The sequence below is a fragment of the Camellia sinensis genome, chromosome 4 (assembly GCF_055761805.1).
Source record: "Camellia sinensis isolate YWXY chromosome 4, ASM5576180v1, whole genome shotgun sequence".
Taxonomy (NCBI): domain Eukaryota; kingdom Viridiplantae; phylum Streptophyta; class Magnoliopsida; order Ericales; family Theaceae; genus Camellia; species Camellia sinensis.
The window spans coordinates 137,317,222-137,389,310 of record NC_138964.1 but is presented as its reverse complement, the minus strand read 5'-3'; the positions used below and the strand labels follow the sequence as shown (position 1 = coordinate 137,389,310).

General features: G+C 37.6%; 4 protein-coding genes and 1 non-coding gene across 8 annotated transcripts; 3 read left to right on the top strand and 2 right to left on the bottom strand.

The window, feature by feature from the left end:
• Nucleotides 1-25,137: 25,137 nt before the first annotated feature.
• On the top strand, nt 25,138-30,958 carry LOC114264527 (UPF0235 protein At5g63440). 3 transcript variants are annotated; one of them, XM_082922518.1, is made up of 7 exons: nt 25,138-25,376; nt 26,443-26,557; nt 27,982-28,135; nt 28,476-28,572; nt 29,838-29,926; nt 30,026-30,094; nt 30,651-30,958. In XM_082922518.1, exons 1-7 carry the CDS (start codon nt 25,262-25,264, stop codon nt 30,708-30,710), a joined length of 699 nt encoding a protein of 232 aa, XP_082778644.1. In that variant the 5' UTR covers nt 25,138-25,261; the 3' UTR covers nt 30,711-30,958. The 3 variants fall into 3 exon arrangements, with proteins under 3 accessions (XP_082778644.1, XP_082778646.1, XP_082778645.1); XM_082922520.1 differs by having other exon boundaries at nt 25,169-25,376; nt 25,845-26,557; XM_082922519.1 differs by having other exon boundaries at nt 25,170-25,376; nt 26,451-26,557.
• A 571-nt stretch (nt 30,959-31,529) lies between these two features.
• LOC114265830 (large ribosomal subunit protein uL22y) lies at nt 31,530-35,560 on the bottom strand. 2 transcript variants are annotated; one of them, XM_082922521.1, is made up of 7 exons: nt 35,375-35,560; nt 35,237-35,273; nt 35,006-35,046; nt 32,704-32,934; nt 32,506-32,608; nt 32,357-32,424; nt 31,530-31,875 (listed from the first exon to the last, which is right to left on the bottom strand). In XM_082922521.1, the coding sequence occupies exons 1-7, from the start codon at nt 35,375-35,377 to the stop codon at nt 31,807-31,809; spliced, it is 552 nt and encodes a 183-aa protein (XP_082778647.1). In that variant the 5' UTR covers nt 35,378-35,560; the 3' UTR covers nt 31,530-31,806. The 2 variants fall into 2 exon arrangements, with proteins under 2 accessions (XP_082778647.1, XP_028062794.2); XM_028206993.2 differs by lacking the exon at nt 35,375-35,560 and having other exon boundaries at nt 35,237-35,282.
• Nucleotides 34,563-34,691, bottom strand: LOC114272725 (small nucleolar RNA snoR74). Its single transcript, XR_003632910.1, has one exon. It is a non-coding gene; the product is annotated as a small nucleolar RNA snoR74 (small nucleolar RNA).
• Nucleotides 35,561-50,613: 15,053 nt separating the features above from the next.
• On the top strand, nt 50,614-52,461 carry LOC114312001 (uncharacterized). Its single transcript, XM_082923654.1, has one exon. It carries the CDS (start codon nt 50,614-50,616, stop codon nt 52,459-52,461), a length of 1,848 nt encoding a protein of 615 aa, XP_082779780.1.
• Nucleotides 52,462-65,585: 13,124 nt separating this feature from the next.
• Nucleotides 65,586-69,267, top strand: LOC114266635 (SWI/SNF complex component SNF12 homolog). Its single transcript, XM_082922517.1, has 2 exons — nt 65,586-67,748; nt 68,719-69,267. Exons 1-2 carry the CDS (start codon nt 66,175-66,177, stop codon nt 68,789-68,791), a joined length of 1,647 nt encoding a protein of 548 aa, XP_082778643.1. The 5' UTR covers nt 65,586-66,174; the 3' UTR covers nt 68,792-69,267.
• Nucleotides 69,268-72,089: the final 2,822 nt, after the last annotated feature.

The following is a 72,089-nucleotide window of genomic DNA, read 5'->3' as shown; positions in this document are numbered from 1 at the left end:
CTAATACCTTTGAGTCCATACCCATTCATCCGGTGTTTGATCTATTAGGGGTTGATCTTGTCCTTTCCTTTTCTGGGCGTCAGAACTTAGATTAGGTCAGGGAATTTTATTGCAACATAGACAATGTTTGATGATGTAGAACCGCCCTTCAAAACCTAGGTTAAGTGTAAAGAAGTTTTTGTCGACTAGGACCTTATTTGCTCTCTCCTCGGCATTGGCCCAGTTTTTAACTCTCAGTTTCCTTTCTTTGTTCGCCCTGATTGTGACTTCAACGAGGTGGCCACTGCATTGTGCGGTACACCCCGAACTTGGATTCAAAGGGCTCTAATCAAACAGAATGAACTCCTCCCTAAGTTTAGGTTGCTTAACCTCATTGTGTGCACCAATCTCATTGTCACAACCCATAGCTTCGAAATAAACCAAGACCAAGGTTACACCTTGTACTGCATCAATCACTAGTTGCCCATTAATCTTGCTACACTTATCCTTCGCAAGATGATTGCAGATATTGGAAACAAACAATTAGGGTTGCCCTATGGTTGTTTGATCAACCGTCCTTTGTCCAGACTTGAGGTCCCGGTCTTCGAGGAAGATGAGTATGCCACTCCCATTAAACCCTTTACTAAGAAAATCGTGTCTCAAGGTAGAGCTCACGTTAAGAATGAGTCATCTCGGGGGGGTCCTTCTTCTATAGGTGATTGTAGACCGCACGAAACTCTCTCCGCGCGCCCCCCTTTCGATGAAGGTGGGAATTGGGTTCTAGCTACTACAGTTCGGACTCCTGTCACGATTCTGAATCTAATCTCACAAAGTGCAATGTAAGACTGATAAATCATCAAAGAGTCCAAATCCGACAAATCGTTTTGAAAAATTGATTTTAATCAAAAAGCGCCAAACATAGACTGCTTTGTCAAATTTCAGAGTCGCCACCTAAATATTTTGTTTTGGAAAATTTAGGAAATCCTGACTCGTGCCTAAGGCCATATGTCCGTCATCACCAAAGTTGCCTCGGCTCGGGAACTTGGGTACGAGAGGGAAAGGTCCTGAAATGAGCACCCCCGCTCGCCCGATCAAAGGATCGACCTCTACTAAATATGATATGTTGTTTTGAAAATACATGTGTTCTTATTCCGGTTATTTAGCTAACTTACTACGTGATGCGCACAACACACAAGTATAGACTAAATCGCTAGATTTAGAACAAAACATCTCATGTTTATTTTTCGAAAATGGTTTGAAGATGCTACTCGCAAGTAGGCTAAAACGTTGTTTTGCCACCAAACAAGGTGGGCTTTAAAACATGATGATTTGCCACTCCAAGTGGGCTTAAAACTCACATTTGATGAATTGTTCCAATTCAAGTAATGAAGCCTTCATCCACAGGCATTCATGCAGTTTATCAATTAAGCAAATAGCCTCATGGCAAGGATGCTAAAGTATAAACACTTACAGTGTACTCCGAGCCAAAACAGAAAACTAGTTAGAAAGCATGCATGATCCTAGCTATGTTAAAATGCATAATGCAACGCATGCAAAGTGCAACTAAAATAGGCTCGGCTATCTAAGATGGCATATCAATGCAACACTTGATAACATGCTTTGAAACACGTATTCAAGTAAGTATTGAAATACAATGCAGTTTGAATGATGCGCTGAGCCTGGCGCATGCAAGACAAATGAATGATGCCCTCATGCAAGCATAAGGTATGCTAATTGAAAAATGCCCTAATCTAACCATCGAAAGCAGTTAAATAAAATGGAGAAAGAAATGGGATTGGAAGACATGCACACACACACGCACCCTTATTACAACATTTGCCCTCTCGACGGAGGGTCCAAATGAATTAGCTAAGCTAAGCCAACTAACCAATCTAATTAAACTAATTAGACTAATTATTACAAACCAAACGAATAACTAGTAAACTACTTACTAATTATTACAACAACTAACTAATTAATAAATTAATTAATTAAATTACAAAGTCAAGCTAAATAACAAGTAAAGCTTTAAAACTATGCTACCTCGACTCTGTTCGAAGAAGTAGAAGATGCATGCTTGGTTTTCGCCCCGAAAAGCTCTCCGGTTTGCTCTTTAGAGGCTCTGTTTGCAGGGTGTCTTCAAGAACTTACTGCTGAAACTTACCAAACCAATGCTGGGGAGTGCACCAGTGCCCTGCCGGCCATGAAGAACTTCTACCAGCCACCTGCCAGTCAAAGATAGGCCTCTGCCGGCCAACAATGCAAGGGTGCCGGCCATCAATGTGGCACTGCCGGCCACTGGTGTGCTGTGACACCAAACTGTAACAAAGCACAAAACAAAGGAAATTGAGGGTCTCTCGAGGGTATGTGTGTACCATGCCCCTTCTTATCACCTCAAAACATCAAAGGAGTTGCATAATTGAAGCCAAGACCATTAACCATGCATTTTGAATGCATGATGGTCTAAGACACAACTTGTACACATTCAGTAAATGTACAACAAACAAGACACTAAGACCACAGCCTTATCATGAGTGATCAAAGGCAATGGAGACAAAGAGAATTGGCTCATTTTCATCACTTCAAGTATGAAATGAACCAATTCATCTTGTGTTCAATATAACGTCCGATTGAACACCATGCAATGCAAACAACATGCTTATCTTGACATGTTTTACTTGTCCAATTCTTGTTTACACATTTTAGCTTACCAATTAGTCCTTTAACTGGTTAAGTCCAATGTGAAAGTCCTCTAATGGGAAAGATGGCCTTAGCCACAAGCACCTTGAGCATGAAAGAAGCCTCATGCTTTTGGTTGGTAGGAACCCTCAAGAGAAGGCTAAAACCATTAGGCATGAGAGTCTCAATTCCATGCTCAAGCTAACAAGGGGCTTAAGACTACTTTCAAAGCAAATGAAAGAGTGAAACATGGAGTGCAATGGCATATATTTAGTGCTAATATGGCATGACAAAGACACTAAACTATGCAAGCAACGCATGCACAACCTGTTAAGGGCCAAAGGCATGGTGACTAGTGACAAGTATTACACTAGAGGCATGCATTACAATGCTCAAATGACCAAACCAGCTCTGGATAGAGCTTCATCATGCCAAAACAGTGGCCTAAACATGCTGGAATTGAAGCACAAAAGGCAAGAAAAATGCTCACTTATTGGCTCACAAACAAGGCATCAAAGCACAACTCTCAAAAGCAATGAAAGAGTGATATATGTGAGAGTGTGACAGAGGTATATGCTCTGAAATTACATGCCAAATGATGCCATAGCATGCAAACAACTCAAGCAAAGCATGCTAGAAGCCTTAAATCACAAAGCTTGTAAAGGCTAACTCTACTATAGCTATACAACGCAAGCCTCAAAAAGGCCAAGACCACCCAAAACAGTCCTAAAGCATGCTAAATTAGAGCCAAAAACATGCTGGAGTGGAGCATACACGTGCTAGATTAATAGGCTAAACCATCAAGTGCACTAGGCTAGTGAGCAAGTTTACACTACAAGTGCAAGATGCAAGCAATGAGTGGCCAAACCAGCCAAAAATAGAGTTTAAAAATGTTAAAATATAGCCAAAAACATGCTCAAACTAAGCTAAGGCAAGCCACAAAAACATGTTACTTTGCAAGGCTAACTAGGCATAGCATAGAGAGACAAGGAGGGGAGGCCACCCCCTCCTATTTGGGACCTCAAAAAAAGTTTTCTACCACTGAAATTCCTCTAGAATTCAGTGGTTTTAAGGCCAAAAAGAGATTGTTTGAAAAGCTTGGAAGATAGCTCAAAAGGCTTTACAAGCCAAGGAGCAAAATGGAGGAAACACCCCCTAACCAAACAAGGCTTAAACCACAATTTTAGAACCTCAAAATCAAAGTTTTTTACAGTTGAAAACCAGCCTTGAAATGGTGGAAAAAGATGGCAAAATAAGTATTTAAAACAAGCTTAAAGGGAGAGAGCTATACCTCTTGAAGCACAACACAACTTTAGGCCACAAAGCCAAGCAAAATGACCTTAAAGAGCTTCAAGAAAACCTTCTAGCAACCTCAGCCCAAGGATCAACAACTTTGATCAAGGATGTATAGGCCAAGGGATAGTGTATCTACACTTGCAAGCTCTTATGCACAAAGGTTCAAGAGAGAGAAAAATGTAGAGAGAGAGGTGTAGAGAGAGAGGCTCCCAAAACTCTTCCTAAAATGTTCTAACCCTTCAATATGAGATATTTGGCTTCAATATATAGCAATATAAGAGCCTTAGGTCAAAAATATCTCAAGAGAGACAGCTGTACCAGCTGGACAACAAATATCTGCCAAAAACTGCTTTCTGCCATCAATGGCCGGCACTTTATCACTGTTGGCCGGCACTTTATCATTTTTGGCCGACATGGGGGCACCTCTGGATGGTAGGGGGCCGGCATTGGCCATTCATGGCTGGCATATGGCTAAAAAATCCCATTCATGGTCATAAACTTCCACCTCTGGTTAGACAGAAAAATCTGCTTTTTGGGCCCAAATTCAAATAGGAATATCTCCTTTATCTGGACTTCTTTGCAGGTCATTCTTGAGCCTAAATTATAGCCCTGAAAGTCTTCTTTCCAATGGTGGCATCCTCACATCAAAATTCCAAGTGTGCAAAAATTTATGCTCATTTGAGTGAAGACTGCTCAGTTTTGATCCTACTGGGATTCATGCCAAACTTCTTCTCCAACTTGTTTTCTTCTCTCCTCTCCCATTTTCTTCAACTCCATACCCCCAAATAATGTGTTTTGAAAGATTTTTCAAATATTTCATCTCTCTTTCATTCATCTTCACTTTATCCTTGCTCGGTTTACCGAAAAGTGCGACATTTAACAAAATGCGAGCTTCGGAACATCGTAGGAACTTTTTCAAAAACTATTTGAAAGAGAGGGTTTCAAGGTCTAAAATATTTTGATCAATATCATTTTGGTCCAAAAAAGGGGTATGAAGTTGGGATTTGGCTCTCTCCTTGCCGAAGAAATCAACCCTTGCACTGCACAACTTTCATCACCACGTAAATGATTAGTAGCGCCCAAGTCTTAAGGGCGGTCAAAAATGGGGTGTTTACAGTGATGAGGACCTTTTAGTAGAGGAGGCAGAGATTGATGCAGCGATTGCTGGTGCAAACGAGCCTGATGTTCATTTCTGGACCATCCGTGGCCAACTTCGCCGCTTTGAGAAATCCATGACTCAGTAGTTGGATCACTTGGATGCTCGTCTAGATGCCTTCGATGGTAGACTCAGCCACGCAGACTGCTCTCCAGCTTGCTCAAATTCTCTCTTTGCTTCAGTTGCAGTAGTATCATCCATCGCCGCCAGACCATTGATTTTATTCGCTCTCTTTGACAGAATTTTTTTTCTCTCATTGGACTGTTTCTTTTTTGTTGACTCGGGTATCTAATTCTTGTTTTTTTTTTTTTTTGTTGTTGTTGTTGTTGTTGTCTTCTGGTCAAAAATGGAGAGTATTGGTTTTTGGAAGAGGTTGGACTTGGACTACACACACTTTTGTTGGTTGCTGGACACACACGCATTGCCTTGTCTTTTACTTTGATAAATTCATTATATTTTGGAATAGTTAGATTTGGATATACTCTATGTCTGTTTTACTATCCAATTTCCATAATTTTGGTTTGTGGTGTTTGCACAGGTAATTTGGTAACTAGTTTGTCAAGCCTTTTGTTTTGTTAGGTAGTGTGTCTAGTGTGTGTGTTTGTTAGGAACAATTGTTAGAAATTTTTTGTCCAGGAATTGACGAAGGGGGAGATTGTTAGGTCCGTACTTGTTTTTCAATTCCGTGAATGGGCTTGGTTTAATTGAGTTGTAGTTTTTCCTTGTTTTTTGGTCTTCCTGTTCAAGCAGGACAAGCTACGCTCGAGTGGAGTTTGCACACTCTCAGAAGTTTGGCTTGTCTGCAAAACTGTTGGGAGGTGTGATTTTACGCTCGAGCGTAGACCCTGTCTAGCCGCACGCGTTTTAGTGACACCGCTCACTCGAACGGGGATCGCGGCCCTATTTTCTATAAATATCTGCTTCAGTCCGTTTTTAAGGTTAATGCTTCCAGATCTTCTTTAAAGATTCTAGGGTTTTCTTCTAGGACTATTTTGCTAGTTTTTTTTTTATATTTGATTGAATATTAAAACTCACATTGTTTGACAAGCATACATTAAAGAGTTTGACTGTTTGAATGTTCTACTTCAAGAGTGTTCTTCTTCGGTGGAATTCAGAGATTCAAGCGTGGAGTATTCGAAGGAGTTCGAAGCTATGCGCAGTCGTTGACTCGACATGGATAGTGTGGATTCAACATCAATCTGATCAATTCCGAGACGAAGGTTGCAGTGAAAGAGATACAGATTGTTAAAGACAAATTGACAGAGTTTGGGTGTCATGACCCGAACCCGCCCCTATAGATTAAGGTCATAACCGACCAGTAATCATGAGATTACCTACGGCCTCAAACCAAAACAAACATATAGCAACAGAGTGAAGGGGCCAAAACGGAAGCAAACTTAAAAAATTTTGTCCAATGAGCTATGCTTACATGGCATGTCAAAACATTTCACATATACTTAATAATAACTCACACCACATATCAGTAGTTAACATCTTGTATGCTCAGGATCATTCAAACACATAGTCAGCCATGCCAAAAGCTTATACACATAAATGGTCTATCATGACCAATAGAAGTAGCAAAGAAATACAAAAGATCATAAACAAAGCCTCTTGCGTGAGGCACCTGGGCTGACTTCACAAAACTCGAGTTCCTTTTTTAAATTTCACTAAGGCTGGAGTTGAACATCCCTTTGCTCACCTACATACATAAAAATAAGAGTGAGCTAACGCCCAGTGAATAATATCAAAATAAAGAGGTTAATGAATAAGGTTCGTTCATAAATGAATCATACTTATAATGTACACATTTGAACCACTCTTCTCATTCACACCAGATTTACAAATCTCAACAAAGCAAAACGACATTGGGTCCAACACATCATATCCATATGCAAAACGACCTCAAGTCCAATTCTTATATAAAACAATACGACCTCGGGTTCATGTATACGAAATGACCTTTGGTCCAGCCAACTCTTTATTCAAAACGACCTTTGGTCCAATTCAAACATATCAAATGGCCTCGGGCCCAATTTGAATATATCAGGCGTATCAAACGGCCTCGGGCCCATTCTCTTTATATTCATATCCATGCATATTTCATATTCATGATCATGATCCCTTTCATTCAAACGGCCTTTGGTCCATCACGGTATTCAAACATATCAAATGACATATTCAAATGGCCTTTGGCCCATCTTTGCATTCATGTCTAACGGCCTTTGGCCCAATCGTTCATATCCGACGGCCTTTGCCCAATCATTCATGTCCAACGGCCTATGGCCTAATCATTCATGTCCAACAGCTTTAGGCCCAATCGTTCATGTCAAATGGCCTTTGGCCCAATCATTCATGCCCAACGGCCTTTGGCCCAATCATTCATATCAAACGACGTTTGGCCTAATCATTCACGTCAAACGGCCTTTGGCCCAATCATTCATGCCCAACGGCCTTTGGCCCAACTCAAATATATCAAACATATCAACGGCAAATGGCAAACGGCCTTATACAAAATTAGGCATATAGAATACTCATTCATATTTCAAATCAACAAATCCATGAAGCTTACACAGAAGTAGTCTTCGAAAAGTAACATACTTGAAAATATCTTTACTAAGATATTACTCAGAGTGTTCTGCTGGTGGATTTGCCCTTGAGCTTGACCCTACACATTACATAACACAAATGGGTCACAAACGATTCAATCGGTTCTTAATTTATACATTCCTCTTAGGCTCCTTTCTTATCATCTTAATCCATTTACAGTGTTCAATGCATGCCTAAGAGTGCTTAGAAATGGAAGAGAACGGAAAATGAAACACAAAACATCTTTACAAACTTTCTGAAACAGGGCTCCCCGCTTGAGCGGACCCCTTTGGTCTGCAAAAGTACTGGTTACTTCATTTTTATGCTCATGCGTGACTTCGGACGCTCGAGCTAAGAGTCAAACTACATGGCTCCCCGCTCGAGCGTGAATCTCCCCGCTCAAGCGGACATCCATGTCGGCAAAAGTTCTGGGAACTAGCATTTCACGCTCGAGCGGCGCTTTCCCCGCTCGAGCGGACACGCCAAATTCTGGAATTTCCAGAATTGTTCTTGATGTTCAAACTCAACATTCAAAGGCCCAAAACTCATGTTATTGGTTACAAAACATGGAAACACAATATATATCATAAGGATATAAGCAATATGTGGCCAATTGTTCAAAATCATGGTTTAATTCTCCAATAATTCAATATTTTTCTTGAAATGGTCAAAGCTCATGCATTCTAGCTTCATACAAACTCCACATCTTCATGAATTATACATGCATGTGAAGTATAAGCTTCATTTTCAACTTAAATAACACAATTGATGATCATCTTCATGAGATTCAACATTATCATGCTTGCATGTGCAATTTGGTGCCAAATCCTTAATCTCTTTAGAGACTATCTTTTAATTCCTCATAAAATGCATGTTTGAACTTAAATTCCATTTCAAATAGTACAAATAATGTTCATACTCATGGAGCTTAACAAAACCATGCTTGTATGTATGACTTAGCACTCAATTTATCACATTTAACTTGTTACATGTTTGATTATGCAAAATCATGACAATTCTAGACATGCATGTGCATATAAACCTCAAATTCACCAAATTCAACATAGTTCACATTCTTGAATACAATGTAACTTGAATTCATAGAATTACAAACTCACATCCATGAACTCATGCCCAATTACTCACCTAGGAGCTTCAATCCTCACAAAAGTAGTTAAATCTTGAGTGTAGCTTGCCAAATTCACAACCTTTGAGCCAAATAACATAATTCTTCCTCTCCCTCTCTCTAGAACCAGCCTCTCTCTCTCTCTCTAGAGTGTGATTTTCAGCCAAAAGAGAAAATGAGCTCAAAACAATGCAAATAGGCCACTTATATACCTTGGCCTAATCAAATTAACTAAGGCTAAGTAATTGAGCCTAATTTAGTCGTTCTGAATCTAATTATTTCGATCCGAATCAATTTCTAATTAAATTTCACCGTAGGCTCTAAAAATTATGCTAATCACAATGGCGTAGTCAATTTTGTTTTCTGTAGCCGAGAAGGCCTTCAATTTTCAGTTCAAAGCACAGATTCTAACAGAGTTTCCTACGGTGAACAGATACAAAGCCAAAATTACATATAATCATGCAATTAACACCCAAATTCAAATTAAGCACATAATTACAAACATAAGCATGATTAATAAACATAGCACAGGACAGGGTTATCACATTGGGTAATTTGTTTGGTAAATTTGTATTCTTTCTTTCTTTCATAGTGGATTGATTAGTGGCATTTAGCTTATGATTTTTTAATCACAATTGGAGGTGCTCCAATTGTGATTTTTCCACGTAAAAATCTATTGTGTTGATTTATTGATTTTAAAGCAACAATCTAAATCACTTTCGTATGTGCTAGATGATTTAGATTGTCTGTTTTAATTGTTTGGATATTGTTGCAATTAATCTAGTCTGAATCACGAATCACTTAGGTTTTTCATTAGTGTTTGAGGTTGATTTGATGTCTGTGTCGTTGTTAAACATAGAACAACAACTTGCATATTCTAAAATTGTTGATGCAGTACTTTCTGGAAATCCAGGATATTTCTTTATTGATGGACTTGGTGGAATTGGGAAACCTTTCTATATCGAGCAATCTTGGCTACAATAAGAACGCACAAATTGATCATTCTCGCAACTACAACTTTAGGAGTTGCTGCTTCACTTTTGCCTAATGGACGCACTGCGCACTCACGGTTCAAAATTCCTATAGATATTGAAAGCAAGATTTGTTGTAATGTCAGCAAACAGAGTGGCTTGACAAAACTTTTGAAACTTGTTGCACTTATAATATGGGATGAAGCATCGATGGCAAGACGACAAAGTATTGAAGCACTTGATGAATTGTTAAAAGATGCCATGTATAGCAATCTTCTATTTGGAGGAAAGGTTGTAGTATTCGGTGGTGACTTTCGTCAAGTGCTACCTGTTGTGCCAAACAGCACAAGAAATGAATGCATTAATGTTATGCTTGTTATGTCTTACATTTGGCATTCATTAGAGACAATCAAATTGACAGAAATTATGCGGGCTAAGCATGATCCAACGTTTAGTAATTTTTTGCTTTCTGTAGGAAATGGTACAGAACAACAGATATCTCCTGAAACTATCAGAATCCATAAAGTGATGCTTCTTCCTTACAATAAAAACATTGATCCACTTCAAGAGCTTATCATTTTTGTCTTCCCAAATTTCAATGATTATAATGAAGATCCACTTTCAGTGATGAATCGGGTTATCTTGACTCCGAAAAATGACAATGTAGATCACATCAATGAAATATTAATGAAAGAATTCCCTGGAGATGAACACATGTATAATAGCATTGATGAGACTGTTGATAAAAGTCAACAGAGCCAGTATGGAGATTTTCTTAACTCTTTATTTGCTCTAGGATTACCACTGCACAAATTATTGCTTAAAGAAAACTACCCCATTCTTATGCTTCGCAACATAAATGCTTCCAAGGGATTATGTAATGGAACAAGACTCATTTGTCGAAAATTTGAAAAACATGTTATTCTCGCTCAAATTGTTGTTGGTGATCGAAAAGGAGATATGGTATTTTTACCTCGAATACCATTGCAGCCATCAGATAAAAAATTGTATCCAGTTGATTTTACTAGATATCAATTCCCAATCAGGCTATGTTTTGCAATGACAATTAACAAAGCTCAAGGTCAAACTCTAGATATTGTTGGCATCTATTTACCATAACCAGTTTTCTCACATGGCTAATTGTATGTTACATTATCTTGAGCTACAACTTCCACCAAAGTCAAAGCTTTAACAGATGTATTAGATTCAAACAATGAATTCTCCGATGCCACAAAAAACTTTGTCTACCATAAGATTCTATCTTTAGCTCAATGCAATTGATTTTTTTGTTTTTCGTGTTTTTTGGTATGTGCAATTCATATATTTGCAATTTCTATATTATATTTATGTTACTCATTTGACATTATTTTTCTTCCTATTTTTTAGTCCAACTATATATGTTTTATGGATGCAGAAAATCATGCGCAATCAATTGTTAGCTATCAAAGATATCGATCCATCTACAAAACGATGGACATCAAATGTCATGGTTATTGAAAAATCCTTTCCAAGAACTGGATCAAGTGGAATACTATTTCAAAAGCTCATGTTAATTGATTCAAATGTATGTTTGCAAAAAATCTCTATTGCAAATATAAAAATATCAAATACTTACTTTCCTTTTGCATCTTTCTTTTCTTCTTTTGAATTTTTTTACCATCATATCACTTCTATTTCTTGCACTTCTACTCTTTTTTTTCTTTTTTTTTTAACTTAATAAACAGTCTATATTTTATTTAAATTTTCCAATTCAAATATGATTTAGAATCTTTAATAACTACATATTAATTATTTCTTACTAATTCTGGAATTATATATTAATTATTAAATTCAAACATTGTAGGGATCAAAAGTGCAAGCCACAATCTTTGGTGCAGACATAGAGGTTCTTCAAACAACACTTGAAATCTTTTCATCTTATGCAATATCAAATGCACAAGTCAGATCTATTCCAAGACAACATCAAATTGTTGAAAATGAATACCAATGGACAATTCCTGGACGAACTCCCATAGAAAAAATAGAAAATGATCAGTTAACTATACGAAGTTTGAATTTCAACTTTATCACTCTAACCGCACTTGAGGACAATATCGATTCAGCAACATCAGTGAATGTCCACTCAAAAACAGCAGCAGATACGTAACCATGAACACGACCAAAAGATATAAGTAAAATTTATTCATATTCGTTTTCTTCAATAATTCAATACATTACAATACAATTTTATTTACAATTATATTATATATTTTTTAAAATTTAGATGTCTTGCTAGCAATACTAGAGGTTGGACCAATACAGATGAAGAAAAATTTCAAAAACCACAAAGATGAGGAGACTTCATTACCAGAAATCATTGTTATTGATGATCAGTAAGTTGTATCTTCTCCCAAATTTTTCCTATCATTTTAACTTCAAATGTCTCCATTTGAAATCCATGCTTGTGCAAAAAAATACTAAATGTTTATGTATTCACCAAATAACTTGTTGTATCTAAAAATTCCCTTTTCCCAAATTGAAACCAACAACTCTGACGCTTTGGGGTGAATTCACAAAGAATGAAGGTGTAACTTTTTCCAAACTCCCAGCTCTTTTCCCAATCATAATTGCTATGCGATTAAAGGTGTCTTCATACAATGGTAATTTCTATATTCTTCAACATTTCTTACTTTTATAATTATTATACTACTATCAAACTCCTAAAAATCAATTTTGTAGGTGTCACACTATCAACAAAGTCATTCACAATTTTCATATTGGACCCTTCAATTCCTGAAGCAAATTCACTAAAAGCTTGGTAATTACTACTATAATATAATATTTTACAATATTGAACTCTTTGTTTTTTGGTTAAATACAATATTCAGGTTTACTTATACTTAATTTACAATTATGATATTTAGGTGCATCAACTATAGCAATACCATCAAAGAAATTCCTCTTTAGAGAGTCCAATGAATTGTAACAACACAATCTCCACCACCAACTCTAGACAAGCTGATTCAACTCAAAAATCTTTCAACATTTGTTGGACGTGTATATTTTTGTGAAACCCCATATTTTTATATAATAAAAATAATATATATATTTTTAATTTTCTTAAATAATTATTCACAATATTTTGAATTTAATATTCTGTATATTTTTATACTGAAAATTTATTCAAAATAAAATAAAATAAAATATTTTTGACTTTATATCATTACTCAATATTAATTTCTGAGCCGTATGATATTTTTACTATATTTTCTCTATATTTTTTTGTAATCAAATTACACTGAAACCTAATACATTCTGCACTAAAATCCAATCAGAAACCATGGGCTTGCTCCCCATGTTTTCTCACATCCCACCTTCCACGTGCAATCATTTCCTATAACAAAAGAAATGTGGTGAACATGCTGTGTTCAATTTTTTTTTTCTTTTTTTTTTTTCATTGATCATCTTTTACTCTTCCTCATTTTGCTTCTCTTCCAATTTCATAGCTTTCTCTCTATCCGTTTCATCTCCCTTTCTCTACACCTCTCATTCTCAAAACTATTTCTTCTTCCTTATCTCTATTCTTACTCCTCCCCCCGACCTCCATAGCCATGGCCTCAACCCATACTATCATCATCCGAAACACCAACCCGCGAACTTCACCACCATTGGCGCACCGTCGGACCGCCACCGCCACCATCACCTATTTCTATTATTATCTACAACCACCATCCACAAAGTGTTGTAGGTGAAGAAAGAGAAGAAGAAAGAAGACGGAGGAGAAAGAAACAAAGTTAGAGAAATTTAATTTGAAGTTCAAAAGTTGGTTTTCGGCTTATTTTCAGCATGCCAAAACCATCCATTCTGTAAAGAAGTGAGACAAATAGGCCATGTAAGATGAAGTACGAAGTAAGTTGAAAAGATTGGCGAAAGAATGAAGTAAAACCATTAAGAATTAAGAAAGTTATGGGGTCCGAAAGATGGTTCGAAAAAAATGTCCGAGACGGTAGGAAAATAATCTTATTTTTCGTCAAATTTTGGAGATCCGACGGCATGCAAAAAGAGACGGAATGAGGCGTGTGAGTAGTGAACCAAAAACTAGGTCGTGAGTTGAATCCAATGACAGAAAAATAAAATAAAACGGAGTTACGATGAAGAAGATACAAGCATTTGAACTGGTGACATTGAAACTAAAATTCTGGGTCTTCTGTTCGTGCATGCTATGGCTGTCGGAGAAGATGAGCTTAAATTTTATCCAGTGTTTCTCGGCCCATGCTGCTACGGTGCACCCTAGTACCTTTAGGTTAATCGAGTGGTCCTATGACTTTGGGGATGACCACCCTTAGGTTTTTCGACGTGTAGAATCCATTTTTGGGGTTAGATCTTGTAAATTCTGAGTCTAAGATGATGATCAACAACTAAAAGTTCTAAGAGAGTCCAATGGCAGATCAACGGTGAGATCGCGTCCGATTGATATGAAATTTCAGCAAGACAATCATGGAGCCAGGACGAACATATCTTACGTTTAGAATCATAAATCAAATTCGGACGATAAATCGTTAGCAACCTAACATAATAAGAAAACTCTCATAACCGTGTCATTCTTTTTAATTGTTAAATTTTTAGATTTGTGTTCATATGTTAACATAGCTAAAACTTTAGATAAAATTTTGTTTATAGTTGTATGTAAATTTGTGATTGGTATGTTAAATATTTGAAGGTCATTTTTTTATTAGTAACCTTAAAATCATGATATAATCTTGGAATTAGACTTGCATGTGTAGTTTGTGCCATTAAAGAGATGATTAAATATTTTATTTGGTTTGATTATATAACTCTTCAATCTGCCAGAAACTTGTACGAATTTTTAGATAATTTTATGCTCAAAATTTAGAGATGATTTCTTCTACAAAGTTGTTGATAATGATGTCTAGTTCATCCAGAAATTTTGGTAACAATTTTTGAGCTTTCTATGAATTTATACAAATTTTTAACTAAATCTGAAACTGTGAGACAGATTTTACCATGTATTTGAAAATTTATTTAAAATTTTATACTAAGCCAAATCTGGTAATTTCTAACTAAAAGATGAAATTTGAGAAGTCTAGTTTCATGATAAATTTTTATATTATGGGTTTGATCTATAAATTTAAGCATGGAATTAAAATAAGGAAATGTGATAAATCTGTGTCATAAAATTTCTGGGAATTTTACAGAATTATTTATAACTTATTTTTGGGAATTTATTTCTGAAAAATGACCCAAACATATTTATTGAATATTCTGTACATTTTCACGAATTTTAGAATTGTATAAATAATTTATTTATAATTTTTATTACCTAAGGTATAACCTGAAAATTTCTAGACAGGTTTAAAATCATGACTTCAATTATTTATTCGGATAAAAATCAGTTATTGTGTTGGTCCAATTCATCAAATATAGTAAATTAGTAATCCATATATGGGTGTATTGTGGTTTATTTAATATTGTGGTAGTCTAATCTTGTAAATTAAAGACCATGCACGTGTGTGACTTTGGTTTATTTTCTCTGTATCTAAATTATTATTTCATACCATGATTTAAATAAATTGTTTATTTAAATGCTGTACATTTATTTATTATTGTGTGACATGTGTAATATTTTATGTTGGGAATTTTAATGAGTTGGTATAACATCAATTGTGATTAAAATTTGAAATTATTTGTGAGTAATATCAAAATTAACTGAAATGATTAACGGCATATACAAAGTTAACAATTGACGGTTAATACCAGTTATTCAGAGTGAGTCTTGGTTTTAAAGAGTGTACGAAATTAAGGGTTAACGGTTAATACCGGTTGTTCAGGGTGAGTCCTGATTTTAAAGAGTGTATGAAATCAAGGGATTGACGGTTAATACCGGTTGTTCAGGGTGAGCCCTGGTTTTGAGAATTCTCACGTAAATTGTGTTGCGAAACTCTAAGATGGCACGGGACTTATTTGAACCCTTTTCGGTATTTGGTTTTGGAATAAGGGTGGATGTGCCGGTGGCACACAGGGAGATTACGTACCCCTGGCAGACCGTTTCCTTGGGGCAGACCACGGATGCCACTACTTGGGTATATCACTCCGGACGTGGGCATCCCTGGTAGTTACGGTTGGTAACACTTGAATATTTGACCAAGTGAGGGTTTCAAATTAACCGTTGTCATGCTTAGTGGTTGGTAAGTTAAATCTCTTTGGTGAGATTTCGAGTGTCACCTAATTTATTAAAATTATTTTAATGGTTGTAATTTATGCTTACAATTATATTGTTACCTCATGTTTATAATCTCATTATTTTTCTCTTAAAAAGAATGGTAGGTTGGTTATGTTTTCTTACTGTGTTGCAAAACTCATGGCATATATTTTTGTTGCCCTGGCGTTTTATGCCAGGTCTTTGCGAGAAAATAATTGAAGCTGAAATGGAGTCGACGCTAACGTAGAGCCTTGGTTGACCTGAAACCTCGAGTAGAGCCGAATAAATTATATTATTTTATATAATAGCTATTAAGGACTTTATAATTTCATTTGATGTTGTATTTGGATAATTTTAAGTTTTTATCTATTGTTATTGGGACGTTTGGTTATGTACGGGAGTTGGATTACCCTATTAAGATGTCAACTTTTTAGTTTATTAAGTCATTTTGTTTATTTAATTTCCCTTGATATTTCAAAAAAAATTGGGGCGTCACAATTTTATAATATAGTAATTTCATAAATCTTTATTTTTTAGTCAATTTAAAATATATAACCAATAAACTCATAACAATACTAACCAATAAACTCATAACAATACTAACAATTAAGAAACAATTAAACTACACAATTTTTATTTATTTATTTATTTTTTTTTTATCTAGAGAAACAAACCCAAAAGTTTTGAATAGAATTTAATACAAACTCATAACAATAGTAACAATTAGTAACCAATCAAATCGAATTCATTTTTTACCTTACAACAACCCTAATTGTACTCAAGTTAGAAATTAAAATTCATGAGAAACAATAACAATACTCTAATAGAAATTCCTAATTTGAATACAATTTCAGAGTTAATTTTTTACCTTACGATGATAATTCCTAATTTAACATTCATACTAATTACAATTTTCAATTTAACTTCCTAGACTACTAGATATTGGGTCAATGCTTGTGCCACTGTTATCGATGTAAACCAGAAATTCTGCTATCTATGCTGCCCAAACTGCAACAAAAGCATCGTTGTAGAACCAGAGGACTTCTTTCTTTGCAACTTTTGCAAACAGCGAGTGCAATCGCAACCAAGGTAATAATTAACAATTATGTCTATGATAAAATCTATTCAATTTCATATTATTCAATCCATACTCATGATTTTCTCTAATTTCATATACACTATATTATGCTGAAGTTTAAAGGGTAGATGATGACCTAAGAATGATTACTAAAGAAAAACAAACAAATCATGAGCATCTAAAAAGGGTGACAATAGAGTAATTAGCTAACACCAAAAAAACAAAAAACAAAAAAACTTTTGACAAATAACTTAGAGTAATTTGTGCAAATATTGTGTCATGACAAACAACTAAAAGAAATTTAGACTGTATTTGGATAATGGATTTGAAAAGAAAAAGAAAAAGAAAAATGTAAGGAAAATGGAGAAAAAAAATTAGCTTATATTTATTCACTTTTTCCCTTTCCCTCCACATATCCTTACCTAAATCCTAAATACAAACAATCTTAAAAGAACAGCTGAGAAACAATTTTAAATTGACACTCCTGGCAAAATATTGCACGCAAAAAACACGGTTGGCAAAACACAACAAACAAAATCTCAGCAATGGAGAACCTTTCAATATGATAAGAGACACAACATAGTAACTTGAAGTGAAATCTAACTAACCACAAGCAGCAGATATGCTTATGAATCTATCTCCTCATTCGCCAGAAGTTTATTATTATATTATTAAAGCTAAGGAAAAGAAGGGTATATAGACCATAGGAATTTGACCAGACTGTGCAAGTACAATTTAGCCTTAGGCTTGGTTTGTTGCTTTTTTAGTTCAGTTCAAACTCCTAGTCTATAACTCCATTAGAATTCCTTCTTAGAAAGTCAAAATACTCAGCGCTAAACTGCATTAATTGTTTTCTAAAAGTAGATAAACTACCTACAAAAACCAGACAAAATTTACTGTGTCACCGATCTAGATCAATTGGTATCAGATCCTAGACAGATTAAACATAGCTAGAAGGAAATTCTGGGGATGAGTCCATCAGGTTAAGTCAATGGATTTATGAAGTACATTTGCAATACCTTCTATCTGAAAAGAAAAATGAGGTTGTTTAGAAAATACCATGAAGATGACCATTTCCCTTAGCACCCAGCTATGCCTGAGGAATTTACATCCCAAATCATACATCAATGTAGAATCACACACTTACTGAAAACTTAATTAACAAGAAGGACTCTATGCATAGCAACCCACTTAGTTCGAGACAATTAGTTTGTTCACTTTCTTTGAGAAAGCACACTTTGCTCCTTTGCTTGGTGATAACTTTGGATGTTTCTTTGTTATTCGTGCTATAATTTTTCTTCCACAATAACAACAGATGCAGATTTGAAGTAGATTTGACTGATGAAAGTGGCAAAATCATAGCAACCATTTTTGGTTCTCATGCTGAAAAACTTTTTTCAATCACTGCTGAGGAATTGATGAAGAACACATCAGATGTAAGTTCTACAACACTCTTCATTTTCTATAATTTCATAATATTTACTAATCATTACAACAACATTTTTCTTAATTCAATAGGATGGACAAACTTCTCTGGAAGTTCTGAAAAAGCTCTCTACAACAGAAAATCACATTTTAGAGTTGTTTGCATATCAATATGATTTTGGTGGCCTATCATAGTGCAAATTTAACATCAATGCACTACATAAAGAATGCGTCATTGCGTCACCAAATCCCAAAGGCTCAAGTTCAGAAACAATCTCTTCACCAACTTTAAAGAAAGCACGTAAAGAACTATTTCTAGCTCAATCAAGTGCATCACTAGATCCAGCAGAATCAGGTAATCCACTTGTCACTTCAGAAGATGCAAAGTGAGAAATGACCATGTTAACTATGACAAAAAACTTAGACTAACTGTAACAACAAAAAAACAATTAGCCTTTTGCTATGTAGTATGAACTGCGTTTGGCTTGTATAGTTGAACTCCACTAGCTCATAGGATAGGATCTTTATCTGCTTTTTTCATGTAGTTTCTTCTTAAGTTATAGTCATGTCACGTCCATGAATCCATTTTTTTTGGTTTAAATGGATTCAATATAAAACTTTAGCTATATGTGTTGTACTTTTTGAAAACTGTTGTTAATTCTTAATCTTATCTTAAAGTAGTTCACTTTAACTATACTTTCACCTTCTCGCCTATTGAGTTACATGTATAATGACATAATGATCTTTCATAGAGTATTCCTTTATTAATGCTAGTGCACTACTTTTTCTAAATACTTATAATATCATATTAAGACTCAATTACATAGTTCCTATTATAGTGCCAAATTCATCACAGGCACCATGATCGTGCAACATATGATCAGCCCTAAACTGGTACCATGTTAAACAAGAGTAGTTGATCAACAAGTCAGCATATCAGTGGCTCAAATGAGATTAAAAACAAAGAATAAAGATCTCTCTCTCTATATATATTAGCCCTGTTTGGTAGGGCTTATTTCCAGCTTATTTCAGCTTTTAGCTTAATTTAAGTTATTTTGATGTGTTTGGTTTAGCTTAACAAATCAGATTATAGCTTTTTATAAGTCAAAAATCAACTTATTCTTTGAGTGGGGGAGGAGAAGCTTAATTTATAAGTCAAAAATTAGCTTATGTTCACAGTTATAAGGTATAAGCTGTTAAGCTATAATCTATAATCATTTTCCCACAGCTCTACCAAACGGGCCATAGTGGTTAGTCAAAATGCTATACCATGTTATAGCTTATATGAACATAGACAGTATTCTTCTTCTTCATCTTCTTCTTCGTGAGTTTTAAATCAGACCATTCTCCTTCTTAGTGGGTTTTGTTATGATTTTTTGGAAAAGAGGCTTTTTTTTTTTTTTGTGGGGTTGTGGGGGGTGTTCATTCAATGAATGGAATGTTTAAGGATAATTTTGGTATTATTTGGGGGAAGAAAAGAAATTTTAAGGGTTTCAAAATTTATAAATGGAAGTCCAAAAAAATAGGGGATCCAAAATAATTCATGAGGTGCTAATAGCACCGCTCTTTGTCATTTTGTGCTTTTTTAGCCCCAAAATGATAGCCAAACTAGGGCTTAATGTAGGTCTACATAAGATGTCTAAAACATCATTTTTTATTAAGTTTAATGATTAAAATGCTTTATTTTTTTTTTTTTTCAATCAATTTTACATAACAAAAATAGATGAACGATTTATATTGAATACAAATCAAAATATTAGAATTTAAATTAACAAAATTTAAAACTCAGGGTTTATTTTGACAAATTACACTAACGGTCCTATAGTTTGGGGTTTGTGTCATTTTGGTCCATGACTTTTCAATTGTAACACAATTTGACCCTGAATTTTGAATTTTGTTCCAAGTAAAGATAATTGAAGATACAATTACTCAATTTTAAGAGCAAAGTCATCAATTTGATAAAATATAAACTAATTTGACAAAAATAAATGTCAAAAAAATATTTTTGAATTTTTAAAAATTATTTCTACCCATCAAAAATAAAATTATGTAAAATTAATAAATCTTGTACACATTTATTTTTTTTACCAAATTAATTTTTATTATGTGTTTGGATAATGATCATGTAATGAATGGTTATTTTTATTTTTATTAATTAGTTTTTATTTTTTCAAAACTCAAATATGGTGACAACTTTCATTATTAAATTAATCCATTAAATTCAAAAATTCAAAACTAAAAACATTTCATATATTAAATATATTGATTATACATTAAAAGTTTAACAACCATACATTACATAATCATCATCCAAACACATAATAAAATTTAATTTAATAAAATAAATAAATAAATAAATGATTTATTAATTTTACATAATTTTATCTTTGGTTAGTTTATATTTTATCAAATTGATGACTTTAACTTTGAAATTGATCAATGATATCTTTAATTGTCCTTATTTAGAATAAAATTCAAAATTTAAACTCAAATATGTCATAATTGAAAAGTCAAGAACTAAATGATACGAGTTCCAAACTATAAAAATTGTACTATGTTTAGTTGAGAAATTTAAGAAGAAATTTAAATATATATATATATATATGTAATTAAATAAAATATAAATATATTTTATTTATATTTTACCTACCTTTTTCACAGCCGAGTGGGGGTTGGGCTTGGTTTGGTGCATAGATTTTCTCTCTGAGAGAGAGAGAGAGGGGATGCCGAAGAGGATGACGCACATATACTCGAGTGAGGACGCAGCACCAGATGGTCCAGACCCCGGTCTCTTCGTCTATTACTGCATGCACTGTGGATCTCATGTCCTCATCACTGGTTCGCTTCTTTCTCTCTCTCTCTCAGAGAGAAAATCAATTTTTTGACATCATTCTATATCATTTCCTTCATGAATACTTATAATTAATTTCTTTTTTTTTAAATAATTATGAAAGAATTAATAAAAATAAAAATAAATAATATCTAGCCATATAATTCATGATACAACCAAGTATGCTATTTTTTGTGTATTTCATTATTATGATTGTAATTCATTATTTTCTGTGATACCTCCAAGATAAGGATAGATATAGGGGAAATTGTAAATCAGTAGGAAGACAACAAAAAACTTACAATGTGATGGAAAAATTTATAATTTCAATTATTAGAGTTAATAAATTTTATCATTGATTTGAAATTTATTTTATAAATATGGACTGACTTGTAATTTCTCCATATATGTAGGAATGGTCCTTCTATTATACACACTCCAAGAAGGAATGTACCATATGCAAATCAAATGACCTTCATAGCCAACATAACAACCAAGTCATAATTAAGTTATAACAAATATTAATGGGTTATAACAAAATAACAATCTTAATAAATTATAATTAAAGATGTATTTGAGAAAAAAAAATTAGTCAAAATACAAAAAACTAAAGATTTCTTCTCATTCTTTCTACTTTTTGCATTTTTTTTTATAAAAAATAATAGGGAAAATAAAAAAAAATAAAAAAAAGATCCAGAATTTAACCCTTATAACAAAATAAATCTTAAGTTTTTAATTTTGTTCATTTAAACCCTAATCTTTTAATTTATTTTAATCTAAACCATTCATCTATTTTCATTAAGTAAAATTAACTAAAAAAGTGTATTTTAGCCTTTAAACTTAAGTTTAGCTTGGCATTGGCTAATATAGCCAAAAAATTTTGTGTTGGGACTTTTTTAGTCTTGTTTTTTTAGCCTCGTTTGGTTTGAATTTTTTTACTTTTTTGACTTTTGTGAGAGAAAAAAGTGAAATGATTATGGATTGGATGTAAAATTTTGTCTTATTAGCTTATTTAGCCTATTTTGTCATTGAGTGCTGCTATTAGCACCTCATAAATTATTTTGGTCCCTCCAATTTTAGCCTTTTTACAATAATAGCCTCAAATAAAATTATTATAAAAGACATCATTACTTTTGGGACATTCCATCTCACAATTAAACCTACACCCACTACACGATGAATTATGATTTATGAAAGCACTCACCTCCATCACCACCCATCCATCTTTTCCAAATCCTACCTTCAAAACTTACCCACTCTCAAAACCTTGAAAACCCTTTGACAGCAATATTCCGGCTATAATGATGGCAATCATTTGATTACCTACATTTCTCCAGCAATGACAATGAGTGGAAGTTTTTCTGACAACCATAACTCCATAAGACGAAAGGAGTATAATAATAAAAACTTAGAGGAGCTTCATAACTTTTGCACGTGCCTGGTCTCTCGCAGTGTGTCAACATATTGTCCGCTTTGGGGTTGGGCCGTGAGAGCTTGCCCTCTCACAGTTTTGTTCCTCCTCCTGGAAGAGGGGAAAAGGCCTATTGACAGATGGAGGGGGCCAGTACGCTTACAAGATAGACGAGGAGTCCCTCTCGAGTCGATGTGGGATAGACCCAACACAACCCCGCAGCGGACTGGGCCACGAACAGCGGGAGAGTTTGCCAGACGCCCTTCTTCTAGCGCCAATGCACGTGCCTGGTCCCTCGCGGTGTGTCAACATATTGTCCGCTTTGGGGTTGGGCCGCTGAAAGCTTGCCCCTTCGCGGCTTTGTTCCTCCCCCTGGAAGAGGGGAAAAGACCTGTTGACAGATGGAGGGGGCCAGTACGCTTATAAGGTAAACGAGGAGTCCCACCCGAGTCGATGTGGGATAGACCCAACAACTTTGATATTGTTTTTAGCTCAGAGAAGATTGGCTTTGTAAAGGTAAATTTTTTTAAAAAATGGCAAAAATAATAAAATTTGTTTCTTTATTTTTTTGGAACTGAACTCCTGAACATATGACTGAAATTCGGAAACACAGGCTCGAACATTGTTTATTTGTTCGGAAACAAGTAACCGAACATTATTCATAGGTTCAGACCTATTTTACTGATCACATTTTGAAATTTAATTTGTATTGTTATTTATTTCAAGATGATGGTGAGTTAACAGTTAAAATTCTTAACACTCGCATAAAATTTACTCCTTCAAATTCGAGAATACAGGCCCGAATATTATTTATTTGTTCGGGACCACATTTCTGAACATAACTTATTTGTTCGAGAATACAAGTCTGAACATGAAAGAAACTCGCTATTTTTGGGTACACTACAACCTTGTTTTGTTTATGGCTCTCCCTCAATTCTCACTACACACATATCACCCACACTGCCACAGTCCAAGACAAAGATAGAGAGAAGAAAGGAAGGATATGTTATGGTAGAAACAGGAGCACATCAAAAGGCTATACCATGTTAAACAAGAGTAGTTGATCAACAAGTCAACATATCAGATGGCCCAAATGAGATTAAAAACACAAAAATAAATATCTCTCTCTTTCTCTCTTTCTCTCTCTCTAGTAGTTAGTCAAAAGGTTATACCATGTTATAACTTATATGAACATAAACAATATTCTTCTTCTTCTTTTTTCTTCTTCGTGGATTTTGAAAAGGATGAGACTTTTCTTCTTCTTAGTGGGTTTTGTTAGGATTTTTTGGAAGGGAGGTTTTCTTTTTAGGTGTGAGGGGTGTTCATTCAATAGGTGGAATGTTTAAGGATAATTTTGGTATTATTTGGAGGGAGAAAACAAATTTTAAGGGTTTTAAAATTTATAAGTGGGGTCTAAAGAAATGGGAGTCCAAAATAATTCATGAGGTGCTAATAGCACCACTCTTTGTCATTTTGTGCTTTTCTAACCCCAAAATGATAGGCAAACCAGGGCTTAATGTAGGTTTACATAAGATGTCTAAAACATTTTTTTTCATTAAATTTAATAATTAAAATGCTCTCCTTTTTTCTTAATCAATTTTACGTAACAAAAATAGATGAATGATTTATATCGAAAACAAATCAAAATATTAGAATTTAAATTGACAAAATTTAAATCTCATGGTTTATTTTGGCAAATTATACTAACGGTATCTATAGTTTAGGACTTGTTTTACCTTAATCATTGACTTTTCAATTGTGACACATTTGATCATAAATTTTGAATCTTATTCCAAATAAAGATAATTGAAGATATTATTACTCAATTTCAAAGGTAAAGTCATCAACTTGATAAAATATAAACTAATTTGATAAAATTAAATGTCAAAAAAATATTTTTAAATTTTAAAAATTATTTCTACTCACGAAAGATAAAATTATGTAAAATTGATAAATCTTTTACACATTAATTTTTTACCAAATTAATTTTTATTAAAGTATGTGTTTGGATGATGATCATGTAGTGGATGATTATTTTTATTTTCATTAAATTATTTTCTATTTTTTCAAAACTTAAATATGGCGACATTTTGATATTATTAATAAATCAATCTATTAAATCAAAAAATCTAAAACTAAAAATATTTCATATATTAAATATATTGATAACACATTAAAAGTTTAACAATCACACATCATATAATTACCATCCAAATACATAATAAAAATTAATTTGGTAAAATAAATAAATAAATAAATAAATTCGTAAATAATTTATTAATTTTATATAATTTTATCTTTGACAGGTAAAAATAATTTTAAAAAATTTTAAATATTTTTTTAACATTTATTTTTATTAAATTAATTTATATTTAAATAATAATATTTTCAATGGTACTTAACGTCAACTGTACATAATTAAAAAGGTCGAGACAGAGTGATACGGGACCCAAACCAGGGCTTAGCTTTGGTGTATAGCTTTTCTATAGAATCTCTCTGAGAGAGAGAGAGAGAAAGAGAGGATGCCGAAGAGGACGACGCACACATACTCGAGTGAGGACGCGGCACCAGATGGTCCAGACTCCGATCTCTTCGTCTATTACTGCAAGCACTGCGGATCTCATGTCCTCATCACTGGTTCGCTTCTCTCCCTCTCTCCTCTCTCTCTAATTTTAGACTTCTAATTCATCTCAATTCACCTTCACCTACTTCTCTATTTGAATCTATCTATGTTATCTACTTATCTATATACACACATTTATATGCACTAACTTCATTTCCACAAAAAAAAAAAAAAAAAAAAAAAAAAAAAAAAACTAGAAAATATTGGATTATCATCTTTGATTTTGATATTTAGAGTGTTTGTGTTTGTGTTTTTTTTTTTAAATTTATTTTGGTTTTTAACTTGTTGAGACTGCTAATTTTGGCTTCTGACTGTGATGCTCATTAATTGGATTTGCTATATTTGATGATTGTAAAGAAATCATTGGAAAAGTAAGCAAAACCTAATATCTTACCAGTAGTCCCATCCCATCCCTTGCTGTGCTGTGAGATTTTAACTTCTCCCCTCCCTCTTACCTTTTTTAATCTTCTAACCAATTGTAGGAAGAAATATTTGGAGCAAATCACATTTTATTGAAAAAGATGCAGATTCTATTTGAAGCACTATGAAACCAACCATCTTATCTCCGTGTTGCAGCCAAGCAAAGAGCTTAGTCATGTCAGCCCTGCTTCAATTTTTCTCTTTTGCACTTTAGAAGTGCAAGTTCAAATCCTGTTACATTGATCAGTTGGGTATGAATGTAAATTGCTTGAGGTTTGCCCGGTGCGCGCAAGTTGGCTTGGATACCCAGTTATCAAACCAAAAAAAAAATTTGAATGTAAATTACTTGCATGTGTATAGAGACTTGAAAAGCTAACATTCTGAAGTTTTACTAAAAACCAGATTTCACTGGTAATATAGAACTCCATTTTTCATAGGCTCATAGCATCCTTACAAGTATCAGAACACTTTGTTTGCCCTAGATTTTAGGTGTGCTTTCAATTATTTATTTTAAGTAACAATAGACCATTTGTGCAAGTTGGTACCAGACAGACACTGCAATTAAACTTTGTTGCGAATTGCATTTCTACTTAAATTTTCATAGCTCTTGTGCGTCAATGCTGCAGCCCTTTTTGCCTGCTAAAATATATTTTTTATAAGATACCCAGTTGCAGAAAATGCCGAAAAGGAAAACTGACAAAGCATATGTATTGGACAAGAAGAAGCATCTTGCAAGGCTCAATATAAATGAGGCCGGAAAAGTTCTCTTAAAGCGGTAATTTCTTTTAGATCTCCATCGTGTGGATTCTTTTTCAGTATTTCAGAATAATTTTTAATATGTTTTAGATGTCAGTATTGTGCAACTTTATTTACCAATTGCCATGGGAAAGTGTAAAACTTGCAGTGTTCTCATGATAAAGGCTTTACTGTTTGCTGTTGTTGTAGCTGGGGATCACATGTATCATGCAATATGTGATAAGTTCAGCCAAAAGTATCTTGTTTTTATCTGTAGTAGGATGCATTCTTATTGTGTATGATTTGAATTATAGTGGGATTTGGTAATGGAAACTTTTAAACAGCTGTGGGGGTAGATGGAAACACGTTGGATTTGGATCACCTTTAAAAAGTGGTTATTTATTCGTTTTTATCATTGGATACTACAGACTAAGAGAAAAGTGCATTTCTGAAAGCATTCTGTGCGTGAATATTGCTCCTCATGGATATTTGTGTCTACTGTTTCCTATTTTGTCTTTCATTCTTATCTATCATCACATCTCTTTCTATGGAAGACGCTCGAATAAGAATGCTACCCAGAAATTATAAACTCTGTAATTTGTGCAATAACAATGCTGAGAATGCACTCATGTTTCTTTATATTTTTTTGAACTTTTTTTTTTTATTGGCACTAGGGTGTCCGGATCAAAACCCGATTAATCCTCAAGGGTGCACATGCCCTTTATATATATATTTTTAACTTATATTTGGCTTTTACCAAATTTCTATTTGTTCGTTCCATCATTTCAACAAGAATTTTGAAGCATGTAAAATGTGGTATAGAGCTTTGGTTGTTAACACAATTTTGTGCAAAAAAGCTGCCTTAAAGTGCCCAATGCTCTATAGTAAAGAAAAATAATAATTCTGATAGGAATTTCACTGAAAGAATATCTGAAATTGGTAAGTTGAACTTGCAATTTTATGTGGATGCTATAAAAGGTTTCTGCCCCTTTTTTTGTATTGTAATTAACCTTAAAATACATTCTATGAGATCCTCCACCTCACTGCACTAATCCCTTGATCCATTGTTTGTTTGTGTTTACGAGCAGGGAGGAAGGCATTGTATGTTTAAGCCATTTACTTTAGACTCTTAAAGGCTGACCAAGTTGCCATTTGTGTTACACGATGATCCCATACAAGTTTCCTTTTAGTTGCAAAAAAATTACACAGAATTTTTGTGCTTAGGGTTGGATTTGATAAATGAAAAGAGGCATGAGGATGTAGGATTGTCTAAATTTGGGAGAAAAATGTATGGTTCTCTCTCTTTGATTATGACTGATCACCTGCCCTTCGTGTTTGCACCTCATAGCTTTTACATTTTTAGGGTTGAATACTATTGTGGTTGTGCCTATTTTACTTATAAAAAAAAAAAAAAAAAAGGTATTTGCATTGAGTTTTATATTAGCAACTAACTTCATCATCCAGTGGGGAAGGTAAATTGGAGAAGCAGTTCCGAATGAACTGCATGGGATGTGGGCTGTTTGTTTGCTATCGCTCAGAAGAAGATTTGGAGTTTGCCTCTTTCATATATGTGGTCGATGGTGCACTTAGTACAGTTGCTGCTGAAACCAACCCACAGGTAATGAATACAAAGGCATAATGTCATTCATCATCTATGTTTCTTAGTTATTAAACTCAGACAAAACTACTATTATGACTGTTTATGACAGTCCCTGCTTGTTGGATTGAAAATTGAAATGCCGCAATAGTGCAATTGTAGCAGGCATGATGTGTCTATCGTTTATTTCACTACTTCATTTTACTATATGTTAGTCTCCCTGAAGTTCAAACTTCTGTCATGAAATTGTGGATTTTATATTTTATTTTTGCTTTCTCTGGTTTACCTCATACTAGAATATCTGTAAATTCATAGTAGAAACTAAAAACTTTGAAATTTGGTATTTCTGATCTTGCTTTAGGATGCACCAGTACCACCCTGCATATCACAGTTGGAAGGAGGACTTGTTCAAGTTGCAATAGAAGTGGAAGACCGCGCACAACGCACAGCAATCACAAGTAAACTGATTCTTCAATCGGTCCTTTTTTTGCTGGGAAAATCTGTCTGTTTGGACTAGAATGTGTATGATAAAATGTGTTGCCTGTTCAAATCTGCATGCAACATCCAAATTCATTTTTGGTATGTGAATAAAAAATAACCTTGTGCATTCCTCAAGAAATAGTGTATTTAAGCAAAAACAACATCATTTCGAACAGATATCATTTTTATTTGACTGAATTTGCATTTTTATATTCATAGTTCTTGGTCTATATACTTTTCAGAAATAACTTGGGGTTGTAATTATGGAGTGATCTTCAAAGTTGGAATGTCAGAAAGAGGGTGATCCAGAGATCACTGTAGTATACTTTCATGCACTGAGAATTGAATTCTCTCATAACTCCATCAATGCAAAGAGGATAAAAATGTCTGTTTTTACTTTAACAAATAAATTGTTTGTTTTAAGTAATGCAGCAATGTATTATGTTTTATTGGTGATACCACCACCATCACAACAATTGCATAGATAATAGAGTAATGGGAGATGAAGAATCATAAAGTGGTTTAGGAAGTATGATGCAAATGTTACAAGAAGCATATATGAAGCAGTCTTAAGTGAAGGAATTGGGAATGGTGTCTTCCTCTTCTCCGTGTCTGTCACTTTTTTGGACAGATGGGGGACAATATTTTCCAGAGAAGCGACTGTTGCAATTTGTTGTCTAACACTGTCAATCTTTGAATTTTGATGACTCTTTAGTTACATATAATTTGCTTCTAGTTCTTGGAATATTTGTTGACCACTTTTAACAATTAATCAATCAGTTAAGTTCCTAGTACCAAGAAATGAACCTCCATTAATCTCCATGGGTGATCCTGGAGATTGATATATGATCTTAATTATTTCCAAGTACAGATTTTGAGATTGCATGACTTGAAAGGGGGAGAGGGAATTGTGTGCTTTATGGTGTGCTTTGAGGTGTACTTTCCTGTGGTGCGTCAAGCTTCCAAGGTGGATAACCTTTTAGGCCTCTGCAAGCTGGGATTAACACAACCTTTTATTTCTCTTATTATTGAAACATGTGGTAATTTCTTTCCCAAGTGGATGTAATAATTTCCATTCGGTGAGATGCAGCCATCAAGTTTTTCCTTGTGCAAATTGCAGTGATTGTCTTGATTGGTCCTTTTACCCTCCAATATATCTTTCTAGATTTGACCATCTTCCTAAAATATGATTAACTGATCTACTCTCATCGACTCTAGAACCTCATATTTGCATTCTTTCCAGGAGTGAATGCTGATGATGTTCGAGTGACTGTAGCCGCACCTGCAGCCCGTGGGGAAGCTAATAGTGAACTTTTAGAATTCATGGGCAAGGTAAGCTTGATGCTTAACTTAGTCTAAAAAACCAGAGCCCACATTTCTGAATTTTGACATAGAGCTGTTGAGCTGAGCCTATTTACTTCTCTGGTACAGGTGTTGGGTTTGAAACTGAGCCAGATGACCCTTCAGAGAGGATGGAATAACAAATCAAAGCTCCTTGTGGTGAGTTAAATTACTGTACACAGTTGTGTCTGCATGTACTGGTTCACACACTTGTTCTAATTTGGTTATTTTTTGTGGGAGTGCAATTGGTGATTTTTCTCACCTACTAACCTCAGCTGTAGAGATATACGGGATGAGTTAGTTTCGCATGCCAATATCATGTTTTCATTTTAGCCATAAAAAAATTGTTTTTGTTTTTTTTTTTTTTAACAATTGTTTTTGTTAGAAAATGGTTTTTTACCTCATTCTCCACCAATATACTACCATAAATATCAAATGGCATTTGATTTTGTCTCATTAAACTGCAAATCAGATTATTATGTTGGAGAGGTAAGTTGACCTAAATTAGCTTAACGAAAGTTCACATGTTAGAGTTCATTGTAAGTCGTTAAAATTCTGTTGCCCTATTATCCTACAGGTTTCCTTTTTTCCCATAATGACCATCCACATGATATTGTCTTTGATTTTCTTGTTCTCTTTGCTATGAATTGTCTGCAAATTTTGCATCTTAAGATGTTAAAAATATTAGTTTGATGATGTTCGACTTTTGAACCAGGTGGAGGATTTGTCTGCTAGACAGGTGTATGAGAAACTTCTTGAAGCCGTTCAACCTTGAAACTGCTTTATGGATACAGCTTGGATGCTGACCTGTTTGATGCGTTTGTTCTTATGTTGACATTTTACTCTCTGCAATTTCTTTGCAAACTGATTCTGTGATTATCTTCTGTAATTTATGATTTTATAATTTGATCCGTGTGGATGCTTTACCAGTGGTGTAATGATTACCGGATAATCATAACAATCTATTAGGTATCAATATTATAGCAAAGCTTTGATAAAGAAAAAGTAAAGAAAATTTGTATACAAGAATCTCGTACAGCATGACAAAACTTTTTTGGTGCATCGAAGGAGAACGTTGTTGGTGCATAATTTTGTTGTACTATGTTCTCCAAATATATATATGTATATATATTGTACAATTGTTGTTTTGGAAGATTGGCATCATTTTCAACTACAAAGTCTATGAAAAGAGTAGCAATTTTCAAACAAAGAGATAGTTCCACCAGATGCAATTTTGGATACAAAGGACCACCCCCTAGAGTTGTAAGAAAGTTTTCTATTTATGCCCCGTGTTCATTTGGCCGGACATGGTAATGAGAATGGATTAATAATCTAATAAAATATATAATCTCACATTTTAGCTTTAAAAATTTAGAATCTGATTTAATAATTCACACAGATAATATATCCTCCACATATAGGAGATTATTGAATCTCCAATGCGAGTTGGGATATAAAACTAGGGAGTTAAGAGAGATTCAAAATTGACTAAATTACAAAATTAATAAAATACCAAAAACCAAAACCACTACGTCTCCAATACCAAAACCAATTAAAAAAAAGAGCACAAAATTGAGAGCAATGAAACGGATGGTTTAAACAAGCAACATCACATAGATTGAATAACCAATGAACCACAACATGTCTCCAATGAAACACAGCAAATCAGCAGAACCTACTCAATAAGCAAAAACCATCAAGTTCCATCTGAAAATTCTAAACTCTCTTGAGTGATAGTAATTTAAGAATCTAACAAAAATCAAATTCACAAATAGCATTCTTAATAGAACACAAAATATGTTTCCATTAGATAGGACAAAGAAATGAAAATCATCCTCAGTTTCTGGAATCAGGCTCTATTACTGTGTTATTCAAGAAGCAGTGCCACTGCGTAGAGCTTTGTTGCTCTTCTTGGTCCTTGAAGCCACTTGCATCTCAGGCTGCAAAACAAATAAACCTTGTAAGAAACAATCCTGGACATGAATGGTTAAATGCAAACAAGGTTTGAAAAACACAAAATTAAACTGATCAGTTCATGTTTAGAACAGACACGACATCAAATATCTTCAGCAAGATTCATTTGTTTTGGCAAAAAAAAAAAAATTTCCTATGAAAACAATTTTCTAGAAAATATTCTGTAAAAACATTTTCCTGTGTGTGGTTTCAATCTTGAAACTAATGGGCTAGTAGTGGTGTGGAGTGATGGTGGTTAGTTGTGGTGATGGCCGTGGCTGCAGCAGCTATAGTCCAGAAAACTTTTTCCACATTTCTAAAGCAGAAAATGTTTTTCATCCAAATAAGTTTGTTTTCCGTTGACAAAAAACATTTTCCACCGTACCAAATGCAAGAAAATGAAATGTTTTCCTCCAATACAAATGGAGCGTTAGATGCATTTCAGCATAGAATGTTTTGATGGATTACCTCCTTTTTGACTGGTTCTTCCTTCTCGGACAAAATCAACTCAATATGGCAGGGAGATGACATGTAAGCTGCAAAAGCAAACATCCGTTAAAGTGCACATACAAAATAACAATAGATATTAAATCCAATGATGGAAACCAAGCACTCACGGTTGATTCTTCCATGAGCACGGTATGTGCGACGCCTCTGCTTCTGGGCTTGATTTACTTGGATGTGGGATATGTAAAGTGACTCAACATCCAAACCTTTCACCTAACAAACACACAAAAGCAATAGACATGTTAAACAAAGCTGAAACCAGAGAGAGAGAGAGAGAGAGAGAGAGAATTGGTTAATATGATGCACACTTCTGCATTACTCTCAGCATTCTTAAGTAGATCCAAAATATATCCCGCAGATTTGACTGGCCAACGTCCTTGTCCATTTGAATGTCGGTTCTTTGCCTGAGCAGTTCGCCCAACACCGCGGCAGAAGCGAGTGAACGGAATGGCTTGTTTGTGGGCAAGAACATCCTCCAAATAGCTTTTGGCCTTGGACAGAGGCAATTTTCGAATTGCATGGGCAGTCTCTCTTGTATTCTGAGAATAGATAATAAAAACAGTTGGAGTCAGAGAGATATACATATAGACATGATCACTATAGTGGAAAGAAGCTGAATTAATATCAGTTCCAGAATAAACAAATCTTCTGCTATTCAGGTCTAAACTCTATAGAAGATGAGTTGTGGCAAAATGCAGAAATCAGGTACTATGCCAGAGAACATAATAAAAATGCCAGTATAAATAGCATCATACAGCTGATAAATACACGTGCAAAACAAGACAATGAAAGATGGAATCATGACATAATAGGGTTGTGGGCTGTGGTCGATTTGCTGTATTTGCTATTTCACTATCATATCACTAAATTCTACCACTTGACAATTTAAACATATTCAGAGAAGCAGTTAACTCAAGTGGACCCCAAAAATGAGTGTAAGCAAGCAAAGGGCCATCATAAGTGACAAATGGAGCATCTAAAGTCAAGAGCAATCAAGGAATAAAATGTCCATGTATAACCAAACACATCCTGTACTACATGACATAAGTGCTTAATTACAATACAAAGGTATAAAACAAGTCAAACCACATTGCCACATAAGGTAACATAACGATGCCATATTGCATGCTACATAACTAATGTTTGGATATCTCAGTTCTGAGTAACTTTTGCTTACTAATGGGTGCCTCCCTACTCATGCTAGTTATGGCTTTAACTTTAATGTTGTGTTTGATTGGGAAAGAATTTGAAAAGAAAAATGAAAAAGGAATGTGAAAAGTGAATAAAATATACCATTCACCTAATTTCACACACTTTTTCCTTTTCCTTTTTCTTTTTCAAATTCTTTCCCAAATCCCCCCACCAAACACAGCATAAGACAAATTGCTGGGAATCATGATAGTCCATAATCAGATATGGGGAAAACCATTTAATATCAGAAGACGAAATACTAATCAAATTTCAACACCTGACTATTATATTTTACCTCTTGAAGGGAAGGGAAGTCTCTAAATAAAAGAATCAAGCTAGCAAATTAAAGATCTGTTCAGTATCGTTTTTGTTTTCTATTTTTTGTTTCCTGAAAAACAAAAAGCTTGTTACGCTAACCTTTTTTTTGGAAATTATTTTCAGACAAATTTTCAAAAAGAAACCCGTTTTTTAAGAAATACCCAAAAAGTAGGTTTCAAGTTTTTGAAAACTACTTTCACGCAAAAGTTTGAAGATCCATATGATAAAATAATACCATACAGGTCCTCTTCCTAAATCCCTAACTATAGAAGACTCATCAACTGTTCTTACATTGGGCTACAAAGTGTCCAGAGTGCTATTGGAATGCATCATCAGTACGTGTTAGATGGTCAGCGACTTCAATTTTGATTTTATGTTTCATATTGGAAAAATCCAGAAGCAAACTCTGTCTAGTTCAAGAGTGAAAGGTTAACAGAAACATTTTTAACAAAAATATAATCCTCAGCACAATTACTTCATCCTCAATTCTCTGTTTTGTACGTTGCATAGTACTTATCAAAAACGCAGGTCATTTGTTTGTATTCGAGTTGAAAAGGTGATCAACATCTCCCCAAATTAGAGGAACTAGACAAAGCCAACAACAGATCACAAGAGATTTCAATGAAAAAAACTATAATTTGGATATGGAGAGCAGTTAAAATGTGCCATTATATAGTGAACCATCTGCCACTAACGTACTTACATAGGTTCACCAAATCACAATGCAACAATTTCCCTCCAGTTTTCAAGAGACCGATCCACAAAAGACGACGAGCCCTGTTTTTTTTTTTTTCTTTTTTTCTTTTTTCATCAGGCTGAGTAAGAAAGAAACACAAAAGCTAATCCTGACCTCCATAAGCATACTTACTACGAATCGAAAGTAGAACTATAATTTTATCCTACAAATCGCAGATGACCATAAGACAGACCAACCCGCAATACCATTAATTCAACATTCTTACATCAATTTATCATAACACCATCAATTCAGGAACAATCTGATACAACACTACAATATATGATTCAAGATTGAGTAATAGCACACACGACACTACAGATACAATCGCAAATCCATATGATCAAACTCCAATATCAACATACCTTGAAATGAACTCGGAGATCGGAGCCCCTAGCTTTGCACGCTGAAAAAAAAAAAAGGCATCAGAAAAAAAAATAATAACAATAAGATAAAACCCATGATTTAGCAGGCACAATTGCGCTGTTTGGAAGCCGAGAAAACGGAGGAAAACATTCAAGAAAATTAAAACGAAATAAAAAAAAAAAAGGCCAATTCTTGTGAAACTCAGCGTCGACAACGTTTAGAGAACTTACACTTGGTGGGATTGTCCGGTTCCTTCGAATACTTCACCTGAAACATCAACACAACGCAAAACAAAACAACAGATTACATTGACATATATATATATATATATATATGAATATTTTAAGCAAATCAGGAGAGAGATTGACCATGGCGGCGGCTCCTCCTCCTCCTCTGGTGGTGGATGTGTTCACGGATCCCAACCAGAGAGAAATGAGCTAGGGTTCCTTATGAATATATGAGACTGAAACCCTAATATAAGGGTTTACTTTACTGTAGTGTGACCGTGCTTCTCAATGGGCCCAACTCACCTTCATAACTATTGGGCCTTGTATGGAATTACGGTTAAGTTTTGTTGACATTTTAAATATACCGTTAAGTCCTCAACTATCCATATTATCCTCACTACACCTACCAACACCATTAAATCTTTCTCTGTTGTCATCAATGGTGCTCGTATCAACCACCGTCCTTGTCCTCCTCCCTTGCTACCATTATCGCTCACTCCGCACCACTGTCATCCTCATTAATTGATTGTCATTGACATCCCCGCTATTGCCACAATCTTCCATTACCAATCTATTGTCTTTAATGACGAACTTCGTCGATAGTTTCAGATTTAGGTAATTTCAATGCAAATCTACTATATTCAGCTCCAATCTAGTATTGTACATAGTTTCCAGTGAGATCAAGACTTTTTAAAGACCACCGCCGCCTCCATTGTTGTCATTGCCGGCAACCTCAATCGGCATCTTCTTCCACTTTCACCATTGCTTTCACTGATTTTTGCCACCGGGTCTTCTCTCTCACTCTATTTTTGTATATTAGGGAAGATTTCAGTGATAAATCTATTTAAACCAATGATAAATTTGTTTAAATTAATAAATTTGTTTAAACCATTGATAAACCTGTAATAAACTTGTTTAAACCAGTAATAAGTCAGTGATAAATTTGTTTAAATTAGTGATAAAATTGCAATGTTAAGTCTAGGAGTAAAAATGAAAAACACTGTTTGATTTTTTTTGGGTAGAACCTGCTGGGTAATAAGACAGATCCATAGGATCGGCCCGTAACTCCCCCTTCCCTTCCCATTCTATTATTATTATTATTATTATTATTATTATTATTATTATTATTATTATTATTATTGGAATTTTTACCAGTCAATCTCAATAATTGAATCTATTACCTATTAGGTCCTAAGTTTTTATCTTATGCACCAGGAAGTCCTGTTATATTTTTTTAATCTCGATTTTGCCCCTGCTGTTATACTGCCAGAGCCATTGATTGCGCCACTATAATGTTAGAGGGAGGCGAAGGGGTCATGGCGTTGATGGTGGTGAGGAAGTTTGCACCGAAAATTCGACAATCGAACGGTTGTTCGTTGGTTGTGGTAAACACAAGAACTGCCTCTGTGACCCTTGGATTTGAGAGAGATGGTGTTAGATCTGAGAGAGATCAGGAAAATCGACATGAATAGAGATGGGTGTGTCGCTATTGACGAGTTCGAAGCTCTATACCAGTTAATAATAGATGAGCGAGACGAAAAAGAAGACATGAGAGAAGCATTCAGGGTGTTAGATCAAAACGGTGATGGGTTTATCTAGGTATTTTCAATGCCGATCGGAACTCCCATCTTGTTTAAACTAGTGATAACTTTATTAGTAAATTTGTTAAAATCAATGATAAATTTGTTTAAACCAGTGATAAATTTATCACTGTTGAATTTGTTAACAAATTTACAAATAACACACTTGATTTGAGAGAGAGAGAGGGGGGGCATCACAACAAATTTATCACTAAATTGTAACAAATTTATCACTAAATTTAGTAACAAATTTATCAGATCAGTTGCACATTTGTAGAAGATCAACAGCACCTTTCAATGCACTGATTGGATACTTTGCATCCTAAACCGATGATGGAGGAAGATGATGGCAACGACGATGTCGAAGATGGTAGATCGGTGACGGAAGAAGATAGTGGTAATGACGATGTCAAAGATGGATGATGGAGGAATAGTAGTGATGATGACAACGAGGGAGAAGGAGATAGTGATTGAGACAAGCGACATATACGGTGATAAAGGAAGAGAATGAAGGAAAGGATGAGGAGATTGTGTGCCAATGACAAAAATAGGAGAGAGAGAGAAAGAGAGAGAGAGATGTATTTGGGTTTAGAATAAAATCACTTAACTGAATATAAGGGGTAAAAATGAAAGATGGACTAAATTATTTTGGGTCAGAACTTCCTAGGAATTAAGTTTGGTCCAAAGGACCGGCCCGTAACTCCTTCTCTTTTTTTTTTGGTAATTACTTACCGCTATAAGGACTTGTACATTATTATAAGGACTTGTACATTATTACCGCTATAAGGACTTGTAAGTCTCACAAGTATTTGTATAAATCAAAAAATCTCACAAGCGTTAGTGATTTTTTTGTGATAATTTTTTAAATCTGTCATTAAACAATGACAATTAATTACTTTTTTTTATAACAAATTTTTTAATTGTCGTTAAAAAATTAAAAATTAGTGATATTTTTTTATGAAAACACCTCTAAGCAAATAAAAATTATGATTTTGTGATAACATTTAAAAGTCAATAGAACTTTTTAATGCACAAAAAAATCAAAAGCACTCATTTTTGCAGTCAATTCCTTTTCTTTCTTTCTTTTTTTTTTTTTTTTTGGGTGGGGGTGGGGGAGGGGGGTGTTGGTGGTGGTAAATTGCAACCTCCCTAAGTCTTGGACAAAATACAATAGCTCTCACAAGTTTGACAAAATTACATTGGGTTTTTTTAATTCACATGACATTTGGCATTTCTTTTTCATCATAAATTAGTTAGTTGTAAACATCAAAATTTATTGAGTTGAACGGTAAATTGTTTATATTTGATTTAAAATTAGGTTTCGTTTGCTTTTGAAAATAGTTTTGAATTGTATTTTAAAAGATAAATTGTTGAAAAATAAAAATTTGTTTGGTTATGAGTTCTGAAAATAATTTTGGAATAATTTATAATTTATTTTATTTTTTTTTGTAATTGAATAGATGGATGGGAGAAATTTTTTGATTCATTGATGTATATAATGTGAGAGAGGAAAGAGAAAACATGATCGATTGATTTATTAATAATAAAAAAAGAGAATTAGGGAGGAGAGAGAAAAATTAATTTTAAAAAGAGTTTTAAAAATTGATAAATCAAACATGTTTTTTGATTTTTTTTATCCAAATATTAATTTAAAAAACTAAACAATTTTTAAATATATTTAAGTTTATCAACAAAATGTAAACCAGTTGTCACGACCCAAACCCGCCCCTATGGGTTTAGCACCGTAACCGGCTAGTAATCCGAGATTACCAAAGGCCCGCTTAACAGTAATACAGTAAAACAGGGTACAGGGGCCTGGCGGAAGCCAATACAGTAAATAAACAATGTCCAATGAGCTGTGGCAGTCTGTATGCAAAAGACTTTTTCATACATATATGCAGTCAGTGACAAAACAGTATGTACATATATACAATCATTCAGTTCATGGACCTAATCCCTATAAAACAGTACGATAACAGTCTATATAGTTATACAAAACAGATACAGAGACAGACGGGGAAATTAAAACACCCCTAAGCCATAACTTGACAGGTTCGGAACCTCGCAATGAGGCACAGTGGTTGGCTTGACAAAACTGGAGCTTAACCCCGATGCTTCTAGCCGCGGTTTGGTACCTGTACACCTACATATATATATGAGCAGTGAGCTAAAGCCCAATGAATAACGTAATGCATAAATAGGTTAAGAATGAATGTCCTTACAGTAATGAAAGCAGTTCGTTAATTCAGTATATCAGTCATTCAGTCACATGTGGTACATCCATTAGCATAACAGTACAGTAAATAGTAGGTCTTAAAAGACCGAACAGTAAATGATGGCCATCAGTCAGTAAACAGTAGTGGTTTCAACAAGGGAACCGACAGAGATCTCTATAACAGTAACAGTAAACAGTAATTGCTAAGGATGCCACAATACAGTTCAGAATATAGGACATACATTCATTCAATTAATAGTATCAGTTCAAAAAGCAGCACAGTTCAATTGTTCAGAAGATAATCATTTTGAACATATCTTTACATAGTTATTACTCACAGAGTTCTGGGCTACAGTAAAGCTAGAGCGCGTCCCCAGTCGCCAACCCTACACAGTTTACAGATTGAATATACACTAAGCTACACAGTTGGGAAAATAATAACTTAATCCCTAATTTGCCTCGGTGTGGTTCTACATCTATATCCTCATTAAGATGCCTTAAACTAGGCCTAATAATGCCTAGGATGAGATGAGGATGCAAAGATGCACTTTAAAAGTATTTTCAGAATTTTCAGAAAACAGGGGGTCACGCTCGAGCGTATGTTACTCCGCTCGAGCGGACATGCAGACAAAGGTTTCCGCTCGAGCATAGACTTACCCGCTCGTGCGTTCTGCAAAATAGTCAAAAGTGCTGGATAAGTGAAAATCACGCTCGATTGGGCGCTCGACACCCGCTCAAGCATGAGACACAATGTCCCGCTCGAGCGTCAATTATTCCGCTCGAGCGGACATCAAAACAGCGCAAAGTACTGGGAGCACGAATTTCACGCTCAAGCACTAGTCACCCCGCTCGAGCGTGAGTTCAAAATCTGGAATTTCCAGATTTGAACTTCCAAGCTCAAACCAAGTTCAAATGCATTAAACCCAATTCCTTTGGGCCCTTTTCCCTGGAAAACATTTGTAAATACATAGAATAACATAATTCAAAGCTCAATTTGTAAAATCAAGGCCCAAAAGGAAGATCAATTCAACTCAATTTGAAACCAATTTTCATGAACATAATTCAAACATAACATGTATGAATTTAAACCATTTCAAAGCTTCAATGTCATGCTCTAATGAGCCAATTCTTCCAAGGACAAGATAAAATCATGAACTTAAACACAATATGAACGTGCATATAACATTTTACCATGAAATCAACTCATAACTCAACAATTCAAACATGCATGCATGGAATGAACTCCAATTCAACATTATTGAACCAATTCTTAACTTAACTCTTTAAACTACCATGATCCATGCTAGAAGGAACTTAAATACACAATAAGGAGGATGAAATTCATACCTAGGTTCCTCAATTACAAGTCTAGAGGCTCAATATGCAAGAATCCTTTGATCTCTACAAGACTCTAAGCCAAATTGTGAAGAACTCAAGCTTTCCCTACCTCTCACTCTCTCAAGTCTGCAAGAACAAGAAATGGACTGATGAAATGTTTTGTTAAAGTGTTGTGAGGCTCAAATATAGTCTAGGTAGTGGGCCACTCATGTGGCAAAATGGTAATTAAAGCCAATATATGTAATTTATCAATATTTAACCTAATTTAATCATACCAAATCACATTTTAGATAAATACACCATAAAATCATATAAATTCCAATGAACACAAATTATCAATCAATTTCAGATTCGGCCGCCGATAAGGCCTTCAATTCGCAATTTAAACACAAAGGCATGAACAGATAATCAAACAGTCAACAGATAGGCATACAATTAAACATATATACTTAATCAATTCAGTTCCAGATTTCAGTCAGTCAGTTCAGTACTTCAATCACTTCAGTTACCAATCATAATCAGTCTCAATTTAGCAGTAATCAGTGGTTAATCGGTAAACAGTGACGAGGGTTGTTACAGTCTCCCCTCCTTAAAAAGAGTTTAGTCCTCTAAACTCGAGTTACTATCGTTTTGGAAGAAAACAGGATTCAGTGGAAACAGTTCAGGATATCTTTTAGCCATGTCATCTTCCTTCTTCCAAGTGGCATACATGCCACAATGGTTTTGCCTGTCAACTTTCACTAACGGGATCTCTTTGTTTCTCAACTTCTTGATCCGTCTGTTTACAATCTGAATGGGTCGTTCCTCGTAAGTGTAGTTATCACTCAGCACTACACGAGTAGGCTCTATTATGTGGAAAGGATCCCGGAGGTAGTCCCTCAACATAGAAATGTGGAAGACGTTGTGCATATGCTCCATTTCAGGAGGAAGCGCAACTTGATACGCCACCGGATTGATTTTCTCAATAATCTCGTATGGTCCAACGTACCTCGGCGCAAACTTGCCTTTGACTCCAAAACGAGTCTGGCCTTTCATCGGTGTCACTTTCACAAATACGTGATCACCCACTTCGTATTCTCTATCCCGTCTTCTGACATCAGCATAACTTTTCTGTCTGCTTTGTGCGGTTTTCAGTTTCTGTTGTATCAGTTTCACTTTCTCAGTCGTTTCGTATACAATCTTGGGCCCAAGCAAAGGCCCATCTCCAACTTCTGCCTAGCAAATCGGAGATCTACATTTTCTGCCATACAATGCCTCGAAAGGCGTCATACCAATACTTGAATGATAGCTGTTGTTGTAAGCGAGTTCAGCCAATGGCAAATGGCTTTCCCAGTTTCTCTGAAAATCAAGGACACGCATTCTTAATAAATCCTCCAGAGCCTAGATGGTCCTTTCTGATTGGCCATCAATCTGAGGATGATAAACACTACTCAGTCTCAATTCAGTACCCAATGCAGTTTGTAAGCTTTGCCAAAATCTCGATGTGAACTTCGAATCCCTGTTAGAAACAATGGACACAAGCACTCCATGCAGTCTAACAATTTCATCAATATAGAGTATAGCCAATTTGTCCACATTATAAATTGTCTTAACAGGTAAGAAGTGAGCAGATTTAGTCAGTCTATCAACAATAACCCAAATTGAGTCCATACCTTTACTGAAGCGAGGCAATCCCATAATAAAATCCATGGTGATATGTTCTCATTTCCACTCCGGTATGGGTAAGGGCTGCAATAAGCCTGCGGGTCGTTGATGTTCGGCTTTAACTTGTTGGCAATGAAGACATTTTGATACAAAATCGGCAATTTCTTTCTTCATTCCCGACCACCAGAAATTCAGTTTCAGATCTTTATACATTTTCGTATTCCCTGGATGGATAGAAAATTTTGAATTGTGGCCCTCTTGCAGAGCTCTTCTTTTCAATTCAGAATCATTCGGTACACACAGTCTTTCTTGAAATTTCAGTACATTACTTTCAAATTTGAAACCCGGTCTTGGTTTAGTTTCCCTTTCTTCGATGATCTTCTTCAAGAAGTCATCCAGTTGCTGTTTCTCTTTAATCTCTTCAATTAGTGCTGGTTGAGCAGAAATAACAGCTATGAGAAGCATCATTAATTCTTTTCATGCGGTCTCAGTTGTCGGGAAGCATAAGCAATAACTCTCCCATTCTGCATTAAAACATATCCCAAACCCTTATGAGAAGCATCATTAAATACAGTAAAACCATCCATACCTGAAGGTAGGGTAAGAATCGGTGCAGTTACAAGTCGAGTTTTCAATTCTTGGAATGCTGATTCTCTTTTGTCAGTCCAGTCAAATGATATCCCCTTCTGAGTTAACTGAGTCAACGGTAAGGCAATTTTGGAGAAATCTTTGACGAATCTTTTGTAATATCCAGCCAAACCCAAAAAGCTTCGGACTTCTGTCACATTTGTTGGTCTAGGCCAGTTTACTACAGCTTCAATTTTCTGCAGATCAATAGAAATTCCATCTTTGCTAACAACATGCCCCAAAAACATAACATGATCAAGCCAAAATTCACATTTAGACAGTTTAGCATAAAGTTTCTGTTCTCTTAGGGTCTGTAGGGCAAGCCTCAGATGATGTTCATGTTCTTCTATACTTTTGGAATAAATCAGTATGTCATCAATGAATACTACAATAAAGTCATCAATGTATGGTTTAAAGATTCTGTCATGAGGTCCATAAATGCAGCAGGTGCATTGGTAACTCTGAAAGGCATAACTACAAATTCGTAATGTCCATACCTCGTTCGAAAAGCAGTTTTGTCGATGTCTTCTGGTTTAACTTTCAACTGATGGTATCCTGATTTGAGGTCGATCTTAGAGAACACTTGAGCACCCTATAACTGATCAAATAAGTCATCAATACGTGGCAATGGGTATTTATTTTTCACAGTTACCTTATTCAGTTCACAGTAGTCAATACACAGTCTCAGTGAGCCGTCTTTCTTCTTCACAAATAAAACAGGAGCGCCCCATGGCGAAGTGCTAGGTCTGATGAACTTCTTATCTAGCAGTTCTTACAGTTGCACTTTCAATTCTTTCAGTTCAGTTGGAGCCATTCAGTAAGGAGCTTTAGATACTGGCTGCGTTCCTGGAATCACATCAACGGTAAATTCAATCTCCCTGTCAATCAAATCCCCTGGCAGATTATCTGGAAAAACATCTGGGAATTCTCTGACTATAGGAATACTGTTCACATTAGCACCATCATTAGTAGATACAGTCAATACAGAACACAGATATCCTTTACACCCCTTTCGAATCAATTTAACAACTTTCACAGATGAAATCAAATACGGAGGAGGTACTACTCCAACCCCATTAAACACAAATTCGGGTAAACCGGTAGGCGGAAAACTACTTGTTTCGTTACACAGTCTATGGTAGCATGATATTTCGTTAACCAGTTCATTCCCAATATTACATCAAAATGATCGATGTTCAGGGGTAGTAAGTCAATAAACAAATGTGCATCTCCAACAATAATTTCACAAGTAGAGTACATATATGCACAGGTCATAGATCCCCCAATGGGTGATGATATAGCTAACAGATAATTCATGGGTTCTAATGGTCTATTCAATTTTCGCGAAAAAGCATGCGACACATATGAATGCGTAGACCCCGAATCAATCAATACATAAGCATTTTGAGTACAAACAGAGAGAATACCTGACACAACGGTCTCGATATTCTGCACGTCTCCCGGTACTAGGGCGAACACTCGGCCCTGCCTCATAGGCTCTTTCCCGGTAGCTTTGGGGTTCGATTTTGGTGCAACAGTTGATGCTGCTACGCTTGGTGCAGCTTTACTATTGGCTTGTAAAGCAGAGGGGCAGTCATTAACCATGTGGCCCACCTTGCCACACCTGTAACAGGCTCTAGATATTTTGTAACAGACCCCTTTGTGCTTCTTGCCACACTCAGAACAGGGTGGTATGAAACCACTCCCTTGGCTGAGGCTAGTTGTTGACCCCATATTCTGTCTCTTGTTCAATGGGTTATGCTTGCCTTTCTTGAATTTAAAACCCTGCATTTTTCCACGCCATTCAGACGCTGGTGCTTCAGTTTTTAGTGCCTCGATGTTCGATTCAGCCATCAAGGCTCGGTCAAGAACATTTATATAATTCAGTAATTTCAGAACATTTATTCTGTCGAGTATTGCAACATTGAGGCCGCCTTCAAACTTTCTAGCCTTCTTGTAGTCAGTGTCAACCATATGTGGTGCATAACGGGCAAGTTCAGTAAATTTTGTCTCATATTCAGCAACGGACATTGTGCCCTGTCTCAGCTGTTCGAATTCAGTTACTTTTCTGTCCCTAACACACTAAGGGAAATACTTTTCAAAGAAGGCTCCTTTGAATTGAGCCCAAGTCATAACAGTATTGTCATCACGGATAAGCATCCACCACCTTCCAGTTTCTTCTTGCAGAGTAAAGGTGGCCAATAGCACTTTATGTGCTTCGGAGTACGGAAAAACCTCAAACAATTTTTCTGTCTCGAGAACCCATGCTTCAACTTTTAACGGTTCAAGGCCTCCCTAGAAGGATGGCGGTTTAATTTTGCTGAACTTATGGGTGAGAGCAATTATGTCCCCATCATTAACATTCACATTCTGCTCCGGCTGTACTGGAAGAGGAAATGGGGGCTGTTGATTCTGTTGTTGATCCAGTCTTTCAGTTATTAGTTTCATCATTCTTTCCAGTCTTGCCATTCTTGCCTCAGAGGATTCAAATTCAGATTCATTTGTAGTTCTCGCATTATCCATTTCACGATAGGCAGTTATAACAGTTATCAACATAGGCAGTCATTTATTTAAACAGATTAACACAGTAGCATATATTCAGTCATGTCATAGCCACACACTTATCATGCTCATGTAATGCCCTAATCGCTTTTCTAGGACATCCTATAGCTCATTCGGACACGTGTGTGCAGTATAACTCGTGGTAAGTATCACTCTGATACCACTCTGTCACGACCCAAACCCGCCCCTATGGGTTTAGCACCGTAACCGGCCAGTAATCCAAGATTACCAAAGGCCTGCTTAACAATAATACAGTAAAACAGGGTACAGGGCCTTGGCGGAAGCCAATATAGTAAATAAACAATGTCCAATGAGCTGTGACAGTCTGTATGCAAAAAACTTTTTCATACATATATGTAGTCAGTGACAAAACAATATGTACATATATACAATCATTCAGTTTAGGGACCTAATCCCTATAAAACAGTACAGTAACAGTCTATACAGTTATACAAAACAGATACAGAGACAGACGGGGAAATTAAAACACCCTAAGCCATAACTTGACAGGCTTGGAACCTCGCAGTGAGGCACAGTGGTTGGTTTGACAAAACTAGAGCTTAACCCCGACGCTTCTAGCCGCGGTCTGGTGCCTGTACACCTACATATATATATGAGCAGTGAGCTAAAGCCCAGTGAATAACGTAATGCGTAAAGATGCTAAGAATGAATGTCCTTACAGTAATGAAAGCAATTCGTTAATTCAATATATCAGTCATTCAGTCATATGTGGTACATCCATTAGAATAATAGTACAGTAAATAGTAGGTCTTAAAAGACCGAACAGTAAATGATGGCCATCAGTCAGTAAACAGTAGTGGTTCCAACAAGGAAACCGACAAAGATCTCTGTAACAGTAACAGTAAACAGTAGTTGCTAAGGATGCCACAATACAGTTCAGAATATAGGACATACATTCATTTAATTAATAGTATCAGTTCAGAAAGCAGCACAGTTCAATTGTTCAGAAGATAATCATTTTGAACATATCTTTACACAGTTATTACTCACAAAGTTCTGGGCTACAGTAAAGCTAGAGCGCGTCCTCAGTCGCCAACCCTACACAGTTTACAGATTGAACACACACTAAGCTACACAATTGGGAAAATAATAACTTAATCCCTAATTTGCCCCGGTGTGGTTCTACATCTATATCCTCATTAAGATGCCTTAAACTAGGCCTAATAATGCCTAGGGTGAGATAAGGATGCAAAGATGCACTTTAAAAGCATTTTCAGAATTTTCAGAAAACAGGGGTCACGCTCGAGCGTATGTTACTTCGCTCGAGCGGACATGCAGACAAAGGTTTCCGCTCGAGCGTAGACTTACCCGCTCGTGCGTTTTGCAAAACAGTCAAAAGTGCTAGATAGGTGAAAATCACGCTCGATTGGGCGCTCGACACCCGCTCTAGCATGAGACACAATGTCCCACTCGAGCATCAATTATTCCGCTCGAGTGGACATCAAAATAGTGCAAAGTACTGGGAGCACGAATTTCACGCTCGAGCGCCAGTCACCCCGCTCGAACGTGAGTTCAAAATCTGGAATTTCCATATTTGAACTTCCAAGCTCGAACCAAGTTCAAATGCATTAAAACCAATTCCTTTGGGCCCTTTTCCCTAGAAAACATTTGTAAATACATAGAATAACATGATTCAAAGCTCAATTTGTAAAATCAAGGCCCAAAAGGAAGATCAATTCAACTCAATTTGAAACCAATTTTCATGAACATAATTCAAACATAACATGTATGAATTTAAACCATTTCAAAGCTTCAATGTCATGCTCTAATGAGCCAATTCTTCCAAGGACAAGATGAAATCATGGACTTAAACACAATATGAACGTGCATATAACATTTTACCATGAAATCAACTCACAACTCAACAATTCAAACATGCATGCATGGAATAAGCTCCAATTCAACATTATTGAACCAATTCTTGACTTAACTCTTTAAACTACCATGATCCATGCTAGATGGAACTTAAATACACAATAAGGAGGATGAAATTCATACCTAGGTTCCTCAATTACAAGTCTAGAGGCTCAATATGCAAGAATCCTTCGATCTCTACAAGACTCTAAGCCAAATTGTGAAGAACTCAAGCTTTCCCTACCTCTCACTCTCTCAAGTCGGCAAGAACAAGAAATGGACTAATGAAATGTTTTGTTAAAGTGTTGTGAGGCTCAAATATAGTCTAGGTAGTGGGCCACTCATGTGGCAAAATGATAATTAAAGCCAATATATGTAATTTATCAATATTTAACCTAATTTAATCATACCAAATCACATTTTAGATAAATACACCATAAAATCATATAAATTTCAATAAACACAAATCATCAATCAATTTCAAATTCGGCCGCCGATAAGGCCTTCAATTCGCAATTTAAACACAAAGGCATGAACAGATAATCAAACAGTCAACAGATAGGCATACAATTAAACATATATACTTAATCAATTCAGTTCCAGATTTCAGTCAGTCAGTTCAGTACTTCAATCAATTCAGTTACCAATCATAATCAGTCTCAGTTTAGCAGTAATCAGTGGTTAATCGGTAAACAGTGACGAGGGTTGTTACACCAGTCAAACACAAATTGAATTAAATAAAATTATTTAATTTAAAGCCTACAAATAGCACAATCACGTTAACAATAGATTAGGGGTGAGCGTGACCTAAATTGATTTAGTTTGGGGTAAAATAAGAATTAATGTGTTGTCTATAGTTTCATAAAAATTAAAACAAATCAATTGGTTTAAATTATGGAATCAATCAAAACCAAACTATTTACGATTCAGTCGATTTGAAACTACGGATTCACATAATCTCAACATGCACATAGAAAATTTGTTAAAACTATTATGAATTACATACTTTCCTACCAAAAGACTTAGAACAGAATAGTGATGCATTGAGCAAACAAACAAAAAATTGGCCAAAGTATAGCAAAATGAACAAATATTTGTACTCCACCTTATCAATAAAAAACTAAAGAAACAAGACTTCACTGGAAATGATGAAATGATGAAACTTATATTCCAAAAAATTATTTTAGGTCACAAAAATATAGATTACATGACAAATGGTCCAGATCCGGAATCGTAAATTGAAAATCAGAACCAATCCGTGAACTACGGTTTTTCAATTTTTCAATGCAGAATCAAATCATGTATTCAAAAAACCAAACCAAACCTACCGAATTTGACTCAACTAGTTTGGTTTGCAGATTATACGGATTCCTTATTTAGCCCTACAATAAACCTCTTGATTTGGGATGGGATTTTTTGTTCTACTTATATGTCCTAACCCTCTATCCCATTGATTATATACATATGTCCTCTATAAAAAATTAATATGGAGTCTGTTACTCTCACTTCATTTGACCAAAGAAACGTAACTCTTTTCTTTCTTCGTCTACTGCTTATTAACTAACTCAATTCCTCTTCCCCTATTTATTTTTCTTTGTCCATACAACAACCTTATCATGTATTTTCCTCTCTTTTCTTTCTTTTCCTTCCTACAACTGTAAGAATATCCATAAAGTAGCCCATATGCCACATGTTTGTTTTATTTATTTAGTTATTTATATTATATATATTTAATTAGTTTAATGATTAATGGGTAACCAACTATCACAAGTATATATATATATATATATAGGCTTGGACCTATATCCAAGTATAACTCCTTATAACTTCCCACCATCAAGGAAGTTGTAAGGTCCCATGAAACCACCATATTCAAGGATAAAGATTCAAAGGTTTGAACATCATGACAGGAGGTATTTTTCTTTCTGAATTAAAATTATTTTAATTCTCACAACAACAACCTTATCACGTATCTTTCTCACTTTTCTTTCTTTTCCCTTGAAGGGGCTAAAAGTGAAATGGGTTGCGTCCAAACCTTGGGGCAGCCCAATCTACTGAAGCCCGAGTCCAAGTAGGCTGGATGAGTATACGGGCAAACCAATTAAGCCCAACTTCATGATCAACAGTCCACCCAAGTCCTCAAGCACTTGGGTCCAACCTGCAGTGGAAAGGCTAGTCCAGCCATGGTGCTAGACTAGGCCAAGCTGCGAGACTAAATCTAAGGGCCGAACAGAAAATAGGCGAAGCCCATGCAAAAGTTACCTGAATGGACAAGCCTATCTCCATGAGTGATCCTGTAAAAGGCCGAGACAGGGCATAATGATACCGAGCTGAGGTATATCAGTACCGAACTGAGGAAACCTCGCAAGGAAATGTGGAAACTGTGAACATGTGCATGTGCAGGTTGCCACCTCAACTGGTCCCCTATACTTAGAATTACGAAAGTTGTTGAACCAAAGGAATGTGGTTTGTTATTAGCACAATGAGTATATGCATTCAATGACAACTACCAGGTAGTTCCCTCTCTTGAGCAATGCTAAAAGGACACCTGGCAGCATCCAAGCTCCATGAACCCACCTTGAAAAGCAAGCAAGGAACACTATATATACAACACGAACTTAACATTGAAGGTAACGAAGAAGACTACACTAAACTATTCTAAGCAAAATCACGCATAAAGAGAGATTAAACTCTCTATATACTTCTTATTCGATCGCTAATTCCCACACCGGAGGGGTTATCCGGCCAACCCCGGCCGGGCAGCTCTAACGGTGCTTCTTGTTGCAGGAACCATAGTTCCTGGATAGTCCAACCGAGTGCGGAGCCCCGATTCACTTTCATTTAGTATGGAATCCGGTACGCACAATTGGTGCGGTGAGCGTGGACACTTCATCTCTGAGCTCTACACTCAGTTCCGGCGATGGGGATTGAGGACATTCCGCCGTCAACACATACTCCACAGACGGAGAAAACAAAGGACAAAGGTTTGGCACTCCCAACAGTCCCGGGAGGAATGAATTGGAAACAATAATTGAACCCCTAAATCCGTCGAGCACCAATTACCCTTCTCTGGAGGTTATTCTCATCACTTTCTTCTAGAAAAGGATTATAGAGATCGCATTATAGACTCCATGGGGATGGAGATACAGGAGTTGAAAGCCCAACTTAAGAGGGTGCTGGGCGATCTAACAGAAAAGAAGACGAAAGCGGAGCCCTCTCGTTTGCGACAGAGGAGCTCATCCAGAGAGCCACCAGTGAAGAAGTTCCCCAGAAATGAATCTGGACAACAAAGCCAGCCTATCCCAGTACAGAGTGAGACGGCAAGCAGTCACACTCGTGGGTTACGTCGGAAAAGGGCCAAGAGGCAGAAGACCGTTAGTCAACAGACCGAATACCCTCCTCAGGACCTTCGTACTTGGTTGATTGGCAATAGGTAGAATGAACAACATCGGGATCATCTGGACCGTACTGTTCACTAGAGGAAACACCGAGCGCTGGACAGGCTCGTCTCTTCACCATTCTCCCCGGAGATCGAGACCATGAAACCTCCAAAGAAATTCACCCCACCAAAGTTCACTTCATACGACGGGAAGTCAGACCCGCTGACACATATTAGCCACTATAGACAGATGATGTCCCTATGGAACCAAGACGAGGCACTGATGTGTAAAGTCTTCCCATCCAGCTTGGGAGAAACCAGACTTCAATGGTTCGATCGTCTCCCCGCTGGATCGATCCATGGCTGGAAGCAGCTCTCTGAAGAGTTCCTAGCCAGGTTCGTCTCCAACACTAAGATCCCGAAGGAGCTGGATACACTGTTCGGCCTTCGAAAGGAGCAGGAGGAAACGCTGCGTAATTATGCTAGGAGGTACTGGGAAGAATACAATGACCTAGAGGAAAATGTGTACAGCGAGCAGATGGCCATTATGTCCTTCAAACATGGTCTGCGCCCGGAAAGTAAGCTGAGACAATCACTTACCAAGCGCCCGGCCACAGCTTTGAAAGATTTGCGTGCCAGGATTGAGCAGTATGCATGCTTCGAAGACGATCAGATCCCCATCGAGGTAGCGTCAGTAGAACAAATAGCTTGGTACAAGAAGAGATCAGACCGAGGAGAACACCGAGGGATTGCAGTGAATGAAGTGGATAAGTCCAAATCCCACGAAGCCGTTGTAACTGTATTCAAAGAGCCAATCTATCGAATCCTAGAAAAAATCAAGAGAGAGCCTTTCTTCATTTGGCTGCCGAAAATGTTGGGAGATCCAGCTCGGCGCAATCAGAAACTCAGATGCACCTACCACCAAGACAGGGGGCACATGACTCAGAACTGCAGGGCACTGAAGCAACACTTGGAAGACCTGGTGGCAGCTGGACACCTAAGGGATTACATTGATCAGGATAAGGAAGTGACCGAACTGGGAAACCCACCGCCAGAACCAAACATTAAGCATCCACCTCGGCTGATAATAAATGTGATCCACGGGACAGCGACTCAGGAGTCTGAGGAGGCACTAAAGGAAGAGATCGCTAAGGCTGCGCAAATTCGACAGATCATGTCAGTGGAGCCTACATCAAAAAAGGTACGTACAGTACCTAAATCCCCCTTGTGCACTATTTCATTTACTAGCAAAGATTTAAAATGCATACAACACCCACATACTGATGCATTGATTATAACTGTAGGAATTGGGAAACGATTTGATGTAAAACGAGTCTTGGTAGATCAAGGTAGTGCAACAAATATATTATATTATGAATTGTTCAGAAAGCTTGGTCTCTCCGAACAGCACCTCACCCCAGCGGCAGCCCCGTTGGTCGATTTCAATTCACAGCTAGAATGGCCGCTTGGTAGAATAGTGTTGCCAGTCGTAGCGGGAACAAAAACCCTCCAGATAAAGTTCTTGGTTATTAATACACCATCCCCTTACAACGCCATACTTGGTTGTCCGTGGATTTATCAAATGGAGGCAGTCCCTTCAACCTACCACCAGCCCATCCGTTTCCCAACGGAACACGGAGTAGAGCAGATCTCAGGGGATCAAGTTGCGTCCAAACATTGCTTCGTAGCAGCATTAAAGGCAAAGCAGTTCTGCAATCGGGTACAGACGGTAGAAGTGGCCGAACAGCCAGTCTTGGAAAATGTAGGGGGAACCCCAGGGGAAAAGATGGTAGAGGATTTGGAGAAAGTCTTGGTAAAAGGGGATGACCCAGAAAAGTACTTCCTTATCGGTACCTCGCTAGGCACTGATGAGAAACTTCAACTGCTGGAACTGTTGAGGGAGAATATGGAGGTATTCGCGTGGTCAGCATATGATACTCCAGGATTGGACCCAGAATTTGCTTGCCAAAAGCTCAACATCAACCCTTCAACTCGGCCCATTGTGTAGAAAAGTCGGAGATCATCAGTTGAGCACACCGAAGCAGTAATTGCCGAAGTCGAAAAACTCTTGGCTTCAGGAGCAATTAAGGAAGTTTAGTACCCGCAATAGCTGTCCAACATAGTTGTAGTCAAGAAAAAGAACGAAAAATTAAGAGTATGTGTTGACTTCACTTGCTTGAACAAAGCCTGCCCTAAAGATAGCTTTCCGCTGCCTCACATTGATCAACTAGTAGACTCAATATCAGGGCATGAGCGCATGAGCTTTCTGGACGCTTATAGCAGCTATCATCAGATACCACTGTTCGGTCCGGATCAAGAAAAGGCAGCGTCTATCACTCAAAGGGGAACTTACTGCTACAAAGTAATGCCATTCGGCCTCAAGAACGCCGGGGCAACCTACTGGCGAATGATTACACGGATGTTCGAGGACCAACTGGGAAAAACCATGGAAGCATATATAAACGATATGGTAGTAAAAAGCAAGGTCGCTGTAAACCATCTCACGGACTTGAGAGAAGTTTTTGGCATCCTGAAAAACCACCAGCTTCGCCTCAATGCCTTGAAATGCGCTTTCGGGGTAGGAACAAGGAAGTTCTTGGGATACATGGTCACTCACAGAGGAATTGAAGCGAATCCGGATCAGATCAGAGCGATACGAGATCTTGAAGTACTAACAAAGGCTAAAGAGCTGCAGAAGCTGGCTGAAATGGCGGCCGCACTGAATTGGTTTATTAGCAAATCCTCAGATCGGATGAAGCCTTTTTTTCAGCTTTTAAGGAAAAATGCAGCATTTGAATGGAATAACGAATGTACCGAAGCACTGCAAAGCCTCAAAAGATACCTCAGTACACCTCCTCTGTTGTCCACTCCAGAACAAGAAGAGGAGCTGTACTTCTATCTAGCAGTCTCAGATCATGCCGTGAGCGCAGTATTAATTCGAGAAGTTGACAAGGAACAGAGGCCTGTCTATTATGTCAGCAAGACTTTACTAGATGCCGAGACACGGTATCTACCATTGGAAAATTTAGCATACGCGCTGCTTATCGCCTCAAGAAAGTTGCAGCATTGCTTCCAGGGACATACCATTAACGTCCTCACTGAATTCCCCATCAAATCTGTATTCAGTCGAGCCGATTTCTCTGGCCAAACAGCAAAGTGGGCGGTAGAACTTGGTGAGTTTGACATTCGGTATCAACCCAGGACAGTGATCAAGGCCCAGGTCTTAGCGGATTTTGTGGCAGAATTTGCTCCAACCCAGAGTACCGAATCGGGGGATCCGAGTTCGGCACAAGTGCCATGCACTACTGAACAAGGAAAACCCTACACTTCGGAAGCTTGGAAACTCTTTATTGGAAACATCTGGCAGCTCTATGTTGATGGATCGTCCAATAACCGAGGCTCGGGGACAGGAGTAGTACTTGTTTCACCAGAAGGGTTCATCTAGGAACAGGCTCTCAGGCTCGGTTGGAAGGCTTCAAACAACGAGGACGAGTACGAAGCGTTATTAGTTGGCTTACGTAGCGCCGAACACTTCAATGCAGAACAACTTCTTGTTTTCAGCGATTCATAACTAGTGGTAAACCAGCTTTTTGGGGTCTATGAAACACGAGATGAGAGAATGGCTATATACACAAGCAAGGCCAATGACTTACTCAGAAAATTTCAATCCATATGGGTAGAACAAATTAGTCGGGACAAAAACAGCCACGCTGATGCCCTGGTATGCCTCGGCTCGTTAGTGAATACAAACGATGCCAGAAAAGTTTGGGTCGAGTTTGTACCAAAACCAAGTATTGCATCTCCAGTCCTCTGCAACAACTTAGAGCCAAGCTGGATGGATCTGATATTTGCTTTTCTGAAATCTGGTACACTCCCCGCAGACAAAAAGGAAGCCAACAAGGTCAGACACAAGTCAGCTCGGTTCTGGATCTCACAATTTGGGAAGCTTTACAGACGCTCCTATCTTGGCCCCTACCTCCTATGTGTACATCCAAATCTCATTGAGAATGTTCTTTACGAAATTCACGATGGGATTTGTGGATGCCACGTTGGCGGAAGGTCACTGGCACACCGAGCCCTCACTCACGGGTACTGGTGGTCACAGATGTAACAAGATGCGCAACGGTACGTACAGAAGTGCGACAAATGTCAGAGGTTTGTTCCATTCATTCATCAACTGGCCAAAACTCTCACTCCACTCACTAGCCCATGGCCCTTTGCGCAATGGGGACTGGATATTGTCGGACCATTGGCGCGAGGCACTGGGAACAAGTAATTCTTCATTGCCGCAACTGACTATTTCACTAAGTGGGTTGAAGTTGAGGCGCTGGCAAGTATCAAAGAGGCAGACACGAAACAGTTTGTTTTGAAAAATGTGGTGGTGCGTTTCGGCATTCCGCGGGTACTGATTACGGACAGTGGAACACAGTTCGATGGTAAGGTCTTCAGAAAGTTTTGTGCCGACCTCAGAATCGAGTATAGGAACTCTTCTCTAGGGTACCCGCAGAGTAATGGACAGGCAGAAGCGTCAAACAAAACCATCATCAACGGAGTAAAGAAGCGGCTTAAACATGCAAAAGGCAAATGGGTTGAAGAGTTACCTCACATATTATGGGCCTACCGAACCACAGCACGGCGTTCAACGGGGGAAACACCTTACTCCCTAACTTATGGAATGGAAGCCATCATCCCACTTGAAGTAGGTCTCCCAATCCTTCGGTCTGAATTATTTGAAAGCTCCAGTAATGAGGAAGTTATTGCACAAGCACTGGATATGGCAGAGGGCCGAAGAGAAGTAGCGCTGATCAGACTTGAAGCGTATCAGCAGCAGCTCATTAGAAGTTTTAATCAAAAAGTTTTCCCAAGGCAATTTGCACCTGGAGAACTGGTTTTGAGGAAGGTTATGGATCACAAACGGGTGTCTGGCGAGGGCAAACTTGGGCCTAACTGGGAAGGTCCCTACAAAGTCACAGTCGTTATTGGAAACGGAGCTTACTACGTAGAGGATCTGAATGGCAGAGCTATACTTTGGCCCTGGAACGTAGCAAACCTCAAGAAATACTATCAATAGAATTATTCCCCAACTTCTCTATCAGAATGTAAAGGCATTTATCTGTTGGCCAATGCAAATACTTCCACACTTTTCTCAAATTTATCAAATTCTTGTAATTAGCTTTGATGTTTATCAAACGGAATTAGCTTTGGTTCATACCAAACGGAATTAGCTTTGATGTTTATCAAACAGAATTGCTTTGGTCCTTACCAAACGGAATTAGCTTTGATGTTTATCAAACGGAATTAGCTTTGGTTCTTACCAAACGGAATTAGTTTTGGTCCTTACCAAACGGAATTAGCTTTGATGTTTATCAAACGAAATTAGCTTTGGTTCATACCAAACGGAATTAGCTTTGATGTTTGTTAAACGGAATTAGCTTTGGTTCTTACCAAACGGAATTAGCTTTGGTCCTCACCAAACGGAATTAGCTTTGATGTTTATCAAACGGAATTAACTTTGGTCTTTGCCCAAATAGACTTAGTTTCAGAATGACTGGATGGAATATAAATTTGGTTAGCACTCAAACATGCTAAGTGGTATTGCTTGGTGGAATAATGTTTGGCAACTGAATTGGACTTTAGCCAAGTGGAATTGCTTGGTGGAAACCATACTTACATATCTTAAGTAAACATCTTTGCATCTACAGAACCTCTTAAGTATTAACACGTCAACACTTCAGTATTGACTCAAACAAACAGAGTTGGAACAAGCATGACCAAGTACTATCAGGAGTAAGCTTCCAGCATTAGTCTTACTCAAGTCCAGCTGGGGGCAAACAATTGTTCAAACCAAGCTGGACTTGAGTAAGACACCTTTTCATGCCTTCATCGCATTCAAATACACCTATGCTATCTAAGTTGAAGCAGACTCAAGCAGTTCCACACAAGGGCACAATCTTCAGTACCGATCTTACTTAGCTCTAGGTGGGGGCAAACAATTGTTTTCTTTCAAAACCAACCTGGACCTAAATAAGACCCACTTATGGACTCAAGCACCGCCATACCACATATTTGTTAGCTACACCGAGCACAAGTTCGGCCCCGAGGTCCCAACAGTGCTCGGTCGGGGGCAAACAGTACAGTTCCACACCAAGAATCAGTTCGGCCCCGAATCACAACAACGTTCGGCCGGGGGCAAGTAGTACAGAATCAGACAGAACATCCATTTAAAGGCAATACAGAACCAGACCGAGCATTTATTTGGCCCCGAGGTCCCAACAGCGCTCGGCCGGGGGCAGGCAGTACAGAAAACATTCAAACATAGAAGCCAAACAGTATCAGATTGTAAGTTCAAAAAGAAAATTCTATCATCCAAGAAAAGGCACAGATAGCCTCATAACCAGCAGCAAAGAAAAGAAAAAAGAAAAGAAAAATTGTCTTGACAAGGGCAGAAAGAAAACTTGTCATGGAGACCGAGCCACAGTACATCAAAGCAAAAAAGTTCAAATCCTTTCAACATCAATTTTCATCAATAGTGGGCAACTCAGGAGCAGCATCAGCAATTTTGTCCAGGCCGTCTGCGGGAGGAAAAGTAGAGAAAGCTCCAATTTCTTAAGAAGTAGAAGCCTCCTTAACTACATCTCCCGTGGCTTCAGTCTTTAGGGTTTCAATCCCTTCAACATCCACCGTTTCAGCGGCAACATTCCTGTCATGGGTTTTGCTTGCAGAATCATCTTCTGGAGAAACTTCAGCTGGAAGAACAGCAGGGGTGGAAATAATCTTCGAACCCAAGGATCTCGAAGGAACGGGGACATCCTGAAACAGGAAAGAGCCTTTAGGAACCAGCGTAGCAGTCAAGGCACTCGTCCAACCTTTCACGAAGAGCTTGTCTCGCAGCACTAACACCTCTTCCTTATAGGCAGCCCTGGCTTCATCCCAACCTTGTTGCCAGTGTTTGGCTTCCAGTGCAGAACGCTCGGCAGCCATCACGGCAATAACAGCCTCCAATTCGGCCACCTTCCCCTTAAGTTGAGCCTGCGTCCCAATAGCAGCCTTCTTCGATTTTTCAGCCGAAGCGACAATCTTGTTCAAACGAAATGCTTCCCTCTCAACGGTTCGGCGTCCTTCATTCTCTGACTCCAAGTTTACCGTCAGTCTCTCCGCGTTCATTGCGACCTCTAGCACGGCCCTTTCTAGCTCTTTAGCACGAGTAATGGACAGATGCATCCTTTGGATACACTGCAAAGGACAACGAAGAATTAAGAGAAAATGAGATAGCATCGTAACAGTAAAGACAAGTAAAACAGGAAACACTTACAACAGTCATCACCTGAAGGGTCCTCTTCAGGATAGGAATATCACGGGGCCCATTATGGTCGGCCATATCAACCGACATCAACAAAAACTTAGTCAAATCAAAGGCAAAATCTTGTGAAGCAACAATTGAATCAGAAGTGGAAATGGGCCTGCCCTCATGCGATATTGGCGGCTCCTATTTCTCAAAAGCATCATCCTCGGCAGGATCCTCGGAAGCTTCCCCTACCACTGCTTTGCCAGCCTCCTTCCTTCTCTTTTTTGCTCGAGCAGCTACTAAAACTGAGGGCTCGACAACAGTCACAGGGGTCCCAAAAGCTCCAACCTCCATCTTCACCTCCATAAGGCTCTTCACCTCGGTCTTTTCCAAAGGGGTTTGCAAAGCATCGGAGGCTCCGAAGGCCTCGGCCTCTAAATCCACCAACACCCTTCTCTTCGCCACAGACCCGCTCCCTGCGAAACTGGGGGTAGGGGAGGGCGCTCTCGCAGAAAGTGCACCCTGACTCCTGTGACGGCTTGTGACCAGAGGAGTGAGAGACGTGTTGGTCTCAATATCAGAGTCCAGAAGGGCAGCAGTGAGCCTTGCCTTCTTTGAAATAACGGAGCGGTAAGTAGACTGGTAATCCAACAACTCGGGTGCAGATCTCTTTTTATACCTCAGGGCAGCTTTTATCGCCTCAGCATTCTCTCAGTTCGGCCTTCATTGGAAACGAGAGGCCTCTGCAAAAAAAGAAGTGACCCGTTAGAGCAATATCCGAAATAGAGTAAGAAATACAAAAGTCATTAGAAGGAAAGGCCCGAACCTGGGTAGCCATCTTTCTGGGGCATCCTCTCAGACTAAAACTCAGTTCCGGCAGGAAACTCTCAGTTTCCACCAACTTGTAAGAAATCGTCGTTGTATTTATCCGAATCAGGCAGCCCAGTAACCAAATGGCAATCAAACAAGCGAACACGCAAGTAATATGTGCTGTGGTCTTTGTTATGAGAAAGAGTATAACAACCTAAGATATCCCATATGTCAAGGTTCAAACCCAATCATCTATTAAGGGTAGAGACACCGCAAACAACACGGAAAAGGTTCACAGATACTTGCATTAGGGTTAATTGGACTTGATGCAGAAACCGGCGTACCAACGGGTCAAGAGGGAATCGAACCCCTCCCTCGACTATGGCCGCAATGGGAAAAGCAACGGTATTCCTCATGCCCAGATGCTTGGCATCTACTTTCGCCAACGAGAGGGTAACGTCGTTGGGAATATTATAGTCCAAGCGAAACATAGCCATGGCCTCGGGGGTATCAACCAGTGAACGAAACTTCCCCATTTAATGAGCCTAAACAAACAGAAGTAGGACTCAGATAACAGAGTATGGAGCACAGACATGCTGTAGGCCAAACAAGATGATTAAGGCAAAAAGAGGCAAGAGAAGAAGAGTCGCAAGAGGACTTACAGAGATTAGAACAGTGGTAGCAGAGCAGGATCAGCGGTGAAAAAGTCTGAGCAGGGCACCAACGAGACTGGTTCTGAGGAACGGGAAGAGTCATTTCTCTCTCTTTGAAACTCTCTAGAGGAACGAAAAAATAGATGAAGGGATTTGTATTGACAGCCAGAGCATTAATTGCACTAGCCGGCGTGCAGGTACACGGAGCACGACCTTCAGTATGGAATCGATGCATTATCTTTGCACATCAATCTCACATCACCACGTGTCACTATGAAAGGACACATGCAGGAATTGCGTGTCAGGATTGAACCGTCACCAAGGCCGAGCTGGGAAAAATCGAAACGACGCGACGCTTGGGAAGCAGAACAATAGCTCCCCCCAAGGGGAACCTTAGCCCGAGCTATGGGGCAAATGAAGGGGCTAAAAGTGAAATGGGTCGAGTCCAAACCTTGGGCCGACCCAATCCACTGAAGCCCGAGTCCAAGTGGGCTGGATGAGTATATGGACAAACCAATTAAGCCCAACTTCATGATCAACAGTCCACCCAAGTCCTCAAGCACTTGGGTCTAACCTGTAGTGGAAAGGCTAGTCCAGCCGTGGTGCTGGACTGGGCCAAGTTGCGAGACTGAATCTAAGGGCCGAACAGAAAATAGGCCAAGCCCATGCAAAAGTTACCTGAATGGACAAGCCCATCTCCATGAGTGATCCTGTAAAAGGCCGAGACAGGGCATAATGATGCCGAGCTGAGGTATATCAGTACCGAACTGAGGAAACCCCGCAAGGAAACGTGGAAATTGTGAACGTGTGCATGTGCAGGTTGCCACCTCAGCTGGTCCCCTACATCTAGAATCACGGAAGTTGTTGAACCAAAAGAATATGGTTTGTTATCAGCATGACTACAATGAGTATATGCATTCAATGACAACTACCAGGTGGTCCCCCCTCTTGAGCAATGCTAAAAGGACACCTGGCAGCATCCAAGCTCCATGAACCCATCTTGAGAAGCAAGCAAGGAACACTATATATACAACACGAACTTCATATTGAAGGTAACGAAGAAGACTGAACTGAACTATTCCAAGCAAAATCACGCATAGAGAGAGATTAAACTCTCTATATACTTCTTCTCCGATCGCTAATTCCTACACCGGAGGGGTTATCCGGCCAACCCCGGCTGGGCAGCTCTAACGGTGCTTCTTGTTGCAGGAACCTCAGTTCCTGGATAGTCCAACTGAGTGTGGAGCCCTGATCCACTTTCATCTAGTGCGGAATTCGGTACGCACACCCCTCTCTCTTTTACTTTATCCCATTCTTTACCATTTCATGTCTCTTTTATTCCTTTTGTGTTCTAAACAAAAACCATAAAATAAACTTAATTTCAGACCAAACAAATAATTTCAAACCTAGGTCATCGCCCATAACTCAAGCCCAAATTAAAAACAAAGAAAATGATTGAAAACTAGATGAAAAAGGCCTGGAAAAAAAAATGTTTATAGAAATCGTTAGAGATAATGCTACGTCGAAGTTGAGATAGAGGATTCCAACTCGAGAATTTTTCGTTTTTGACTAGTTATCATTCATGAGACGAACATTTGTTCAAATTGATGAATATGAGAGAGGGTTTATAGGAATTGCTGTATTTGATTTTGTAAAAATAAAAAATTAATTCCACACGTGTAATGTCGAAAATTCGCGTTTGTAATTTGTTATAAGAACTACATTTTGAAAGAGAAGTCTTATTCTTTTGCAACACATTGAATTTTAGAGAATTTTTTTTTTTTTGTAAATTTTATCATTTTTCTTTCTTAGGGGTGTTATAGTGCCTATTGGTATTTCAAAGATTTTGAAGAAAAGCTAGCTGCAGAAGGGGAAGAAGAAGAGTTAAGAAAGAGAAAAGAAGATGAATAGCGGTGGTTGGTCGATGATATTACGTGGTCAAAAGAAAAGGAGAAGATAAAATCTATTTTTTTATATAGAAAATGTTATATGTTTCAAATTTTGTATTAAATAAATAATTAATGTGCCGTTTGGTAACACTTAGGTGCTGTTTGGTAACACTTACGTTTACAGTTTTCTGTTTATATTTACAAAAATTTTAAAAACTCAAATAAAAACTTGTTTGGTAAAATTTTTGATTTATAAATCAGTGATCTTAGTTTATAAATTTGGCCAAAAAATGAAAACACAAAAAATGTGTTTCCATTTTGAGTTTTCAGTTTTTTTTTTTTACCACCCAACACTAGCCACCACCACCCACCTCTCACCACCACCTGCCACCACCACTCACCACCCACCTCCCACCACCACCCACCACCCGCCACCACCACCCACCTGCCACCCACTCGCTACCACCACCCCCCTTGCCACTACTACCACCACCACCACCACCACCACCACCACCACCACCACCACCCACCTGCCATCCACCACCCGCCACTACCATCTACCGCCCGCCGCCACTACTCGCCACCTACTTGCCATCACCACCCACCACCCGCCACCACCTGCCACCACCATCCACCGCCCGCCGCCACTACCCGTCACCTACTTGCCATCACCACTCACCACCCACCTACCACCACCATCGACCACCTGTTACCACCAGCCACCCACCACCACCAACCACCTGTCACCCACCCACCCGCCATCACCACCACCCGCCACCCACCACCACCACCACTATCACCCACCCGCCACCTACCTACCACCACTACTCACCACCACCCACTCGCTACCACCTACCACCCGCCACTGTCACCCACCCACCCACCCACCACCACCACCATCCGCCACCACCCACCACCACCGGCCATCCGCCACCCACTTGCCACCACCACCCGCCACCGCCGCCACCACCACCACTACCCACTCGTTACCACCCGCCACCATCACCGCCCATCACCCACCACTACCTGCCATCTGCCACCCACCTGCCACCACCACCCCACCACCCGCCACCGTCACCCACCCACCCACCCACTACCACCACCTACCACCTACCCGCCACCACCACCACCTACCCGCCACCACCCACCACCACCCGCCATCCGCCACCCACCTGCCACCACCACCCGCCACCGCCACCGCCACCATCTACTCGCTACCACCCACCACCTGCCACCGTCACCCACCACCAACTACCCACCACCCACCCTCACCACTTTCCACCACCGTCTTTCGCCGCCACTTGCCACCACTTGCCATTTTTCACTCTTTTTTATATTTTTAAAATTTTTTAAACATTTTATCAATTACCAAACGCGTTTATAGTTTATGTTTTTCTAAAAATAAACAAAAACCAGTTTATAAAATTTTTGTAAATATAAACTGAAAACGTAAACGTTACCAAACACACACGTTTTCAGTTTATATTTATAAAAATTTAAAAAACTCAAATAAAAACTTGTTTGGTAAAATTTTTGATTTATAAATCAGTGGTCTCAGTTTATAAATTTGGCAAAAAAATAAAAACATAAAAAATGTTTTTCCGTTTTCAGTTTTTTTTTTTTACCACCCAACACTAGCCACCACCTGCCACCATTTTCCACCACCGTCTTCCGCCACCAACCCCCACCCACCCCCCACCACCACATGCCACCACCACTCACCATCCACCTGCCACCACCAACCACCACCCGCCACCGCCACCCACCTGCCACCCACTCGTCATCACCACCCACTCATCGCCACCACCACCACCACCACCACCACCCACCTACCATCCACCTGCCACCACCCGCCACTACCATCTACCGCCCGCCACCACCACCCGCCACCTATTTGCCACCACCACTCACCACCCACCTGCTACCACCATCCACCACCAGCCACCACCAGCCACCCGCCACCACCAGTCACCTTCCATCCACCCGCTACCACCACCCACCACCACCACCACCCACCACCTACCACCACCACCACCGCCTACCACCACCACCACCCAGCATCCACCACCTACCCACCTGCCACCACCACCACCACCCACTCGCTACCACCTACCACCCGCCATCGTCACCCACCCACCCACCACCACCACCACCACCCGCCACCACCCACCACCTCCCGCCACCACCCACCACTACCCGTCACCACCCACCACCACCCGCCATCCGCCACCCACCCATCACCCGCTACCACCACCACCCGCTCGCTACCACCCACTACTTGCCACCGTCACCTATCCACCCACCATCACCACCCACCGCCATCCGCCACTCACCTGCCACCACTACCCACCCACCACCCGCCACCACCACCACCACAACCACCCACTCGCTACCACCCACCACTTGCCATCGTCACCCACCCACCCACTACCACCACCCGCCACCACTACCTACCCGCCCACCACCACCCATCACTACCCGCCATCTGCCACCCACCTGTCACCACCACCACCACCACCCGCCATCTGCCACCCACACCACCACTACCCGCCACCACCACCACCACCGCCACCGCCACCTCCACAACCACCACCACCACCACCCACTCGCTACCACCCACCACTCGCCACCGTCATCCACCCACCCACCATCACCACCGACCTGCCACCACCTACCCACCACCCACCGTCACCACTTTCCACCACTGTCTTCTGCCGTCACTTGCCACCACTTGCCATTTCTCACTCTTTTTTATATTTTTATATTTTTAAAAACATTTTGTCAATTACCAAACGCGTTTGTAGTTTATGTTTTTTTTTAAAAAAATAAATAAAAAACAAAAATTAGTTTATAAAATTTTTGTAAATATAAACTGAAAACGTAAACGTTACCAAACACATCAATGTTTCACATAGATATGGTGTTCACAAAATTACGAATTTTATATTCATGTAAAATATTTAATTATTTATTTAATATTTAATCATTTATTTGACAAAAAATTTGACATTCTTACCATTATTCTTTTTATATTTGTATCTAGAAACAAAGTAATTAATGGAGTGAAAATTCATTTTTCTATAAAGATACGTGTTAATATAAGATAAATGAGACAGAGGATTGAGAAAGAAAAGTGCGAAAAAGATTGCAACGCAACCTGCCAAATTTTGTAACACTTTCTCCAATGATTGGTCGGTGATGTTATGTGGTTCAAAAGAGGAAGTAGTTAATGGAAGTGGGACACTGCTGCGTAGTCCGCCCAGCAGCGTTTGTTGTGCAGCGATTTGGGTTTATTTCAGGGTTCATTTTGATAATCTGAATCGTTCATTTTTTAGAATATGTCAAGTAGAATATTTTTACAAAAAATCAAGTTAATTGGATATCATTTACCTATTCATCCACTCACATTTGTATTTATTTTAATCAAGTTAAAATACATTTGTATTTATTTTTGTAGATACAAATTTATATAGATGAATGAGTAAACGATATCTGATTAACTTGATTTTTTGCAGGCATGTTCTAATTGACGTATTTTAAAATGTGAACGTTTCAGATGATCAAAATAAACCCCAAAATTGGCCCAAATCGCTGCACAACAGACGCTGCTGCACGGGCTACTTAGCAGCTCCCCACTTCCGTAATTAACAGATTGGAAAATTAATTTTTTATGAACCTATTAATTTTTTTTAGGTTCTTTAAATTTTGACCTAAAATAAAATTTTAAATATATTAATTTTATATTATATTAAAAGCTTAAAGCCTATTTTTTTAATTGTTTAAGACCCAATTTAAAAGGCTACTAAATAAAAATTGTTTGGACAAATTAAAAATATATATATAATCATTGTTAAGCCTAATTAAAAATTTATATAATTAGTCTAAATAAATATGTATGATATAATAAGTACATAGAGTCTAATGTCAAGATTTTAATAGAATAAATAACTTTATCTTAATTTTTTTGCCATCTCCCTTTATCATATTATAATTGAATAATTTTATCCTAATTTATTTTCCTTAATTTTGTTTGCCTTAATTTTTTTGCTCTCTCTCTCTTTCTCATAATTTAATTGAATAATTTTGCCTTAATTTTTTTTTCAACAATTTGTGTTTTGTTGTTATCAAATAATTAGTGGATTGTGATTTGTGTGAATTATGATTGTGTTATCAGATATCATATTACAATAACATAATCATTTCGTTATCAGATATTAATGAATTATGTTGTTTATGTCGATTATTGCTAAACTACTTTTATCTATTTTGAGTTTTTGTAATGATTTTTTGGTATCTTAGGATATGAAAATAAATTTTAATAATTAGGTATGTAGGGAAACTTTTTATAACTATTAAATAATAATAAAATTATCAGAAACTTATTACTTTATCTGTAATTTTTTTTATAAAAATATATATGGACTAAGCCAATAAGCAGTTGCCACGTCACTAATCCAGGGGCAAACACAAAATCGAGCCCACTTCCGTTACTTTCGACAACCTTATAAACGCCGAGAGAGAGAGAGAGAAACAATTAGCTCTCTAACGCCGACTCTGAAACGCGAGGACAATCGAAAAGCAAGACAGCTTTTCAACTTCCTACTCCGTAAGATGATCATTCATTTCAATTCTCTCTCTTTCTCATTCTATCTCTGATTATCTCAGATTACTGTCTTTTATTCTATTGAATCTAGGGTTTTGAAATCCCTATCTGCCCTTTTGATTGACTTCTTAAATTCTGAAGAAAAAAAAAAAAAAACTTTACGCTAAGCAATTTTGAGAGACCCATTCATTTTCTTTGATTAATGCTTAGTTTAAGTTGTCAAAGCTTGTAAAATTAGGTATTTTTGGGTTAGGGTTTTGTGTTTTTTCGGTTGGAGTTAGGGTGCTTAAGAGGATTTATTGCTTGATGGAATTGTCTGAACCCTAAGTTATTGGGAGTGAATTATATATTTTGTAAAATTAGGTATTTTAGGTTAGGGTTTTGTGTTTTTTCCGTTGGAATTGTGGGGTTTAAGAGGATGTATTGCTTGAATGGAATAGTCTGAACCCTAAGTTATTGGGAGTGAATTATATATATAGATATGTCGGCGAATAACAATAACCCAATGAAGAGTATTGGGGTTCCAACAGCCTTTGGAAATTCGGGTGGAATCCCGCAATCTATGCCCATGAACCACCAGACCCATTTGCTCTCACAGACACAACCTCAATCACATGGTGGGTCTCATTTTCCGGGTCATTTTCAACTGTCTGAGCCTCAGGCTCAAGCATTGGCTCAGGCACAGTATGCCCAGGTTCATGCTCAAGCACAAGCCCAAGCAGCTCATGCACATTTCCAAGCTCAGTTGAAAGCTCAACCCCAAGCCTTTTCTCAGTTGCAAAATTCTGGGTCCAATAATGTTGGAGTTTCATCTCCATCAATTTCAACGCCTGGCACTGGAAGTGCCAAGAGGGCTCCTCAGAAACCGCCTTCTAGGCCTCCTGGTTCCTCTGGTACCAACATTGGTTCACCTTTGAAAACTATGGAATTGGCCCCTGCTGCTCGAAGGAAGAAGCAAAAGCTTCCTGAGAAGCAAATTCCAGATAAAGTAGCGGCGGTTTTGCCGGAATCGGCTCTTTATACTCAGCTGCTTGAATTTGAGTCTCGGGTTGATTCTGCCCTTGCAAGAAAGAAGATTGATATTCAAGAATCTATTAAAAACCCTCCTCGAGTTCAGAAAACCCTTCGAATATATGTTTTCAACACTTCCGCTAACCAGACTCAAGTATCCCCTGAGAAAAAGAATGCCGAGTCTCCTTCTTGGTCCCTTAAGATAATTGGGAGGATCTTGGAAGATGGAATAGACCCTGATGCTGCTGGATTGGTGCAGAAACAAAACTCTTTTTACCCAAAATTCTCGTATTTTTTCAAGAAAATTACCATTTATTTGGATCAAAGCCTCTATCCAGACAATCATGTAATTTTATGGGAAAGTGCTCGGTCGCCCGCACTTAATGAGGGCTTTGAGGTAAAAAGAAAAGGGGATAAGGAATTCACTGCAATTATAAGAATAGAAATGAATTATGTCCCTGAGAAATTAAAACTTTCACCAGCTTTGACTGAAGTTCTTGGAATTGAGGTAGAAACCCGTCCAAGGGTTATGGCTGCACTTTGGCATTATGTGAAGGTTAAGAAGTTACAAATTCCAAGTGATCCTTCCTTCTTTATGTGTGATCCACCTCTTCGGAAAGTGTTTGGGGAAGAGAAGATAAAATTTTCCGTGGTTTCGCAAAAGATCTCACAACACTTAACTCTGCCGCAACCTATACATTTGGAGCATAAGATCAAGCTTTTTGGGAATAGTCCAAGTGGGAATACTTGTTATGATGTACTGGTCGATGTTCCTGTTTCATTAGGGAGAGAAATGTCTGCTTTCTTGGCAAATTTGGAGAAGCACAAGGAGATTGATGCTTGTGACGAAGCTATTTCTGCTGCTATAAAGAAGATCCACGAACATCGTCGGCGGCGGGCTTTTTTTCTTGGGTTCAGTCAGTCTCCAGCGGAATTTATCAATGCTTTGATTGCTTCTCAGAGCAAGGATCTGAAGCTTGTTGCTGGAGATGCTAGTCATAATGCAGAGGGGGAGCGCCGGTCTGACTTCTACAATCAACCTTGGTAAGCTTGTTGTCTTTTCTATTTATTTTGCACACACAATATGTATTTATCTGTGGGTGTCTTTTAATATGTATATCCCGTGGTTCACCTAATCAGCATTATCCTTGGCAATCGTATGTTACGATTCTCCTCTTATCGGTTCCTCTAAAATTATTCTTGTCTGGTATGGTCCAATTACTAATCTTTATCTCTCTGTATCTGTGTGAGAAAGTGAGCAAAAACCTAGTGATATTTTATACTGCTTCACAGATACTCAATTGTGTTCATTTTCTTATTTCCATCTATCTGTTCTCTGAGCTTTTTAAAAAATATTCTGTAAAAACTATTAAGAGAATGGCCGATATCACATCTCAAATCGAGATAACTTCTATAATGCATGTGTATGTGTGTGGCTCCTAGTCTTTTGTTGATGTTAACATTTGGATTTTTTTGGTAAGATATTTAAGAAAGTTAACTTCCCAGAGTGATCATGGCTGAAGATAAATTCCAATTGTTAAGTATAGATTCTGATATTTGTAGATATGGTCGGTATGATGGTTTTTTGTTTCCTAATCCCGTTCCTCAAATTTCCAATAGCGGTTGATGCCATTTGATATAATTCTATGCTTTGATTATTGGCATTCCTCGTGTTCGTATTACCTTCTAAAAAATATTAATCGCTATTCCTTTCAGATTCTTGTTTGCAAACACAAGGCAAGTCAAATCTGAAGTGATTTATGTATTTTCAATGAGGATTAGAGATTTAAATGACTTAAATTCATGGTTTTGGTTTGAACACTGTGCTTGAAAATACCAGGAGGATACTCCATTTTCCTGGATTTTAGGGTTTCTGCACTTTTGTTGGAGAATCTTCTCATAAATCTTAACATAAAAACTTAATATGTAAACATGCATCATGAACTTTTTCCTCTACCCCGCAGATATAGAAGCATCGATCATAATGTAATGTATTTTAATGTGCATGTTATAGGGTTGAAGACGCCGTTATTCGTTACCTGAATCGAAAGTCTACTGCTGGAAGCGATGCCCCTGGAAGCACATAGTTGGGGAATTACTAAATTTCTTATGGATCGGTATAATTGTTAGTATTTATGCTTTTGATCCCAAGAACCTGTTGTCTGCATCTGGCTGTGAGGTAATCTGGCTCGTAGTTGGGTATGAACATTTAAAGAGGAATCGAATACTCCAGACGGGGAAACTATGGTCAGTGGCTTTTAGTCTTGGAATTTTATTCAGCTTGTTCAACTTCATGATTGTTCTACCATGCTCTATTGAAAAAAAAATGTTTTTGTAACGCTAAATTAAATTTCTTAGTTTTGATTCTGAGTTCAGGCATATTTTTTGACAGGTATGCTACTGTCACATGATTGTGATTTTATTTATGATTTTGTATGTTATTTGGCATGTAGCGATGACGTAAATGTAGAAATTTAGAGACTGCTGTTGTAATTTTTGTGCTATTTTAGAACAACAGAAGTATGCTTTATAGCACAATATATTACTGTCGGAGTGAGTGTTTTATGCTGTGTTGTGCAATTCAAATACTGTTACACCTACATACTACGCAACTGGAGTTGCTTTAGTCTATTCTAGGAAAGACATGGGTTGATAATGCAAATTGACATGACTTTTTGTGTGTGTGTGTGTGTGGGTGTGGGGTTTTGTGGGGGGGGGGGGGGGGGGGGGGGGGCGCTAACTATCTTTGCTGTCTACTACCCTATTTTTATTTTTAAGTAAAAGAATGAAAATAGGGTTGTAGGGCTAGTCGATATCTAGTGACACCACTCTTAACTCAGACATGAAGTACATCCGAGTTGGTAGGGTTTTGCATCCTTTGAGTAATACTTGTAAATTGTAATGTAAATAGGGTTGTAGGGCTAGTCGATATCAAGTAAACACCACTCCCAACTCGGATTTCATCCGAGTTGGTAGGGTTTTGCATCCTTTGAGTAGTACTTGTAAATTGTAATGTAATTTGAGCAGAACACGAAGAATGCACACCGGGGTGGTTGTTTCTTTGCTTGAATCCAATCTTCATTTTCAACTGGATTTTTTTTAATCAATAATTTACATGATCAAGGTATGCTGCTCACAGGAACTGTTTATAGTTTTATTTATTTATTTTAGGAATTTGTGTATCTTTGCCGTCTACTACCCTATTTTTATTTTTAAGTAAAAGAATGAAAATAGGGTTGTAGGGCTAGTCGATATCTAGTGACACCACTCTTAACTCAGACATGAAGTACATCCGAGTTGGTAGGGTTTTGCATCCTTTGAGTAATACTTGTAAATTGTAATGTAAATAGGGTTGTAGGGCTAGTCGATATCAAGTAAACACCACTCCCAACTCGGATTTCATCCGAGTTGGTAGGGTTTTGCATCCTTTGAGTAATACTTGTAAATTGTAATGTAATTTGAGCAGAACACGAAGAATGCACACCGGGGTGGTTGTTTCTTTGCTTGAATCCAATCTTCATTTTCAACTGGATTTTTTTTAATCAATAATTTACATGATCAAGGTATGCTGCTCACAGGAACTGTTTATAGTTTTATTTATTTATTTTAGGAATTTGTGTCAAATTGAGTCTTTTTTAGTTTGCAAGAAACTGCATCAAACAAGAGGAGATTTGAGTGTGGGACTTCGTTTCTTTTCTCAGTATCTGAGCTGCTTTCGTGTTTTTACTTCTCATTCCACATTGCTTGTTGCGCTGTGTTTGAATCATAAATTTGGATAGAAATTTGAAAAGGAAAGAGAAAAGTTGAGGCAAATGTAAATGGAATTTAACTAATTTTTTTTTATTAATTTTCCTTTCTCTATCCAAATTCATAATCCAGCATTGCTCTAGATCCCCAGCACCCCCACATACACGTGGGGTGCAGTGAGAGGAAGACCCGAAAAATAAATAAATAAATAAATTCAGCCAATCAAAAATCAGTGGGGGTGGTGGCGGTCACCTCCACCGGGGGTCTAAGTCATTTTTCTTCATAATCTAAACACAAGATAAATGAGTCAAGAAAAGATGTGTTTGCATCACAAACACACCTAATGGCTTCATTTGCCTCAGTTTATAAGTCGATTTATTTTTAAAATTTTCTTTCAAAAAGATTGTGAATTAATTTTTTTTAGACTTTTGAAGACTAACAAATGCCAAAAAACTGACTTATTCATCTTCAGTAAATTATATTCTATTTTTTTTATATAAAAAAAGTCAATTTTTTTTTTGTTTGTTTGTTGCTAAAGCTAGAAATTTTATACGCTGCATCCAAACACACCTGATGGGCTAGGGACGTAAATGTAAGCTTTCTAGACTCTCCAATGGCAAATTCCAATCCGAGTAAAAGTTTTATGTGAAAAAGGGCAAAGTCAACTTGAGTTTGTAAGTTGGGAAGTCAATATGAGAGACAAGTTATCCTATCATCTTTTTTAACCAGTGCAAATTTGGATTTAGAAATAAGTTATTCTAGATTTGGATAAAAAAGAAAGAAAAAACTCAATTTAATATCGGTTTGAATCAAGTTACGTAAAGACATTTTGAATTATTTGAACTCAAATTTAAATTTGAGTCAAAGTTTGAATACGGAGTGTATCAAAATTTGAAACAATTCAACAAGCTGAAAACACCCAAAATAGAAGCAGATGTGTTTTCCTTATCCAAATATATGCCTTGGAAATTCAGGAGCTTTTATTTGCACACCAATTTTTTTAATTTATATATCAATTCACACTATTTTATTCATTCAAATATCAACTATCAAACAAAAATTGAACATTTCAAAATCAATTACCGGTAAGTTACTTAAAGACCCCTACAAGACTCGACGAGTTGTTGCCCCATACATACCATATACATATATGAGTTTGGATCGTTTGCACCCGTTTCCTGCGATGGCTCCTGCGGCGGTCCAAAACGACGTCGTTTTGGACTTTATATATATATATATATATATATATATTTTCTTCTTTTGTCTTTTGAGTCCTTTTTGACTCTTTTTTGTCTTTCTTCTTTTCTTCTTTTACTTTTGAGGCTCTTTTTCTTCTCTCAAATGTATGAGAGACCACAACCCAAACACACAGAGAGACGAAAATAGTTGGTGAGAGAATACAATCACTGCACCACTCCTTTCAAAGCATCAATTTGTTTACTTATTTGCATGTATGAGAGACCACAACCCAAACACACAGAGAGACGAAAATAGTTGGCGAGAGAATACAATCACTGCACCACTCCTTTCAAAGCATCAATTTGTTTACTTATTTGCTTCATCTCATTATATGATTCTGATTTTGATTTTGACTAGCATTATTCCTTCCAATTGGTGGATTCAACTCAACGCCATCAC

Excerpts from the sequence above, each read along its gene's own strand:
- LOC114264527 (XM_082922518.1), top strand. The coding sequence starts at position 25,262 with ATGCCGAAGAGGACGACGCACACATACTCGAGTGAGGACGCGGCACCA. Across the intron at positions 28,136-28,475 it reads CTGCTGAAACCAACCCACAG|GATGCACCAGTACCACCCTG; the intron begins GTAATGAATACA and ends ATCTTGCTTTAG. Across the intron at positions 30,095-30,650 it reads ACAAATCAAAGCTCCTTGTG|GTGGAGGATTTGTCTGCTAG; the intron begins GTGAGTTAAATT and ends CTTTTGAACCAG.
- LOC114265830 (XM_028206993.2), bottom strand. The coding sequence starts at position 35,282 with ATGTTTCAGGTGAAGTATTCGAAGGAACCGGACAATCCCACCAAGT. Across the intron at positions 32,935-35,005 it reads ATCTCCGAGTTCATTTCAAG|AATACAAGAGAGACTGCCCA; the intron begins GTATGTTGATAT and ends ATCTATTCTCAG. Across the intron at positions 32,425-32,505 it reads TGCTCATGGAAGAATCAACC|CTTACATGTCATCTCCCTGC; the intron begins GTGAGTGCTTGG and ends TTGCTTTTGCAG.
- LOC114312001 (XM_082923654.1), top strand. The coding sequence starts at position 50,614 with ATGAAACCTCCAAAGAAATTCACCCCACCAAAGTTCACTTCATACGAC.
- LOC114266635 (XM_082922517.1), top strand. The coding sequence starts at position 66,175 with ATGTCGGCGAATAACAATAACCCAATGAAGAGTATTGGGGTTCCAACA. Across the intron at positions 67,749-68,718 it reads GACTTCTACAATCAACCTTG|GGTTGAAGACGCCGTTATTC; the intron begins GTAAGCTTGTTG and ends TGCATGTTATAG.